The 70,522-nt window shown below is 35.5% G+C and overlaps 8 protein-coding genes and 3 pseudogenes across 9 annotated transcripts; 8 read left to right on the top strand and 3 right to left on the bottom strand.

Moving 5' to 3' along the window:
* The first annotated feature begins 4,471 nt into the window (after window positions 1–4,471).
* LOC132188960 (mogroside I-E synthase) lies at window positions 4,472–6,182 on the top strand. The gene is made up of 2 exons (XM_059603437.2): window positions 4,472–5,165; window positions 5,238–6,182. The coding sequence occupies exons 1-2, from the start codon at window positions 4,515–4,517 to the stop codon at window positions 5,958–5,960; spliced, it is 1,374 nt and encodes a 457-aa protein (XP_059459420.2). The 5' UTR covers window positions 4,472–4,514; the 3' UTR covers window positions 5,961–6,182.
* Window positions 6,183–9,342: 3,160 nt separating this feature from the next.
* LOC132181452 (UDP-glycosyltransferase 74E2-like) lies at window positions 9,343–10,920 on the top strand. Its single transcript, XM_059594687.2, has 2 exons — window positions 9,343–10,049; window positions 10,124–10,920. The coding sequence occupies exons 1-2, from the start codon at window positions 9,405–9,407 to the stop codon at window positions 10,844–10,846; spliced, it is 1,368 nt and encodes a 455-aa protein (XP_059450670.2). The 5' UTR covers window positions 9,343–9,404; the 3' UTR covers window positions 10,847–10,920.
* Window positions 10,921–12,496: 1,576 nt separating this feature from the next.
* Window positions 12,497–14,083, top strand: LOC132166158 (UDP-glycosyltransferase 74F2-like). Its single transcript, XM_059576935.2, has 2 exons — window positions 12,497–13,171; window positions 13,242–14,083. Exons 1-2 carry the CDS (start codon window positions 12,533–12,535, stop codon window positions 13,965–13,967), a joined length of 1,365 nt encoding a protein of 454 aa, XP_059432918.2. The 5' UTR covers window positions 12,497–12,532; the 3' UTR covers window positions 13,968–14,083.
* Window positions 14,084–19,396: 5,313 nt separating this feature from the next.
* On the top strand, window positions 19,397–21,262 carry LOC132181461 (mogroside I-E synthase-like). Its single transcript, XM_059594698.2, has 3 exons — window positions 19,397–20,139; window positions 20,231–20,593; window positions 20,789–21,262. Exons 1-3 carry the CDS (start codon window positions 19,498–19,500, stop codon window positions 21,146–21,148), a joined length of 1,365 nt encoding a protein of 454 aa, XP_059450681.2. The 5' UTR covers window positions 19,397–19,497; the 3' UTR covers window positions 21,149–21,262.
* Window positions 21,263–27,395: 6,133 nt separating this feature from the next.
* Window positions 27,396–28,463, bottom strand: LOC132174359 (mitogen-activated protein kinase kinase kinase 20-like). The gene has a single exon (XM_059586030.2). The coding sequence runs from the start codon at window positions 28,461–28,463 to the stop codon at window positions 27,396–27,398; it is 1,068 nt and encodes a 355-aa protein (XP_059442013.2).
* An 11,618-nt stretch (window positions 28,464–40,081) lies between these two features.
* LOC132174345 (uncharacterized) lies at window positions 40,082–46,199 on the top strand (annotated as a pseudogene). Its single transcript, XR_015911476.1, has 10 exons — window positions 40,082–40,907; window positions 41,212–41,501; window positions 42,869–43,112; window positions 43,193–43,745; window positions 43,867–43,971; window positions 44,199–44,265; window positions 44,398–44,475; window positions 45,550–45,618; window positions 45,879–45,911; window positions 46,023–46,199. The product of XR_015911476.1 is annotated as an uncharacterized LOC132174345 (transcript).
* A 1,567-nt stretch (window positions 46,200–47,766) lies between these two features.
* On the top strand, window positions 47,767–48,531 carry LOC148587154 (UDP-glycosyltransferase 74F2 pseudogene; annotated as a pseudogene).
* On the top strand, window positions 48,443–49,332 carry LOC132177102 (UDP-glycosyltransferase 74E2). Its single transcript, XM_059589325.2, is given in 2 exon segments — window positions 48,443–48,693; window positions 48,696–49,332. Coding segments are annotated over 2 exon segments (624 nt in total). The 5' UTR covers window positions 48,443–48,593; the 3' UTR covers window positions 49,220–49,332.
* Window positions 49,333–56,211: 6,879 nt separating this feature from the next.
* Window positions 56,212–58,813, bottom strand: LOC132174337 (UDP-glycosyltransferase 74G1 pseudogene; annotated as a pseudogene).
* A 3,439-nt stretch (window positions 58,814–62,252) lies between these two features.
* Window positions 62,253–63,934, bottom strand: LOC132181472 (UDP-glycosyltransferase 74G1-like). Its single transcript, XM_059594710.2, has 2 exons — window positions 63,257–63,934; window positions 62,253–63,138 (listed from the first exon to the last, which is right to left on the bottom strand). The coding sequence occupies exons 1-2, from the start codon at window positions 63,917–63,919 to the stop codon at window positions 62,416–62,418; spliced, it is 1,386 nt and encodes a 461-aa protein (XP_059450693.2). The 5' UTR covers window positions 63,920–63,934; the 3' UTR covers window positions 62,253–62,415.
* Window positions 63,935–65,461: 1,527 nt separating this feature from the next.
* Window positions 65,462–67,784, top strand: LOC132174330 (mitogen-activated protein kinase kinase kinase 20). The gene is made up of 3 exons (XM_088513823.1): window positions 65,462–65,822; window positions 67,085–67,166; window positions 67,281–67,784. The coding sequence occupies exons 1-3, from the start codon at window positions 65,798–65,800 to the stop codon at window positions 67,633–67,635; spliced, it is 462 nt and encodes a 153-aa protein (XP_088369949.1). The 5' UTR covers window positions 65,462–65,797; the 3' UTR covers window positions 67,636–67,784.
* The last annotated feature ends 2,738 nt before the right edge of the window (window positions 67,785–70,522 follow it).

Genomic DNA, 70,522 nt, shown 5'->3' with positions numbered 1-70,522 from the left:
TCACCATCTACGGCCCATTTCCCGCCTCCACCACCATCGTCATCATTGTTTTTTATTTCAAATTCAAGGTTCCAGAATATTCCGCCTTGAGTTTGAGCGGGGATGTTAGAATATATATAAAATATAAAATATTTTCTGTATATTTCATAATTATGCTGATATCAAATATTCTCTATTTATGGATTGATTGTAATCAAATATTGAGATTGTAATCAAATCAAGGGGATTTGATTACTATACTTATATTTAGACATTGCCCTATAAATAGGGACATTTGTATTGTAGACAAATCAAGTTAATGAGCACAATATAACCCTTAGGGATATTCTGAGTGGTGGACTTAGGTGTCTAACACTGAACTACCCGTAAGTTTTTTGTGTTCATTGTCTCTCTTGCTTCCGCTCAATATTCTCACATTATCATTATTTCAACATGGTATCATAACTATTTCAACATGAGCAATGTTCGAATGCTGCATATGATAAACTATGAAGCCCTAATTCATGTTCGAACGAGACTTACTCTTGTTTGAACGTTGCGGTCATTGGCTTTCATCTAAAATGTTCGTTTTCCAAGGGGAGAGTATATAAGCCTCATAAGCCAGTACTATTTTAAGTAGACCTTGAGACCATTATTTTGAATTCTTGGACAGTGGTATCATATCCTTATGTCTTCATTCTCTAACCTTTCCTAGATTCCTTTAAACCACACAAAATCAAATGAAGGTATTGGAGTTTTGGGTTGCAGAGAAAAGAAAGAAAACTTGATAGAAGAATGGCTAGGATTTTTGAATTAATTAATGCGGTAGAAGACAAATTGGCATTTGTTGGGTACAATTCAAATTTACTACAAAAGTTTAATTTGTAAGTATAATTGATTGTAATTTGATTCTTCTATAGTAGAAAAGTTCTTGGGGTTGGCTGCCATCGGAGTGATTTTACTTTTGAAAAGTTATATATTTATAAACCAAAATTGACATGTTTTATTTCTTTATTGCTTTACTTAATTTTGGTGATAATTTATGTGCTTCACCCTCTAGGTGTTATTTGAGGTCAGTGGACAAATTTCAATTCTATAGCCATTTGATTTTCTTGTCTTTTTCGTATTTTCCATTGTTTTTTTGTTAAACCCATATAAAATAAAATAAAATGAAAAATAAAAAATAAAATAAAATAAAAAACCCTCAATAGAAGCTGTTAGTGTGTGAACGTGGCTGTGGCGGGTGATTGATGGTGGTTCTTTGTGCCTGCAATTGAACAGCCGGGATAAATAAATACTCTTGAAAAATTACAAAAACAAAAAAAAAAAAAACTAAATAAAATATGTGGTTAAATAAGAATTTGGGGAGATTAGATTAAGCACGATAAGGCTCGTATGCATTTCGATCAAAGGTGGGCAAAAAATATTATCTTAAAAACTTCAAAAAGCTTGGTTTTAAAGAAGTGCAACGTTCAAACAAGGTTCTTCGTTTTCGAACACAAAGGATTTGCCCTGTAATCGCTCAAATGAAGTTTAGACAGTGAAAATCACATGTGTTATCTTAAGACCAATTGAGCCATAACTTAATATTAGCCCTACCAAAAATTCTAGCGGTACCTAAGTTAATGGACAAGCCAATAACCCCAAGTGCTTCACATTTGAGGGATTCGAGTTTAGAATCTAGCCCCCCATTGATACAACCCGATTAACACTAGACCACACCCTCAGTGGTAGATTTTTTGTAGTTGTCCAAAACTTGTTAGCCAATGTGTAATAATGTATTTTCATTTCTGCTGCTATCCTTAAGCATTTGATACATATGGGCTATCTTTAAAACTAAAGAAAAATAGATCAACTTCTACAAAATATTAAATAATATCGAAGTGGGCTAGGCCGCCACAGGGCCGTGTTTGAAGAGCCTTTTTAAAAGTGCTGGCTGCCTGAAATTATTTCTTGCTGATATAGGAAGGGCTTAACAGCTAGTTACAATATTGTCCTCCAAATTTTTGTGCTTGAGATGGGAATTGAGAGAATATATAGGCAATAATATTTTTACTATCCGGCCCAATTTATGAACAATTAGGCATGCCAGCCGAAAAACTTGATCCCAATTGAAATATCTTTCGGGCTACTCTTTACCTTCTTGGTGATGAATTCATGATAGTGTTGCACTTTTTGACGTAAAACTCCTCTCCAGTTTAAACAAATTGGAGATAGCGGATTTATGTAAATGAAGACAAGAATCTGAGACCGACACATAATAACTACACAAGTCACATAGGGTTATACTTATTGTGGGGAAAAAAATTAAACCGGTTTATTGGAGAAGCCGGTGGGAAAATAAACCGGTAGGGCTACTTTAATTTTGGTTTTTTTTTTTTTTTTTTTTTTTTTTTTTTTTTTTTTCAAAAAAAAGAAAAATTAATTTCTATCTAGGACTAGAAGGACATTAAGAGAATATTAAGAGAACACCTAACATTTCCAAAAACAAAATAGAAAAGTTTTCTAAGGCCTTTTTTTATTTTATTTTATTTTATTTTTAAAAAAACTAAGTTGATTTACATTTTTCAAAATATAGACGAAGTGCGTTTGCAATTATTCTAACAAAACATGAAAGAAACATATAGGATCCACAACATTACTTATTGGGAAAATTTCGCTTTATATTCTTGAATTATCGCTCTTTTTAAGAAGACTCTCCAAAATTCAAAAACTCTCAATTTACACTCCTAAATTTTCAATTTCAATCAATTCACCCCTCCATTAGTTTTAGTCGTTAACTTCTAACGGAAATGCCTAAAAATACCAAATTACCTTTCGATTTTTGTTTTTTTGTCAAAAAAAAAAGAAGAAGAAGAAGAAAAGGAAATTAAGTGTAAATTTGAAATTTTATAAAAAATTCAGGAGTATAAATGTCATTTTATCACTTTTAACATTTAAAATCGGATGGAGAAGGTAAATTGATTGAAATTGAAAGTTAAAGGGTTTAAATTGAGAGTTTTTGAATTTTGAGGGGCCTTCTCAAAACACGCGATAATTCAAGAGTATAAAGTGAAATTTTCCCTTATATATTTTTTAAAACTTGAAAGCTCCACAGATGACGTGAAAGCAAATCTTTTTTACTGTAATATAAATCGAGGAATACTAGACTTACAAACTGATGTGGCACAATATGATTTGATATAAGATATAGAAATGCTATAATGCAATAAAATGATCATTTTTGGCCCATAAAGTGTTAGGTGGCAAGAGATCATAGGCCACATCTATAATTGTTGTGGCCCCACCCATTGATAAGCCTATGATCTTTTAACACCTAAGACTTTTATGGGCAAAAAATGGTTATTTTATTGCACTATAGCATATCTCTATAAGATAAGTTCAAATTTTGAAAAACTTAATCATATTGTGTCACATCAATTTATAAAAATTTTTCTATTAAATTTGTTTGTAAGTCTAGTACTTCTCATATAAATTTACTTAAAAGTTGTGCACCTACTTTTTACTTGTGTATTTTTTTCACCCATTGTGGGAATTGGTTACTTTTATTTTTATTTTTATTTAATGATGGGATAAAGGTAACAACAGATCAAACAAATATAAAAGACAAATGCTAGGCTTACAAATGCATTTTATAAAAAAAACTTTTATAAATTATGTGGCACAATATAATTGGGATTATTAAAATTTGAATTTATCTCATATCTAATCATATTGTGCCACATCAGTTTGTAAAAGTTTTTTTGTAAAATTTGTTTATAAGCCTAGCAGTTCTCCAAATAAAATGAGATGCGCTTCTCAATAACAGCATTAAGATAGAAGAGACAATACAAATAAGAAAACAAATAGTAGTCAATAAATCAAAAAACAAGGCCTTTTTAAGAGCAGCTGGAGGTGATAAACAAAAGTAAAAGTTAGAAGCCTTAGGGTTTGTTTGGGTGTATATATATATTTTTTTTTGTAAGAGTTTGGGTGTATATTTGAGAGGCTTAAAAGTGCGTTTAATACTTAATTAAAAAATCGGTTTGAAAAAAAATTATCCATTTGGTAGAAAAAATTAAAAGCGTTTTTAAGAGTCCAAAAAGCCTAAAAATGGCCAAAATGCACTTTTGATAAAAACTTGAAAATAAAATTTTTATTAAAAAAAAAAAAAACTTTTTATTTATTTAAAAACTCTATTTTTTTTTTATAAAAACACAACTAGTGGAAAAAATACTGTCGAGAACCGAATGGAATCCGTAGACAATTGTTTGAATAATAAATCAAAAGGTTCTCAGCTTCATATTTTATTTATTTATTTTATAAAAAAGCAAAGAACACTTTTGTCTTCTTTAGCCTAATTCACTTCATCGACGTCAAAAGCTTTTCTAATACTGAGACTATTAGCCTCGAGGTCCCACACGTTGTCGCTAGCTATTTCTCACGCACAAACAGAAATCGTGTTCAATTTGTGCACTTCATGTTCATTTTTAATATTAATATATAACCCACAATAAAAACACAGATAGAGAGATCACAAATCTGTGCAGGCAGAAATGGAGTTGGAAATGAATGCGTACCGAGCACATTGTTTGGCCTTGACCTATCCAGTCCAAGGCCACATTAATCCTCTCCTCGAATTCTCCAAGCGTTTGGAGCACAAAGGAGTAAAAGTTACTCTGGTTACCACCCACTTCATCTCCAAGACCATTCACAAAGAAGCCGCCACCTCCATTGCCCTGGAGACCATCTCCGACGGCTACGATGAAGCTGGGAGAGCGCAAGCAGAGAGTATCAAGGCCTATTTGGAGCGCTTTCGGCGAGTTGGGTCACAAACTCTGGCTGAGCTCCTTGAGAAACTCTCTACCTCAGGTTGTCCTGTTGATTGTATTGTTTATGATTCCTACTTGCCTTGGGCCCTAGATGTTGCAAAAAAGTTTGAATTGCTAGGGGCTGCGTTTTTCACTCAATCTTGTGTTGTTAATAATATATATAATCATGTCCACAAAGGAGTCTTGAAAGTCCCTCTTTCAGAGACTGAAATTTTGCTTCCTGGGTTGCCACCACTTGAATCTCAAGATATGCCGTCCTTTATTTATGATTCCGTATCTTACCCGGCACTCTTTGACATGTTTGTGGGTCAATTCACCAACCTTGATCAAGCTGATTGGGTTTTTGTCAACACATTTTATGAGTTGGAGCAAGAGGTAATTTTTTTTTTCTTCAGATGATATTGAAAACTAAGCTGAATGATGTTGTTGATGAACTATTTTGTATAGGTGGTGGATTGGATGGCAAAGCTATGGCCGTTGAGAACAATAGGACCAACTATACCATCAATGTTCCTAGACAAGCGACTTGAAGATGACAAAAATTATGGTTTTGACATCTTCAAACCAAACACGGATACCTGCATGAAATGGTTAAATGGTCGACCAAAGGGGTCGGTTGTTTATGTTTCGTTCGGGAGTCTGGTGGCTTTTGAAGTTGAACAAATGGAAGAAATAGCTTGGGGATTGAGAATGAGCAATAGATGCTTCTTGTGGGTTGTAAGGGAAGCGGAGGAGGAAAAGCTCCCCAAAAACTTCGTGGAGGAGACGTCAGAGAAGGGATTGGTGGTTCGTTGGTGTCCTCAGTTGGAGGTGTTGGCTCACGAGGCAGTGGGATGCTTTGTGACACATTGTGGATGGAACTCTACTTTGGAGGCTTTTAGCTTGGGGGTGCCGATGGTTGGAGTTCCATATTGGTCCGACCAGAAGACGAATGCAAAGTATATTATGGATGTTTGGAAGATGGGGCTGAAACCTCCGACTGATGAGAATGGAATAGTCCGGCGAGAAGCAGCAGAACATTGCATCAGGGAAATAATGGAGGGAGAGAGAGGAAAAGAGATAAGGCAAAATGCCTTTAAGTGGAGGAAGTTGGCCAAAGAGGCTGTTGACGAGGGTGGAAGTTCTGATAAAAACATTGAAGAATTTGTAGCTAAATTGGTCCACTCTTAATTCCTAGCCGGATAAAAACAAAAAAAAAAAATTCCTAGCCGAAACTTCATATCTGTTTCCTAAGTTGCAGCTGCTTCCTCGTCCATTTTGAGTGATCATGTAATGTAATAAACTAGATAAAGTGGGTTTTAATGAGTTATTTTGTATAAAAATTAGGCTATTTTATTATGAGTGCTTTAAGGTATCATTCTGTAATAACTCTTGAATATGGCATGTTACAATTGCAAATTGAGTATATTTTCATCATATTCTTGTTTTTTATGTTGTAAAAAAACCTTTGAGCTAAAAAATGTCTTTTGATTTTCTTAAGAAGATCAATCGTCTCTGAAAAAATAAAGGAGGAAGGAAAATTCTTTTTGACCATCTCAACAACATGCCACATTTTTAATATATGATATTTTTTAAGTGTTTCGATGCCTAACAACAATGGAAATTTTATAATTTGAGAATCAACATTCATTTATATATATATATATATATATATATATATATATATATATATATATCTTTTTCCTTGTCTTCTTTTATTGGTTTTGATAGATCGGTCATGAATAACAGGATCCGTGGTATCTTTTTGGTAGATGTCACATGGCAAACTAGAAGCCTGACAACATTTCTATTAAATATTTGGATGGAAAAAAGGACAAAAATGAGTAATTTGAAAATTACGGATTATCTAATAAAAACTAATTTTTTTTTTTTTTTTAAAAAAAAAAACAATTTTTACAAAGCATTAACAAACAAAACTCCCCTAAACAAATAATTAAATAAATAATTATCTAATTTATTAATAATTTAAACATTTAAGTGCAATCTTTATTCCCTTGTCCGGAATATATTTTGTTTTTTCATGGTCAAGTCGAAAGAGCAAGCATCAATTTCAAAAGGAATTCAATAATTATAATTTCAATATGTCTTTGGTGGTCTTTGACAATCCCTTTTCTTTTTCCTTTTTGCAAAAATATCAAAACATTAGTACAAGATACTTACAAAAAAAAATAAAAATACTACAAACTTTTTTCACCTTTATGTCACATATCAACCAAAACGTAGAAAAATATCTCATAAAAATCTTTTTACTATTTCATACTTCTTGTAGCATATTGAACCTTATGCAAATTATAGCACTTTTGGGGATCAGGATCCCCTCCCATTATTTGAAGAAAATGAGAATCTCATATTCTCAATTTTGACCGTTCAATTTGATCATACGGTCCATCGCTTGTCATGTGTTCCACGATAAATTAAATATTAAAATATTAATTAACTTTTAAAAAATAAATACAAATAAAAATAATAAAAAAATCAAATCAAATAACAAAAAAATAATAAAATAGTTGGGGTGGCTGGCCACCCTAGTTGAGGGTGGCCGAAGCCATCCCTGATCTACTCCCAAGGGTCAAACCCATTGTTAGAACTCATTATTTTCTTAAAATGGGTTTGGCCATTGGGGGTGGCCGATCCATCCCCAAGGGCTACGGGGGGTGGCCGAAGCCATCCCCAAAGGCCAATTGGGGGTGGCCATTGCCCATGGGGGTGGTCCGGCTACCTCTAAAGTTCAAATCCGAAAAAATTTCAAATTTTTTTTGGCCCTTGGGACCCCTAAGGGCTATGGGGTGGCTTCGGCCACCTCAGCTTTTTTATTATTTTTTAAAAGTTAATTAATATTTTTTGTATTTAATTTATAGTAAGACACGTGGCAAGCTGTATGATCAAATTAGACGGTCAGGATTGAGAATATGAGATTCTCATTTTCTACCAATAATTAATGAGAGGGAATCCTGATCCCACTTTTGAACCCTATAAATAGTTTTATTCTTGGTCAAAGTAAAAAAATAAAATAAAAAATAATAATAATAATATTACTATCAATTTACAAAACAAATTCATTAATTTTGTTTTAATCACCATTTGCGGATGAGTAAGGGAAAGAATCAGCATTCGCCACGTCAGAACTCTCTTAATTTAATGCTATCAAGCGATTAGAAAGCGCAGGAAAAGGAAGGCTGGTGTTTGCGGTGCATAAAGGCACATGGGAGAGAGTTTCCTGGTGATTGGAGTCTACGCCAAAGATCGGTGGACAGGTGTTTTAGGTTATGTACAGATTCTCTTACGATTTTGTTTTTTGTTTTTATTTTTTAGCTTTTGTCCTTTACATAAACCAATAGACTTCCCTGATTATCATTTACTCCTTTAAATCAACTAAGCATTCTTTAAAAGTCATGTACAATTAATCCTTGCCCCGAGAATTGATGTAGACCAGAGTATGGGAGTTCATATTGAAGATTGGAGCATATGTGAGTGTGGATGTTTTTCACGGGACGATGCCAAAGGTGTCAGGACAAGATTACAAGCTCGCGCGGACGAACTGTTAAACAAGCATTTGTTCGGTAGCTTGTCTGAACGTGCTAGGAAACAGAGCACCCTAGGAAAGTCACAGTAATAATTCTCAAGATGTCCGTTCGCTACGCTGTTCGGATGTGCTAGCAAAGGAGACATTTCAGAGGCGTCCATTTGCTAGTCTGTTCGAACGACCTGTAAACGTAGAATAAAAACGTGTTTTTATTAGTTTTGTTTCATTCCCGTCTGAATGTGAAAATGCCTCAACCGAACGGCTAGCGCAGTTTTGTTAAGCCAACTTTTTGCCTTTTACTGCTAGGGATAGGAGTTTGGAAGTCAAGAAATACATGTTTATAGTCCAAGAACGTAGCTTTGTTATATATTATTAGTTTTTCAATAAGAAAGCTCATAGTTTGAATTTCTTCTATATTTTGTCGTCAAATCCTAAATAGACGCTTGTGGTTTTGATAAGAATTTTTTAGATCCTTGATAAACTCAAAAATTTTAAGAAGTATTGTTTCTTTCTTGCTGTTTATCTTTGTAACTGATGACGTCAAGAACCTACTACGTACCTTTGCTCAAACTGTGTCCAACCCAAATTGGTTTGTTGCTATAGGAAGTGAACTTCAAGCCCCCTAGCTGATAATGGTACATGATCCCTCTGTCCTAGACAAAACAAGTGGGTTTTTTGGTTGAAGCAAAAGCCAGATGGTACAATTGAAACAGAGAGATGTCATTGACTACACAAAAACTTCATGATCTTAATTGCGTGATATGCTACTGCATGGTCTCCATGATCTCTAATATTATGATATACAGCCGTAGGATCTCCACCTTCATGGTTAACAAAAAACATATTATTTTTAATTTTGGTCTTTCATTTAAAATTCTACTTCGGCGATGTGGATATATATAGCACATGCATCCACAATGAGCTGTTTTCTCGTACGTTGTCTTTTTTCACACTAACTTTCACGTGAGTTGTGTGATTTTTTAATAAGCACAACTATTCAGATTCAGATTACATTTTGGCAAGCCCACACCATACAACTTCAGAGAGAAGGGTGAGAGATCTTGAAGTCGTAGAAGCAGGAATATTTGGAGATGGAAAGGAATGTCTACAGAGCTCATTGTTTAGTCTTAGCCTTTCCAGCACAAGGCCACATTAATCCCATGATGGCGTTCTCCAAGCGTTTGGAGCGCAAAGGAGTAAAAGTTACACTCGTTATTACCAAATCCATCTCCAACCCCATTCACAAAGAATCCCCCACCTCCATTACGCTCGAGACAATCTCTGACGGCTATGATGAAGGCGGGATAGCAAAAGCAGAGAGCATCCACGCCTATTTGGAGCGCTTCCGGCGAGTCGGGTCGCAAACTCTGGCTGAGCTCATTGAGAAAGTTTCTAGCTCAGGTTGTCCTGTTAATTGTGTTGTTTATGATCCTTTTGTGCCTTGGGCTCTAGATGTTGCTAAGAAGTTTGGATTACTTGGGGCTGCGCTTTTCACACAACCTTGTGTTGTTAATAATATATACTACCATGTCCACAAAGGAGTGTTGAAAGTCCCTCTTTCAAAAACAGAAATTTTGCTTCCTGGATTGCCACCACTTGAATCTCAAGATATGCCATCCTTTATTTATGATTCCGTATCTTACCCGGCAGCCTTTGACATGTTTGTGGGTCAATTCACCAACCTTGATCAAGCTGACTGGGTTTTTGTCAACACTTTTTATGAATTGGAGCAAAAGGTAATTTTGTTTTGTTTTTCGGATGATATTGAAAATTAAGCTGAATGATGTTGTTGATGAACTATTTTGTATAGGTGGTGGATTGGATGGCAAAGATATGGCCGTTGAGAACAATAGGACCAACTATACCATCAATGTTCCCAGACAAGCGACTTGAAATTGACAAAAACTATGGTTTCGACATCTTCAAACCAAACACTGATGCTTGCATGAAATGGTTAAATGGTCGACCGAAGGGGTCGGTTGTTTATGTTTCCTTTGGGAGTATGGTGGCTTTTGAAGTTGAACAAATGGAAGAAATAGCTTGGGGATTGAGAATGAGCAATAGATGCTTCTTGTGGGTTGTAAGGGAATCAGAGGAGGTAAAGCTCCCCAAAAACTTCGTGGAGGAGACGTCCGAGAAGGGATTGGTGGTTCGTTGGTGTCCTCAACTGGAGGTCTTGGCTCATGAGGCAGTGGGATGCTTTGTGACGCATTGTGGGTGGAACTCTACTTTGGAGGCCCTTAGCTTCGGGGTACCGATGGTCGGAGTCCCATATTGGTCCGACCAGAGCACAAATGCAAAGTATATTATGGATGTTTGGAAGATGGGGCTGAGAGCTCCAGCTGATGAGAAAGGAATAATCCGGAGAAAAGCAGCAGAACATTGCATCAGAGAAATAATGGAGGGAGAAAGAGGGAAAGAGATAAAGAAAATTGCCTTCAAGTGGAGGAAGTTGGCCAAAGAGGCTGTTGACGAGGGTGGAAGTTCTGATAAAAACATTGAAGAATTTGTAGCTAACTTGGTCCACTCTTAATTCTTAGGCGGAAATTATTGTCTATTTCCTAATTAAGTTGCAGATGTTTCTTCGTCGATCTGTGTGGTTATGTAATAAATTCGGCTTGTAAGATGTCATTTGTAATGACTCTGCTAGAATGGTTCCAAACATATTTCTAAAAAATGTATTTTAACTTTCTTAAGAAAAATCGTCTTTGCGAAAATGAAAGAGGGTGAAAAATTCTTTTTGACTGTCTCAATAATATGCCATATTTTTATGATATATATATATATATGACATTTTTCAAGCGCTTAAAAACAACATGAATTTTAGAATTTTAGAATCAACGACATCTTTAAAATCGTAAAAGATTATAATTTTATTTTTATTGCTTTTCGTTGTCTTTCTTTTATTGATTTTGATAGATTGGTCATGAGTAAACATGATCCGTGGTACCGTTTTGGTAGATGTCACATGGCAAACTAGAAGCCTGACAACATTTCTATTAAATATTTGGATGGAAAAAAAGGACAAAAAATGAGTAATTTGAAAATTAAGGATTCTCTAATAAAAAAATTTACAAAGCATTAACAAACAAAAATTTAACAAGCATTAATCATCCAGTCAACTGACACCATATAGGAATACGAGGTGATCACTTGGGTCATTTGGTTGGATATATTCGTCGAGTAACACAATCCAAATTCGTTTGCTGCTATGCAAAGTGAACTTCAAGCCCTTCTGGATATATAATGGTACATGATTCCTCTGTTCTAGACCATCACATTGGAACATTATAAAAAACAAGTGAGTTTTTTGGTTGGAGCAAAAGCCAGACCGCACAGTTTAAACAGAGAGAAGTCATTGACTACACAAAGACTTTTAGTCCAATCATCAAAACAGCTACCATTTGCATTCTTCTCTCTCTAGGAATTCATTACACTTAAGCAATTGGATGTATTTAATATTTTCTTTCATGATCACTTAACTGAATAGATGTTTATGCACTTCAGAAAAGAAGAAAGAAGTGTTTATGGAACAACCTAGTGACTTTGTGGATACTATGTATCCTGATCATGTGTGCAAAATCAACAAGGCACTCTATGGATTAAAATAAGCACCATGAGCTCGGTTTCATAGACTCGGGGTCGAGGGAGGGGTCAAATGCCCCCCCCCCCTCCCTAGCTCTAAAAAAATTTCCTTACTATTTTATAGGATTTTTCGAATTGGACCAAGATTCACAACTCGCGGACTTGATTGATTGATTGATTTAATTTTTTGGTCACCCGTTGAAAATTAGGTTTTACATGCGGTGAGACTAAAGTTGAAAACGATGAAAGGTAGGTTGAAGACGCACCGCGTAACGTTTTACTAATGTTTGAGAAACACTGTTTAACGCATAGAGAGGCAAAAACATGAAATAAAAGGCCGCAGATTCTTGGAGCTGTGCCCTACACAACCCTTGCAAATCAGGGAAGAAACCAACCAAATTCGTTGGTGATGCTTAATTGATCCCAAGCCTTATCGACACAGAACTTTTCTGTGCAGAGCTATCACTGAGACTATTACCCTTGAGGCCTTGAGGTCCCACGCGTTATCAGCAAGCTTTTTCTTTCACAACCACCACCACACTTGTACCTATTTTAACAGTAATTATAACACACAACAGAGACAAAGAGAAAGAGAGAGAGAGAGAGAGATCTCAAAATATCTGTGCAGGCAGAAATGGAGTTGGAAAAGAATGCATACAGAGCACATTGTTTGGCCTTGACCTATCCAACCCAAGGCCACATTAATCCTCTCCTCGAATTCTCCAAGCGTTTGGAGCACAAAGGAGTAAAAGTTACTCTGGTTACCACCCACTTCATCTCCAAGACCATTCACAAAGAAGCCACCACCTCCATTGCCCTCGAAACCATCTCTGACGGCTATGATGAAGGCGGGAGAGCGCAAGCAGAGAGTATCAAAGCCTACTTGGAGAGCCTTCGGCGAATCGGGTCGCAAACTCTGGCTGAGCTCCTTGAGAAACTCTCAACCTCAGGCTGCCCTGTCGATTGTATTGTTTACGATGCTTTCTTGCCTTGGGCTCTAGATGTTGCTAAAAAGTTTGGATTACTCGGAGCTGCAATTTTCACTCAATCTTGTGCTGTTGATAATATATTCTACCATGTACACAAAGGGGTGCTGAAAGTCCCTTTTTCGGAGGCTGAAGTTTTGCTTCCCGGGTCGCCAGCACTTGGACCTCAGGATATGCCGTTTTTCGGATCTTACCCGGCTTTTTTTGACATGATTGTGGATCAATTCTCCAACATTGATAAAGCTGACTGGGTTTTTGTCAACACTTTTTATGAGTTGGAACAAAAGGTACTTAATCAGCCTATTAATTTTGTCCTTTTCTTTTTTATGGATGATATTGATGAACTATTTTCTATAGGTGGTGGATTGGATGGCAAAGATATGGCCGTTGAGAACAATAGGACCAACTATACCATCAATGTTCCTAGACAAGCGACTTGAAGATGACAAAAACTATGGTTTTGACATCTTCAAGCCAAACACCGATGCCTGCATGAAATTGTTAAATGGTCAGCCAAAGGGCTCGGTTGTTTATGTTTCGTTCGGAAGTGTGGCTCCTATTGAAGTTGAACAAATGGAAGAAATAGCTTGGGGATTGAGAATGAGCAATAGATGCTTTTTGTGGGTTGTAAGGGAATCGGAGGAGGTAAAGCTCCCCAAAAACTTCGTGGAGGAGACGTCTGAGAAGGGATTGGTGGTTCGTTGGTGTCCTCAACTAGAGGTCTTGGCTCACGAGGCAGTGGGATGCTTTGTGACACATTGTGGGTGGAATTCTACTTTGGAAGCCCTTAGTTTCGGGGTGCCGATGGTTGGAGTCCCATATTGGTCCGACCAGAACACGAATGCAAAGTATATTATGGATGTTTGGAAGATGGGATTGAAAGCTCCGGCTGATGAGGAAGGAATAGCCCGGCGAGAAGTAGTAGAACATTGCATCAGGGAAATAATGGAGGGAGATAGAGGGAAAGAGATAAAGAAAAATGCCTTTAAGTGGAGGAAGTTGGCCAAAGAGGCTGTTGACGAGGGTGGAAGTTCTGATAAAAACATTGAAGAATTTGTCGCTAAATTGGTCCAATACTCTTAATTCCTAGACAGAAATTCATGTCTGTTTCCAAAGTTGCAGCTGTCTTCGTCCAGTCTGAATTGTTATGTAATAAATTGATCTTGTAATGTGCCATTATGTAATGACTCTGCAATGAATAAAAAACTTGAACAAATTCTCAAACTTTTGAATTTTCTTATTCAGCTCAGCTTTTGCTAGGGGGAATAGAATCCTCTCCAATTCAAAATGGACTTGAGAATATTCAATTCATGGCTAAGATTTTTTCTTGGAAATCCTAAAACCACAAATAGAACACCTGTCCACTAACTAAAAATAATAATAAAATATTATTTTAGATTTAAATAAAAATAAAAAACAAAATAATAAAATATTAAGGACAATGGGTAGCCGAACCACCCCATTTTGGGGTTGGGCTGGCTTCGGCCACCCCCAAAGGCCAAATCTAAAAATAAAAATAATTTGTTTGGCTCTTAGGAGTGGCCAGACCACTCCCGTTGGGCCTAGGGGTGGCTCTGGCTTCGGCCACTAGTGGACAGACCACCCCTAGAGGCTTGGGGGTCGCTTCGGCCACCCCAGACCGCCTTTGGGGGTCGTCCGGCCACCCCCAATGGCCAAGCGAATTTTTTTTTATTTTTTTTATTTATTTTAAGATTTGGCCCTTGGGGGTGGCGGGACCACCCCCAAGGGCCATGGGGTTGCTGAAGCTATCCCAACCCCAAACTGGGGTGGTTCGGCCACTCCTTAATATTTTATTATTTTGTTTTTTATTTTTATTTAAATTTAAAATAATATTTTATTATTATTTTTAGTTAGTGGACAAGTGTCCTATTTGTGACTTTAGGATTTCTAAAAAGAAATCTTAACCATAAACTGAATATTCTCTAGTCTAAAATAGACTAGAGAGAATCATATTTCTTGCTAGGTCTCCTAGCCTTATTGAATAATTGATTGGCATGGATTGGTTATTATTAGCCTTTTGGTAGATGACACATGTGACATGGGGAACTAGAAGAAGTGGGGAAAATGGACAAAAAATGCATATATGAAAGAGATGTGTCAATTACAATATCACATTGGGGAACCCAAAAGACAATAAAAAGTTGCTTCCATATATGGCATGTTGGAATTAGTAAGAGCTGACTCTTAGGTCATTTGCTTGGATATACTCGTGAGTCATGCATTTTTCATATATAGACAATTACAATTAAATAATTTTGAGAAAAAATTACAAATTTTCTTCAAATTATCATATAATTGATAATGTTCTCTTTTAAAACTTTTAATTGTGACAATATTCTCTATAACTATAAACAAAAATTGTCTTTTGGAGCAACTGTGTATTACATATGAAAGCACTGAAATAGTATTAAATTTTGAAAACTTTTAATTGTGACAATATTCTCTATAAGTACAAAAAAAAAAAAAATTGTCTTTTGGGGCAACTGTGTATTATATATGGAAGCATTAGAATAGTATTAAATTTTGTAATATGGTGAATTCTGAGGAGCAAATATTACAGTTTATTTGTTGGGCGAGTAATTCAAAAATCATGGGAAATGGCAAATGAAATTTCAAACATACTTTTGAAAATGTCAAGATTTGTGAGAATTGGAGCATTCCTTTGAGTATCTTGGTTCAAAATGGGTGACGAAGCTCTTTTTTTTCTTTGATGAGTGGTAGTATTTTTTTAGCTTGTGATTTTTTGGTAGGAGATCATTTGTAATTGTTTGATTTGAGTTTGGTTTTTTGTTGTTTGATGTAAAGAACTGACTTCCAACTTTCTTACTAGTGTGTTTGGGTATTTTATTTGTGTTTGAATGAAAATTTTATTCAAGAATAAAAATTTTAAAAAAATTGTCAATGTCTCCTCAAAAGTTATCCTAAGAATCAACTACTGTGTTTAGGAAAAGAGCCGTAAGAATCCCAGAAATTGTTGTACATTTGATCAAATAGAAACCAAAACCATAGTGACAAGAGGGAAAGAGAAAGATGCGTACGAGGGAAAGAGATAGAGTGATGTACCTTCAATGCGTCATCTTCCCATCGCAATGCAAGAAAGAGAGAGGGAGAGAGGAGCAAGAGAGAGAGAAGGAATCTGGAGGGAGAGATCGAAAGAAAGAGGGGGTGGCAGAAAATGGAAGGTTCGTGAAGGCATTAGAGAGCTTATTAGGGTATGAGCGAAATGGCATCGTATTTGAAACTATTTACCGGCACTCCAACAAACGCCGATAATACTTATGCCGGTTGGCGCTCTGACAAACACCAACAATATTATCTCATTTTACCCTCACGTGTGGGTGTTTCAACAAAGTGCCAATAAATATATTGCCCATCTGGGATGGCGCGCTGCCACCCCTAGGCCAAATTTGGTGGGAGTAGTGGCGCATTCACCCCTATGGTCTAAGGGTGCCTCGCGCCACCCCCAAATTTGGTGGGAGTGGCCGCGCGCCACCCCAGCCACCCATGGGGTGGCTGTGCGCCATCTCAGATGGGCAGGCCGCCCGCACCTCTCTTTGGGGTGGATTCTCCTCTTTGGAAGGTTATCTTTCAATTTTGTTTTTTTTTAAAAAAAATTAATTAATTAATTTTTTTTTAATTCAGATTTGATATAAATCAAGTGTGATTGTGTTTGTTTTTGAGTTTTTTTTTTCCTCTTTGTATATCCCTTCGTGTGTAAGCAAGCCGTGTGACTTTATATATGTATTTGATTATCTTTTATGAATAGAATTCCGTTTCCATTTCTCAGCTGCTGAAGCCACAAAGAAATAATTGATATCAAAAAATTAAAATGGAAATTAATTGCAAAAAAGAAGAAATGCATTTGGCACTTTTTTTTCATTAGTGATCACATTTGAGTCATCACCAATGGTCCTATAATTAGCGATGATGTCATGATACCATTAGCAATGACGCAAAATGTCGTTGCTATTGATCATATAATTAGTGACCACATTTTGAGTTGTCGCTAGAGCTACCACTTTCAACAATATTAACAACAATTTTGGATTGTCAATAAAGACGTTTTTTCGAGTACAACTATATAATATACTGTAATGCAACACTGCTCTTTACGCAAGTGAGACCAGAACTACTAACTACGGAGGAAGGGGTAATGTTACAACTTACAATATACATATCCATCTAAATAAGTATAGTCCATCATAATACTCTAAAAAGAAAAAGAGATTGAAGGTGATATAGATCGGAATGCCTCGTCTGCAATCTTGTTTGCAGCCCATCCGGACGAGCTCAACCCGAGAGTCTTTGTCTGGAGCTCATCTACCGCAAGTCTAGATGCTTATGTTATTTCACTGTTTTTTATGGTTTTAAGTCGTGGCTGTCCAGATGGCCATAAGTCCAGTCCGGACAGGCCGCCGTAGCTTTATTTTATTTAAACCTCTTTTATTTCATGTTTTATTAGGTTTAGGGTTTTAGAAGCCTTTATTTCGTATTTTATTAGATTTAGGGCTTTAGGGGTCTATAAATACATACTTATAGCCTCCACAAAAGTCGGTTTATGTTTATTATTGAGTTTTATTAATGAGAATACTCATAGTTGAGTTATTATTATTTTTTCCTTTAAACTTTAGATATACTCTATTGTTTTTAGAAGAATTCTTAGATATTCGATAGAATCTAGATCTAGAATTGTTTATATGTTCTTTTCTTGTTGTTATTTGCTGCAGCCCACCCACCAAGTCGGGCTGCATCAGAAGGCTACATATTAAGACTTAAAGTCTATTTGGGATTGCGTTTGAGAAATAGAGCTTTTAAGTTAGCTTTCGAGCAAAAACTTCATTTTTAAGCTTTTGTCAAAAGTGTTTTTTAGCAATTTTTAGACTTTTTAGATCCCTTAAAAGTGCTTTTAATTTCTTTTTACCAAACAAATACTTTTTTCTTCAAACAGACTATTTGAACGTTAAAAGCACTTTTAGACCCCTCAAACGCAATTCCAAATAGGCCCTTAATTAAATTCCAACGATTATGTCCAGAAAAAAAGAAAAAAAAAAAAATCAGTGGTTGAAATGTATTTTCTAGCTACCTTATCTAATATGCAATCTATAAAAAAAGAAAGAAATTCAGTGGTTGAAATGTATTTTCTAGCCGCCTTATCTAATATGCAATCTTCGGTCCAATGAATGAAACTCCGATGAATGATTTCCTACGACTTTTAGCTCTTTTCTCCTTTTGTCTTTTTTTGTTTTTTATTTTTTATTTTTTTCTGACAAAGCTATATATTTTTTCTGACAAAGTATAATGTCGTAAATTTCTGTTTGTTCGACTGGAGTACTTGATCGCGATGTAACATAAAGAGATGATAAAAAATTTATTTTTCATCTGATGTTTTACCAATTTTCATATAGTAAAAAATGAATCCACCATTAAAATTTGTATGAAATTCACATGAATTTAAAAATCTAATGATAAATTCATTAATTAGATTTGTAAAAATAGATGCTCGAGAGAATAATGCATGTGTAACATGTCTTAATAACATATATTTTACTATTTTTATTTCATTTTTATTTTTTAAGTAATATTTTCAATATTTTTAGTGATAAAGGCAAAATTGGTTTAGCCTAAATTATACATCATTTCATGTGGTATAAAAAATAATTTATAAGTTCTTATAATTGACATAAATTACAAATAAATTACAAATTACTCTATGTGATAAAAATAATAATTTATAGGTCCTCAGGGTAAGCCAAAATAATTAACAATTTGCTTCATGAATCAATTTTCATTAAGCAACTTAACATAATCTGTTACTTTGTCACGTCATATCCAATAGAAATGTGACACATGTTATTATTAATTTATAACTTTAAAAATTGACAACTAGGATTTTTCACATTATTTTAGGACACCAACTAAGATTACACATCTGTCATCACTCCACGTTATACTGTTACAGTAAATTAATCAAATCTCTTCTACTCTCAAAATATTACTCCGTGCATAACCCTCCCTTATTTTCATTTTTCTCGCCACGATTTAGGAGCATTTTGCGAAAATTTGACATGTAGTGAGGCTGATGTGTAATCTTAGCGGGATGTAAAAAAAAAAAAAAAAAAAAATCCTAATTGTTATTTTTGAAAGTAAAAAATTAATAATAACAGATGTCACGTTTTTATTGGGTATGACGTGGTAAAGTAATGAATTTTGTTAAGTTATTTATGGGAAATTGATTTCAGGAAGTAAAAAAAATTGTTATTTTGGCTTACCCCGAGAACTTCTGAGTTATTTTTTATACCACATGTAATGATTTGTAATTTAGGCCATAGATAATAATATATAAGCTATAGCATATGCCGGAGTATATAACATGAAAAGGTGAAAAGGACTTGAAACAACTTTTAAAGCATTCTTATAATAAAGCAACACACACCACAGAATTCGAGATTCATCTTATTTGATAATTAAGGACACCGCAGAATTTCGTATACAAATTGTTCACTTCATGTTCTCATTTATATATCAGAAGGTACTCAAACACATACAGAGAGAGAGAGACATCTTGAAGTTGTAAAAGCAGGAATATTTCAAGATGGAAAAGAATGTCTACAGACCTCATTGTTTGGTCTTACCATTTCCAGCACAAGGCCATATTAATCCCATGATGCAATTCTCTAAGCGTTTGGAGCACAAAGGGGTAAAAGTTACAGTGGTTATTACCAAATCCATGTCCAACACCATCCAAAAAGAAGCCACCTCCATTGCTCTCGAGACAATCTCTGACGGCTATGATGAAGGCGGGTTAACACAAGCAGAGAGCGTCCACGCCTATTTGGAGCGTTTCCGGCGAGTCGGGTTTCAAACTTTGACTGAGCTTATTGAGAAGCTTTCTAGCTCAGGCTGCCCTGTTGATTGTGTTGTTTATGATCCTTTCTTGTCTTGGGGTCTAGACGTAGCCAAAACGTTTGGCTTACTCGGGGCTGTGTTTTTCACTCAATCTTGTGTTGTTGATAATATATACTACCATGTCCACAAAGGAGTACTGAAACTCCCTCTCTCAGAGACTGAAATTTTGCTTCCTGGGTCGCCACCACTCAAACCTCAGGATTTGCCTTCCTTCATTTATGATTTTGGATCCTACCCGGCTTACTATGACATCTTGGTGGGTCAATTCTCCAACGTTGATAAAGCTGATTGGGTCCTTGTCAACACGTTTTATGAATTGGAGCAAGAGGTAAGGACTTGTGTTTATTAGTTTCCTCCACTTCTTTTTCTTTTTCTTTTGAAAAGCTTAATTATATTGCTTGATTTTGATTCTTTTGTAGGTGGTGGATTGGATGGGAAAGATATGGCCATTGAGGACAATAGGACCAACTATACCATCTATGTTCCTAGACAAGCGACTTGAAAATGACAAAGAGTATGGTTTGAGCATCTTCAAGCCCAACACCGATGCATGCATGAAATGGTTAAATGATCGTCCAAAGGGGTCAGTTGTTTATGTTTCTTTTGGGAGTTTTGCCGAACTTAAAGTTGAGCAAATGGAAGAACTAGCTTGGGGATTGAAAATGAGCAACATGAGCTTCTTGTGGATAGTCAGGGCATTAGAAGAGGCAAAGCTCCCCAAAACCTTTGTGGAGGAGACGTCCGAGAAAGGATTGATGGTTCATTGGTGTCCTCAACTAGAGGTCTTGTTAAATCATCAATTATATTAAAAGCTTAACAAGCTGGTAAAAATGAATGAATTTATTCATTTAATTTATAGTATAACACATATTTTAATTGAAATGGGCCGCGAATGATGAAGACAGGATAAGCACTTAAGACATTTGCTCTGATAATAGAAATTGATAAATTTAATTATTTAATTTATATTTTAACAGGTTTTAACTCACGAAGCAGTAGGATGCTTTGTTACACATTGTGGATGGAACTCTACTTTGGAGGCCCTCAGCTTCGGTGTTCCGATGGTCGCAGTGCCACAATGGACAGACCAAAGCACGAATGCAAAGTGTATTATGGATGTTTGGAATATGGGACTGAAAGCTCCAGCTGATGAGAAAGGGTTAGTCAAGCGAGAAGCAATTGAACATTGTATTAGAGAGATAATGGATGGAGAGAAAGGGGAAGAGATAAAGAAAAATGCTTTAAAATGGAGGAAATTGGCCAAAGAAGCTGTTGACGAGGGTGGAAGTTCTGATAAAAACATTGAAGAATTTGTAGCCAAATTGGTTCAATCCTAAGTCCAACATAGAACTCATGGCCATTTCCTAAGATGCTGCTGTTTATGATAAATGCCATTTATGTAATAATTGTGGATTGGTTCAAATTATATATATCTTTGATAGCTTCCATTTGACACATGCATATTTGATCTTTGATAGCTTCCATTTAGATAACGAGCTTGGCGGCAAATAAACAAAATGAATATTGGAAAAAAAGTCCATCCCAAAGCAAAAGAATAGTACTCTATAAAAGGGGCTTGCACCAACTTTGAAAAACCAGAGTCTTATACTCACCACCCAGTCTAGAAATATTACTCTATACAAAATGTTTTCTCATAAAACACATAAAAGTATATCCCACAAGACAACAAAACATCAAAGTTTGCTATCATCGGGCATATGTTGCATTAAACCAACCAGTCAACCGACCATATAGGAACACCAGCTGACTTTTAGGTTTTGACAAATGGTACGCACTTTTTCCGGAATAGGCGAGAGAACACATTGTACTCCTTAAAGTTTTATCTTATTTTTAATTTAGCCTCATGATGTAGAAAACTAAGGATTCCATAAAAAAGTGCGACGATTCTCACATGACGAATCCTACTAAAAATGTCATATCTTGAGTTTCAGACCTTGGATTGGACAATGGAGCAAGCTATGCGGTGTTGGAAAGATAACTCAAATATCTACAAATTTATGTTTACAAGAGTTTGTTAATTTCGATGTTTACTAGATCCAAAGAGCCTCCGTTAATAGGCTGTTCGCAAGCCGTCCGAACGGCCCTATGTTATGTTTCAATTTTTACTTAGTTTTGGGTTGTTTTACGTACTCTAAATTCAGTTATTTGGGTGACCGTCCGAACGGGCACCGTAGAGTACTTTCACTTTGATTTAGTTTCGTATTTTTATTAGGTTTAGGTTTTGGGCTATAAATACATACTTTATAGACCCTAGAATACAATTCTTGTTTATGATTGAATTTATGATTAAATACATACAATTCTTGTTTATGATTAAATACATACAATTCTTGTTTATGTTTACAAGAGTTTGTTAATTTCGATGTTTACTAGATCCAAAGAGCCTCCATTAATAAGTTGTTCGCAAGCCGTCCGAACGGCCCTATGTTATGTTTCAATTTTTACTTAGTTTTGGGTTGTTTTACGTACTCTAAATTCAGTTCTTTGGGTGACCGTCCGAACGGGCACCGTAGAGTACTTTCACTTTGATTTAGTTTCGTATTTTTATTAGGTTTAGGTTTTGGGCTATAAATACATACTTTATAGACCCTAGAATACAATTCTTGTTTATGATTGAATTTATGATTAAATACATACAATTCTTGTTTATGATTAAATACATACAATTCTTGTTTATGTTTACAAGAGTTTGTTAATTTCGATGTTTACTAGATCCAAAGAGCCTCCGTTAATAGGTTGTTCGCAAGCCGTCCAAACGGCCCTATGTTATGTTTCAATTTTTACTTAGTTTTGGGTTGTTTTACGTACTCTAAATTCAGTTATTTGGGTGACCATCCGAACGGGCACCATAGAGTACTTTCACTTTGATTTAGTTTCGTATTTTTATTAGGTTTAGGTTTTGGGCTATAAATACATACTTTATAGACCCTATAATACAATTCTTGTTTATGATTGAAGTTTGTTCAATAAGAAGCGTTAGAATTGAGCATTCTTCTGTTTTTCCTTCAAAACCTATAGAGTATCTAGTGTTTTAGAGAAGATTTCTTAAATCCTTTGATAGAATCAAGATTTAGAAATACATATATGTTCTCTATTGTTGTTCATCATTGCAGCCCACTAAGTCACGCTGCCTCATCCCAAATATTTTAAAATTGGCAATGTACTCCAAGAAAGTATTAAAAATTTGTAATGTGAGTCAGCCATTTCTGTCTAATTTGACAGAAAATGGCTCATGTGCATTTTTCCGTCTCAACTTTCTAAAAATGCCCCATATTTTTTGAAAAAAAAAAAATTCAAAAATACTCACAATTACATTAAAAAAAATAAAATAAATTTCGTGATGGCCGGCAGGTGGGGGTGATCTGAGCACCCATGGCCAAAAGTCGCCCCAAATGACCAAAGGGAGTGCCTACAACCACTTTCAATTTTATCTAAAATTTAATAGTAAGTTATTATAAATTTTATAGTTACGTTTGAAAAAATGTTAAAGTGTATGTAACATTTTTCTTGAATGATTTGCTTGGATGCATTAAAAAAAAGAGGTTATTTGCTTGGATATACTCGAGAGTGAAACATTTTGTCAAAAAGGTTATTTGGTTGGATATATACTCGAGAGTGAGACATTTTGTCATTTTTCATAGAACAATTACAATTAAATATTTGTTTGTGTTTTATATATTTCGGACTCTTGGTAGCAGATCATTGCACCTAGCTAACGCAAGCAATGACGCTTTTGAACCCATAGACTTTTTTTGTTTGCATGCTACGTCAACTCAAAAAACAGAAGCATAAACTACAAAACAAATTCATTAATTAACATCTCAAATCATAAATTTAAACTTTATTTTTATATTTTTGGATAAATGTTTTAACAAAATAATAATTTACTATTTAAAAAAAAATTAAAAAAAGTAGATGTAATCTTCTCTCTGGCTTGATGGCTACGTGATCACTATTCACCTCTATGTTGAGGGTGGCCACACGAATATGAGAGGTTTGAGTTTTTTTTTTTTTTAAAAAAAAAAAAGTAGGTGTATTGTATATAAAACACATTTTCAAATATGGGTGTTATCCGTTTCACCTTCTATGTCACACGAAAATATTTTTAAAACTACTTGTCACCTCTCTCCTCGATCTTCTTTGTTTTTCCCATTTCGTTTCTCGTCTCCTCTTTCTAGGCATAAAAGTTTTGGACAAAGAGCAGTGATTTTTGGCACACTGAAGTGCTTGAATAGTAAACACGCCGGTGTTAAAATATTATTTTATTTTTATTTTTTTTACTGTTTAAATATTATTTTAATAATATTTTATAATATTTTAACACCGGCGTGCTTACTGTTCAAGTACGCTGATGTACCAAAAATTACTTCTCTTTGGACAATACCATCGTAATTTAGTTAGGTTTATCATATTTTAGGGGTTGATTTTTTTTTTTACTTATTGATTCATTTATTCTTTCTTTTGGATTTGGAGAAACCCTATTAAAAGTTCTATCTGTTCTGGGTTTGCTCCATTTGTGCACATTTTATGTTTGTGCTTTGGATTTCTTTTATTGAAAAGCATATTAATGTAGTTTTGTATGATAAACTGTTTCTAGCTTTGGATTTTCTGTTTGTGCTTTGCATTTTTTTTTTTTTTTAAAAAAAAAAATTATATGATTGTTGGAGGAAGAATTAAAAAAAAATAATAATAAAATTATTTAAATAGAATAATAAAAGTTGATAGCTAAAATTTGGAGGGAAATAGGATCTATATCATATATGTGTTAATTATGTGCGCAGTGTCAATGCTTTTTATTCTGATGACATTTCCAAAATCCATCCATGATAAATAATCTACTTCTATATTGGTGCTCAAATTAGATGGAATGTGTTTTCAGTTCCCGTTTTCTTGTTCCATCTGATTATTTACTTCTCCTTAGAGTACCAAAAATCCTTCGCTATGTCAGGATTTTTTTATTAAATCTTGTTAAATTTTTTTAAAATACTTATGTTTTTTATTATACAAAATAAAATAAAAAATTACAAAGTTTCAGATGTTGATAAGAATTTAACAAAATTTGCAAAAATATATACGCCTGAGTCTTTGCCATTATTTTTTTCCAAAAAAAAAAAATTATTAAAAAAAAAGTAGAGATATTTTGAAAATTTTGACAAGATTTAACGAAAAATCATAACAAAGGGGAGACATTGCAAAAATTACAAGTTCGATACTCTAAATTGATAGTTTTTGAACATTAGGAAAATAATTTCCAAACGAGTGTGTTGAAATATATACAAAATATAAAAATACTAAAATATGAAAGAGAAAGAAAAGAGAGAGCGAAAGCGGAGAGAGACGTATGTGCTACATCTTGTATATTTATTGTCCCTAGTATTTGTTGAACTTTTGAATTGTCTTAAACTATTACATAGATCTCTATTTATAAAGAGACAATGAGTAGTGGGTAAGAAACCCAAAATAAACCCTAAAATACATAAAGAAATAAATAAACCTTCCGAAATAAATAAAATAAGGGAATTATAAAATATTCTAACAAATAAAATAATATATTCTAACATCTCATTTCAAACTCAAGGTGTAAGCCTGAGTTTGAAAAAGAGAAGAAATTAAAGGCATCTACAGTTGATGGTTGGATCAAGGCAATGCCGACAGGCTGAAAGTGATGACCGGAGAATGGAGACAAGCCACTAAAAAAACCTGGTGAAGGGCCAAGACGCAACTGACAATGAGGCCAGAGAATGGAAACTAGCTGTTAAAAATCCTATGAAGGGCCAAACCGCATTGTGCCAAGATTCGCCAATGAATAAAGTCGAGGATCACAAAAATTGGGAGATTATCAAAAGAGAATGCTAGAAAACACCATAGAAACGTCATAAAACTTTTATTAAAAGCTGCAGAAACAAAAACGTTGCTCTGATACCATGTTGAAATATATATAAAATATTAAAATACTAAAATACGAAAGAGAAAGAAAAGAGAGAGGAAGCAAAGAGATACATAATTTAACATGGTACTAGAGCCAAATGTAATTTTTTATTTTTTATTTTTAATTTTTTACGTTTGGGATAACTGGTAATATTTTTTACCTTTTAGCTTCAAGCTTGGTTTTAAGTTAAAGGAGTTTAGGCTTAAGGGTGCGTTTGGCATTACAATTCCTAAGACATGAAGTAGGATTTTAAATCAAAACTCAAAAAAATAAATTGTTTGGAATTGGGTTTTAAAAAAATTTAGATTCGCATGTAAGGATGTACTTTTTGAAAACACGCAATTTAAAGGTTAAATTACAATTTTAAAGGTCAAACTGTAATTTTGTCGAACGTTGAATTGTGTTTCCAAAAAAAACACATTTTAAAATCGCAAATCGAAACCAACTCTAAGGCTTCTATCAATAAGATAGAGCTTTTTTTATGGGATTGTGCATAAACGGATAAACCCACCAATAAACTGGGCCAAGAATTCTGAAAATAGGCATAGTAGGCTTCGGGCCCTTTACAAAACTCCTGTCAAACACCATGATCAGACAAGGCCTTATTCGTATGCGGACAGATTACTCTAATCTCTGTGCCCAAATGGGTATCTCATTCTTCAGGTAAACACAAACGCGTCATTACACGAAGACAGAGATGAACGTAAAAATGGAGCCTTTGGGCTCTTCAACGACCAATAGCATCGGCCATGGCCATGCCTAGTGAGAAAAGCAGAACTAGAGCTAGCTTTTCCCATGCCCCCTTCACTGAGGAAAAAGCAAATGTAGCATTAATTGAATCAATTTCATTGCGCCCTCTCTCCTCCTCTGTGCGCAGGGGAATTGCGATCGTAATCCTCCCATTTCATGCTAATTAATGAGCATGTGCATGTAATTAACCTCGTAACCAATGACCTGATTTCCCGTTCTGACTCTGCCAGCCGGGGGGTGTGTGGGAAGAGGGCAGTGCCCTTCACGGGCATGCCAACTGTTTGACAAAAGGGGGCTTTCAATGACAGCAATTCAATTTGTGACAATTGTGTCAGGTGAATTAGTCCCAAACAAGACACACAATGTGCTACATATGCTTGCATTTAGATTGGTCCCCATCATGAAATTAACCTCTTTGTAATTTCCTGTGCTAAGGTTAATTTAGAGAGAACTAAAGGCGAAAGAGGAGGTATGACTCTCTGTAAATTTCCTTTTTTACTTCTTTCAATTCTTACGTTGTTTTGTTTTTCTTTCAGATCCTTAAACTATTTTATAGCTGTCCAACAATATTGAAGGCTAGGAGTGCAATAGCTTGATCACCAAAGGCTGATGTAAATGCAACCTATGATCGATTATTCAATTTTAACAAGGTGGGTTAAAGCATATGATATATATATTTTCTTGAAGCAGGGAATACAAATTAATAGAATTCCTACAAGAAAACAGTCATCTGAATAAAGAAAACTTCAACTTCATTTATAAGATTTTTACAAGGCATGATCATTTGATCATTCTAAAAGATCAACAATTCAAGGTGGGCGTGGCACTACAACTCATGATCAGATCAGTCAGTCTAGCTACTACTGTGCTTCAGTTAATCCCAGTCATGCAAGGATTCTTCTGGAAGAAAACCCTGGAGGAGGAGGTAGATTTTTTCGAAGCGCTGGTCTCCTCGAAATCGATTCAAACCCAGGAGGAGGAGGCAGAGTTTTGGGCAATGACGGTCTCTTTGCAATTGGTCCAAACCCAGGAGGAGGAGGCAGCTTCTTTGATACAGAAAAATCTAGAGCAGTTTTTGTAGATGGTGGCGGAGCTTGAGTCTCAAGGAGAAAAGGATGATGCAGTAGCATCTCAGCCGTCCATCTCTCTGTTGGGTCCCATGCAAAACACCTCCGCAAGAAATCCTTGCCAATCTCGGACATGGTTTCAGGTATGTTGGGCGACTCCGTAGCAATTTGAATCACCAAACCATCTAAGCTGCCTGTTGAGTCCCATACCGGCTTTCCGCTAATCATCTCAACCACCACGCAACCCAGAGACCATATATCCAAACAACCTTTGATTTCACCGACTAGAAAAGATTCTGGAGACATATAAAGTGGTGTTCCTCGGAAATCATACCTTTTTGTCATGAGCTCATTCAAATCTCCAGGAATCTTGGATAACCCAAAGTCGGTGATCTTCACACTTTTGCTTCTTGCACCGTGTGGAGAAGAGAAAACAAGAATGTTCTCTGGCTTAAGATCGCAATGAACGTAACCCTTTTCATGGATGCAACGGAGGCCCCTGAGAATCATTCTAGTGTATTTTTTGACGTCAATTTCATCCAACTTTCCTCCACTTGTTTGTATTAAATCATGGAGGGTGCCTCCCGATGCGTACTCCAGAAGTAAATTGTAGAACCACAAGCCACCTTCATAGCTGATATCAAACCCCAACCCACGAACAACTTCAGGACAATTAACAAATTCTTGGAGGATCTCCGCCTCCTTCATGAGCGAAAATGATTTCTCAATAACCGCAGACTTCACAGCGATAAACCCAGATGAAGAAGAACCAGTAGTGTTTGTTGTTGCCATTGCTAAGTGTACTGTACCATACGATCCTCTCCCAAGAACTTTCATCTTGAACCACTTCATGGGTGCGGAAGAGAAGCATGGATAACCATCCATCGATCTTCACATGAAAAGGGAAACCAAAGAAGAAAATTGGAAACTGATGGGTCGGTCGGTGTTTGTGAGTAGAAATTTGATGTGAGCAAGGATTTCTAGTGTTGATCAGAGTGTTTTATATCTACGTTAAGTCGGTGTAATGAAGGCGGTTTAAAAACATAAACCGACTTTCAGAGCTTTCCTTTTCCTTTCGTATTACATGCTACGCGCCAGCTGTTCGTTTTTTTTTTCTTTTTTCTTGGTTTTCAATTTATCTATTTATTTTGTGTCCAATATGGTAGCTGCTTGAATTTCACTTTGTTCCCAACTGTTTATGTTAATATAAATCACACATGGCAGTAATTTAGTTTGTGTATACACACATGCATCTACGTGAGCTAGGGCTAATAATTTTTTATACAACCTGTAAATTCGACACGAATCAAATATGAACTTAACTGGTTAGGATTTAATACAATTAAATACGGATCAAATCAGTTGTTGAGACGTTTATTAACCTCCCGCCTTTTCACCCCTACTTATTTTGTTCCACCCTTAAGATAGCCTCGGCTGCATTATTAATGAATTCATCATCTACTATTTATTTTGACTCTATAATATTATTATTTTTTTGTTTGAATTTTGTTGTTAAGGTGCCCACCTCTTATCGTGTTCAATACCATATAACATTTTTCTTGTTATTTGAATAGAAAAAAAGAAAAAGAAATATAAGTTACCCATAGATGAGACAAACTTTTATCTATTTCGTGAAATGAGGTAATGTCCTCCTTATAATTAGAAGTGGGTGCTTTGATTAATTATAAGCAAATTAATGATCCTGAGAAACTCCACCAGAGGAAGCTCAACTCCGTTCAAATGGATGTCACTTAATTTTTCTTTCTCGCTCAAAATCCTGTTAACTCGTACAACAGATGATTTTTAGTATAAAGACACTATTTAAGCTAAAAATTAATTATTAAACAATATCTCACAATTAATTATTAAATGCAAGGATTAATACAAAATAAAGTATGATAATACTTATTTTAATTTAAAAATTGTGCACATTTAAACTATTATCATTGTATAAAAAAAACCCAACCAATTACCTTGTCATCGCTTTTCCCACTAATTATTAATGTTGGGAAGTATTTTGCTACCTTTTTTGTTTTTACCACACAACGCACCTAAAAAACATCTAATCTTGGTGATTCTTTCCTCACCGCCTCAATTGATTCTTAGTATTCCCAACTCTCTCATAAGGTAGCCATAAGCTAAGTTAAAATGGGTTTTGTTTATTAATCTACACATCGTCCAGCATAAGCGACTACAATCAGTTTAGCTAGTAATATCCCTTGTTGCTTTCTTCACGACTTCACTTTCGTGAATCAAAGTTGTAATTGGATTGTTGCCTATATTGGATTTTTTTTGGCATTTTGGATTATGTAAGCATCATTTTTGTTGGGGAGATAAAGCGGTTATGAAATTTTTACTCCGAGTACATTAATATACATAATTGAACACAACTCTAACCTAAAAGCCTAAGCTAATAGGCGAAGGTCCACTTAGATATATTAAACACTATTTTCTTTTATATTTTCTCAATGTGGGACTTAACACTCACAATTGCACTCACAACAATCTCCCCCTTACTTGTGAGTCTCTTCACATTGACCCAACTCCCCCTCGCTTGTGAGTCTTTTTACATTTTCAAGAGTGTCTCACGTCAAGAGTTGCGGATGGAGATGCAATTCTAAACCCTAGTTGTGGGTGGAGACACAACTCTAAACCCGACGCGTCCAGACATCCGTCCCAGGAAAGTAACCATGGCTCTGATACCATTTGTTGGGGAGATAAAATGATTATGAAGTTTTTACTAAGAGTACATTAATATACATAATTGAACACAACTCTAGCCCAAAATCCTAAGCTAATGGGTTAAGGTCCACTTAGGTATATTAAATACTCTTTTCTTTTATATTTTCTCAATGTGAGAATTAATACTCACAAGTGTACTCACAACAATTTCTTTTCATACGATGGGGTATTTGTATAAATCAAGTACAGTCAATCTATTTTCCCAGGTAATTTGGGACCTATCTTGTTTCTTAATATGGAAGGAGTATTGGGGAAGTTCTTAGCCGCCATTTTCAATATTGACTCCAGATCGACTTGGAATGCTTAAATTGAAATTGAATCAAAATTACGAAAAACCCCATATTAATTTTTTTAAAATTCATATTTTTTTTTAAAAAAAAAAACCCTGAAATAAAAATGGCCACCCCCGACGACCCGCATGGCCACCTACTTTATTTTTTATATTTTATATTTTATTATTTTGTTTTAAGTCTTTTAAAAAATTGTATGGATATTTTTAAAAGATGTATTTCATTCATTAAGGATTAGCTAAGCTACTCATTTTTTATTGGCTTAGCTAATCTTGTGTGTCTGAGATTAGTAGTCCTATTGGAATAAACTATTCCAAAAAATAGTGTGTAACTAAATAAAGGAATAGCTATGCTGCCTATTCCGCGAACCGAACAAGAAGTTTCTAAACATCTTCACGTGGGTATACACCTAGCCTATTTTATTGCTTCATTTTTTTTTTAATTAAATCATTTTAGCTTACGACCCAAAATAACCTCCTTTGCGATAAATAAAATCGTTTGATGCTTTTAAATCATCCATAGCGTAAATCAAGGTTTAAAACAAACTTCTTATAAAATCAAGGCCTATAGATTAAATTCCACTAATCAAAATATATTTTCATAAATATCAACATATTTCTTCAGACACCTTTAAGATTACTATTAGATCCATAAAAATATTATATTATATCAAAGTCTCAAAATGAACTCTTTAACCGGAGATTACAATTCGGGACGTACACTACACACATTCTACGAAGGGTACTCATGATTTTGGATTACTTGAATAACAGGTTTGCATAATTTGGAGATAACTATGAGAGATTATCTGGACCGAAGCATGCATGGCAGAAGGACCCACGATGATTCCATTACCTTCATGCTGCAACTTCACTATTCGAATTTTCTCGGACGATTACAAGAAATTCTTCTTGAAGAAATTTGCCCGCCAGAGAAGCACACCATTCAAAAGGGAGACGCAGGTCTAAGCTGCTTTCCTGTGGGATATGTCCAAGTAATTACACCTTTGGTATCTGAAATGGCCATATGAAAATACACTTAAACTTCTTATATTTATAATTTTCTATCCCAAACTATGTATATTTGCAGCTATATATATATATATATAAAATAATAAAATAAGCTTCTTATATTTAATAAAACTCCTTATTACTTATCAAAAAAAAAAAAAAAAAATTCTTGGGTCGCAAGGAGAAGATGGATTGGGTACGTTATATGGTTAGATTTTTTTTATGAACTTTCTGTGAAAGTATAGCAGCTCCTGCATGCACCTAGCTACCAAGAACTTGCCAAGAATCTGCGTACGAACTCTCTGTTCAAGTAATTGCAGTAGAATTTCTACAGCTTTGACAGGACAATCTCACGCGTAAACTCATTCTGGTTGTGGTCGAACGTGTAATTTCTTGCGTTTAATTTTTTTTTTTTTTTTTTTTTACAAAATGATTTGGGATATTACTAAATTTCTTATTGGAAGTGATCAAAGAAGTCGATTATGGTGAGAATAATAAGAAAGCTATGGAAATTATAAGGTTTCGATAGATTAATATGAATGCATGCAATATAATGTATATTTTTAATTTAATGTAAAGGTTCTAGGAAGGTTCCTTGAAGTTCACAGGAATTATATATTAATTTATATATACATTCATGTATATATATAGATACATATCATAAATATTCTTCAACAAGCCTCTCGATATATTCTCTAAAAGCCTCCCAATAATTTATCCCTTGGTAATTAATGGAAACTAGCACTACACATTATTCTTCTTTCTCCATCGTGTTCTTCATGAAGATGGCGATCCTTCTGCTGTTGCTGATTGCTTTTAGCAGCAATCTTGTTGAGGGTTCAAGGCCTTTGGGTGGCATGATGAAGCCAACACTTGGTGCAAAGAAGGTGATATTTCCAAAAGATCAAGTAAAGCTACCACCTCCTGGTCCAAATCCTTGCCACCCAAAAGAAGTTGAAGGACATTGCAACCCATGAATGGAGCTTTAGTTTTTTCCTTGTATATTCTTTTGGGTTAATTATTTTTTTAGTACTTAGGTTTTCACATTTTTACTTTTTCATACCTAAGTTTTAATTCGTATTATTGATGATACCTGATTTATGAGTAAATATCAATTTAATACTCTTATCACAATTCCGTCAGCAGATTGCCATGGCGTGGTTTTGGCCACCCTTGCGACCCATCTGGGGGTGGTCGAACCATCTCCATGGACCTTATGAGTGGTTCAACCACTCCCATTGGCCAAAAAATTGGGTGGTCAACCACCTCCAGACCAGGGTTCGGTTAGTTTGGTTGACGGAATAATGACGGAGGTATTAAATTGGTATTTACCCATAAATCAAGTACTATCTATAATACAAATTAAAACGTAAGTTGGAAAAGTGAAAACCTGAGTATTAAAAAGATAATAATTATTATTATTTTTTATTGGATGGAAAGGCAGGATGACTCCATTTCTATGCCAAATGTTTATACTGTTATACTTGTTATCCTTTCAATAATGTAATTTGGGGTCAAGTGAAAAATAATAAAGAGATTTATTTTATAATCAATATTTTGTTGTCTTAATTCACTACAAGCAATATAGTCTTTAGCGATTAAACAAATAGCGGCGACCCCAAAGTCGTCGCTATTGAGAAGTTATTAGCGGCGACTTTTTTTTTTTTTTTTTTTTTTTTTCAAATAATTTAGCAGCGACAACAATAGCAACGACTATTAATCGCCGCTATTCACCATTATTAGCGGCAACTCAAAGGAGTTGCCACTATTGAACATCAATAGTGGCGACTATTGTCACCGCTAATAAGATTCAATCAGCGGCGACCATAAAGTCGCCGCTAATGAGGGTCAACATCCAGGGGTTGCCATTGATGAGTGGTCAATAGCGGCGACCTTAAAGTTGCCGCTATTGACATGAGAAAAAAAAATTAAAAAAAATTAAAAAGGTCATTAGTGGTGACCATAAAGTCGCTGCTAATGAGGGTCAATAGCGGCGACTCTCAGGAGTCACTGCTGATGAGTAGTCAATAGCGGCTACTTTAAGGTCGCCACTATTGACATGAGAAAAAATAATAAAAAAAAATTAAAAAGCTCATTAGTGGCAACCATAAAGTTGCCGCTAATGAGGGTCAACAACGGCGACTCTCAGGAGTCTCCGCTGATGAGTGGTCAATAGCGGTGACTTTAGGGTTGCCGCTATTGACATGAGAAAAAATAAAAAAAAAAATTAGAAAGCTCCTTAGCGGCGACTTTATCAGATAATGGCCTCCTTATAATTAGAAGTGGGTGCTTTGATTCATTATAAGCAAATTAATGATCCAGAGAAACTCCACCGGAGGAAGCTCAACTCCGTTCAAATGGATGTCACTTAATTTTTCTTTCTCGCTCAAAATCCTGCTAACTTGTACAAGAGATGATTTTTAGTATAAAGACACTATTTAAGCTAAAAATTAATTATTAAACAATATCTCACAATTAATTATTAAATGCAAGGATTAATACAAAATAAAGTATGATAATACTTATTTTAATTTAAAAATTGTGCACATTTAAACTATTATCATTGTATAAAAAAAACCCAACCAATTACCTTGTCATCGCTTTTCGCACTAATTATTAATGTTGGGAAGTATTTTGCTACCTTTTTTGTTTTTACCACACAACGCACCCAAAAAACATCTAATCTTGGTGATTCTTTCCTCACCGCCTCAATTGATTCTTAGTATTCCCAACTCTCTCATAAGTTAGCCATAAGCTAAGTTAAAATGGGTTTTGTTTATTAATATCCACATCGTCCAGCATAAGCGGCTACAATCAGTTTTGCTAGTAGTATTCCTTGTTGCTCTCTTCACTTTCGAGAATCAAAGTTGTAGTTGGATTGTTGCCTATATTGGATTTTTTTGGCATTTTGGATTATGTAAAAAAATTACATATTGCTACTTCCACTTGTTGATATATGTAGAAAAGAATCCAAGACATGAAGGGGGGAGAGCAAAGAAGTTTTCAAGCATCATTTTTGTTGGGGAGATAAAACGGTTATGGAGTTTTTACCAAGAGTATATTAATATACATAATTGAACACAACTTTAGCCAAAAAGCTTAAGCTAATGGGCTAAGATCCACTTACGTATATTAATCATTATTTTCTTTTATATTTTCTCAATGTGGGACTCAACAGTCAACACTCACAAATGTACTCATAACAATTTTCTTTCATACGATGGGGTATCTATACAAATCCAGTACAGTCAATCTATTTTCACAGGTAATTTGGGACCTATCTTGTTGCTTAATATGGAATGAGTATTGGGGAAGTTCTTAGTGGCCATTTTCAATATTGAGTCTGGACTTGGAATGCTTAAATTGGAATTGATTCAAAATTACGAAAAACCTCATATTAAATTTTTTTTTTTTTTTTTTTTTTTTTTTTTTTTAATTCATACTAAAAAAAAAAAAAAACTGAAATAAAAATGGCCACTCCCGATGACCAGCACGGCCACTCACTTTATTTTTCATATTCTTTATTTTATTATTTTGTTTTAAGTTTTTTTTTTTTAAAAAAATTATATGGGTATTTTTGAAAGATGTATTTCATTTCTTAAGGATTAGCTACGCTACTCATTTTTTATTGGCTTAGCTAATTCCGTGTGTATGGGATTAGTAGTCCATATTAAATTACCATTTATCTCAAAAGCTTAAACTGATGATAGGAAGAGGTAAATTTAATAATTTAATCAACACTTTAATACTCCCCCTCACGTGTGGGCTCAAACTCCCTTTTAATAGCTGAGGCTCAACATATGGAATATTTAATTTAAATTGAGTGATTTGACGGAGTCAATGTTCGATCTAAGACATTTGGCTTTAATATCATGTTAAAATTACATTTATCCCAAAAGCTTAAATTGATAGGAAGAAGTAAATTTAATCACTTAATCAACACTTTAATAGTCTCATGGGAATTAACTATTCCAAGAAATAGTGTGTAACTAAATAAAGGAATAGCTATACAGTATGATTAGCTCTTTCTTTTCAGGAGTCTATTGTGCAAACCAAATAAGAAGTCTCTAAATATCTTCATGTGGGTACACCTAGCATATTTTATTACTTCAATTTTTTTTTAAAACTTTTATTTATTTATTAAATCATTATAGCTTACGACCTAAAATAACCTCCTTTGCCATAAATAAAATTATTTGATGCTTTTAAATCATCCATAATGTAAATCAAGGCCTATAGATTAAATTCCACTAATCAAAATATATTTTCATAAATATCAACATATTTCTTCAGACACCTTTAAGATTACTATTATATCCATAAAAATATTATATTATATCAAAATCTCAAAATTAACTCTTTAACCGGAGATTACAATTCGGGTCACTACACACATTCTACGAAGGGTACTCATGATTTTGGATTACTTGAATAACAAGTTTGCATAATTTGGAGATAACTATGAGAGATTATGTGGACCGAAGCATGCATGGCAGAAGGACCCACGATGATCATTCCATTACCTTCATTCTGCAACTTCACTATTCGAATTTTCTCGGACGATTACATGAAATTCTTCTTGAAGAAATTTGCCCGCAGGAGAAGCACACCATTCAAAAGGGAGACGCAGGTCTAAGTTGCTTTCCTTTGGGATATGTCCAAGTAATTACACCTTTGGTATCTGAAATGGCCATATGAAAATACACTTAAACTTCTTATATTTATAATTTTCTATCCCAAACTATGTATATTTGCAGCTATATATAATAATAATAATAATAAAATAAGCTTCTTATATTTAATAAAACTCCTTATTACTTATCAAAAAAAAAAAAATTTCTTGGGTCGCAAGGAGAAGATGGATTGGGTACGTAATATGCTTAGATTTTTTTTATGAACTTTCTGTGAAAGTATAGCAGCTCCTGCATGCACCTAGCTACCAAGAACTTGCCAAGAATCTGCGTACGAACTCTCTGTACAAGTAACAAGTAATTGCAGTAGAATTTCTACAGCTTTGACAGGACAATCTCACGCGTAAACTCATTCTGGTTGTGGTCGAACGTGTAATTTCTTGCGTTAAATTTTTTTTTTTTTTTAAAAAAAAATGATTTGGGATATTACTAAATTTCTTATTGGAAGTGATCAAAGAAGTCGATTATGGTGAGAATAATAAGAAAGCTATGGAAATTATAAGGTTTCGATAGATTAATATGAATGCATGCAATATAATGTATATTTTTAATTTAATGTAAAGGTTCTAGGAAGGTTCCTTGAAGTTTGCAGGAATTATATATTAATTTATATATGCATTCATGTATATATATATAGATACATAATTAAAGACATGCATCATAAATATTCTTCAACAAGCCTCTCGATCTATTCTCTAAATTAAACCTCTCCCAATAATTTATCCCTTGGTAATTTATGGAAACTAGCACTACACATTATTCTTCTTTCTCCATCGTGTTCTTCATGAAGATGGCGATCCTTCTGCTGTTGCTGATTGCTTTTAGCAGCCATCTTGTTGAGGGTTCAAGGCCTTTGGGTGGCATGATGAAGCCAACACTTGGTGCAAAGAAGGTGACATTTCCAAAAGATCGAGCATTAAACGTACCACCCTCTGGTCCAAATCCTTGCCACCCAGGAGAAGTTGAAGGACATTGCAACCCATGAATGGAGCTTTAGTTTTTTCCTTGTATATTCTTTTGGGTTAATTACTTTTTTAGTACTTAGGTTTTCACATTTTTACTTTTTCATACCTAAGTTTTAATTCGTATTATTGATAGTACTTGATTTATGAGTAAATATCAATTTAATACTCTTATCACAATTCCGTCAGCAGACTGCCATGAGGTGGTTTCGGCCACCCCTGCGACCCATCTAGGGTTGGTCAAATCACCTCCATGGGCCTTATGAGTGGTTCGACTACCCCTACTGGCCAAAAAAATGGGTTGTCAACCACCTCCAGACCAGGGTTTGGTTAGTTTGGTTGACAGAATAATGATGGAAGTATTAAACTGGTATTTACCCATAAATCAAATACTATCTATAATACGAATTAAAACGAAAGTTGAAAAAATAAAAAGGGGAAAACCTAAGTATTAAAAAGATTATTATTATTATTATTATTATTATTATTATTATTTATTGGATGGAAAGGCGACTCCATCTCTATGCCAAATGTTTATACTGTTATACTATTATCCTTTCAATAATGTAATTTGGGTTCAAGTGAAAATAAATAAAGAGATTTATTTTATAATCAATATTTTGTTGTCTTAATTCTTATAAAGACTCGGATCAAGCAAACACCAGACCCGTTCAAGTTCTTATACTTTAGAGCCCAAAATAGGCTAACCAGGCTCATAAATGGACTTGGGCCCGCCTCCATCAACGGCATGCAAACGATAGGAAGTGCCCTAATATACATATATATATATATATATATAAAATGTTAAGTGTTCTTCTAGTATTTTTTTTTATCTCCTTCTCGTTCTATGTAGAAATTATTTTATAAAACTAAAAAAAAATAAAAATTACTTCTATTTCTCTCATTTAATTTTTATTAAATAATTTTCCAACAACACTTAAAAAAAAAAAACACGTAACATTTTCCACGTTATGAACTCCAAAGAAGCAAACGCGAGAGAGAGCGAAGGAAGGGAAGTAAATAGTTAACATTATCACCATAATAGCATTATCTATGAGATTATTCCAGAGTCGGTGAAAGACAGACAGGGAGAGAGGGAAAGAAAGTTGGTGGTTGGTTGGAAGTGGAAGCTTCCCTGAAAACGAAAAGAAAGGAATTGAACAGAAATCGGTAGAGAGGCAAACCTGGGGAGCGAGAGCTCTGGGCTAAGGCGGTGTTTATGTTGCACGGATTGGCTGGTGCGCTTCTGGCGGGGCTCTCCTAGTATGGAGAACATGGATGTCGATTCCTCTCTCGAATCGAGCCAACTCAAGCACCGGGACCGAATCCTGCAGGTCTACTTTCCCCTAGATTTTCTGAAATTCCCTTTTGGATTCCTTGATTTCGTGATCGTTTCGATTTTGGTAATCGGCGTTCAATTTTTATGCTGTTTTGTGAAGCTGTGGATATGGGTTTAATGCATGATTTGGCTCTTTTTGTTTCCATAAAAGTCTTTTTTTTTAGTCCTGGTAATTTTTGCCTTTTTGTTCATTGGGTCGCGCAAATGTAGTAATATAAAGAAATTGATTGATGAATGTTAGGATTTTAGTTAGTTTAAGTACGTGGAGTGTTTTTCTGATACAACAAAAATGGCTTATATGGAGACCGGAGACTTACTTTAGGAAATGCGTCCTTCTATATTCTTAGTTTGATGAATGCAATTTTTTTTTTTTTTTTTTTTTGAATAAAAGACCAGCATATCTCATATAGATCAAACCAAATGCTTCTCAAACAATACAAGGTCATGGATACAGCTGGGATAACCATCCATCCACAACTGATCTGAATCTAATGAAAAAGCATGCTTAGCTAGACAATGAGCAGCATTGTTTGCACTACGATTTACATGACAAATGCTCTAGGAATGAATCAAATCTAAACAGATTTTAGCTTCATTAACAACTTGGCCATATCTACCCAAGCAAATTCCTCCCTGCTTCAAGGCTTGCACAATTTCAAGAGAATCCCCCTCAAAAAGGACAAATTGAAAGCCCAATGAGACAACTACCTCAATCATTTTCCATGCTGAAATAGCTTCTGCAATACCAGGATCCACCACGAAAGGTTTAGTAGCACAAAAAGAAGCAATCACATGACCAGCAGAATTTCGGGCTACGAACCCCATGCCCATCTTCTGCTCTCGCTTACAAATAGCCGCATCCCACTTGATCTTGATTACATCCAATGGTGGTGGAGTCCAGCTTATGCAACTGATGACTTGTGGAGAACGAATAGAGCCACTTAGTTTTTTTTTTGGTATTTAATACTAAATATTTTTTGGGTTATGGGTATTTTATTTTTACATTTTGTATGTGTTTGATACCAGAGGCTTGCTCTACTTGGAATTCCCGGGGGATTGTCTCCCACCTGGGTTAGTTGAATTTGTCAAGGATGACAAGACTCGCATACCAGAGCTGGTGTCTGCCATATTGCCTACAGATGAGGAAATAAGGGAAGCATTCCGAGAAGCTAAGCCAGGTTCTAAGAAAGCTTCCACTAGAGTAAATAGACGATTCCGGGATAGCGTGGAGTGGTTAAAATGGTTGATGTTGGCTGCTGCCCTGAAGCACCTCTCCAAAATGAGTGTTGGCCAGCGTGGTGTTTGAATTGTGGCGCTGTTTGGGGAAACAATGATTTAGCATACGAGTAATGTTACAAGTCCCTCTTGTGTTCTTTTTGAGTTCCTCTAAGAATGATGTGGCAATTAAAATCACCATTGAGCTTGTGATTAAACATTATTAAATTTTGATCAAATGATGATTTTGATAACCACATCATTCTTGGAGGAACTTACGAGGGACACAAGCACGACTTTTAGAATTACTCGTAGCATACAGGTGTCAGACTTGTGAACACAACCTGACATGTGCAATTTGTGTTCCTTGTTTTCAGAATGGGAACCACAAGCACCACGATTATTCTATTTTCTATACGGGTGGCGGTTGCTGTGATTGTGGGGATATTACGGCATGGAAACATGAGGGCTTCTGCTCAAAGCATAAAGGTGCAGAACAAATACGACCCCTTCCAGAGGAGTTTGCAAAATCTAATGCTCTCTTCATTTGTTGTAAAGAGAAGTTAATGGTTGCAGAAACTACTTCTCAAGAAAATCCTAGAGCTGGTGACTGTATTGGAGAGCGAATGGAGGTTGCAAATGAGCTAACATTTAGGTTGGTTGAGATGCTTTTAGATTTTTGCAAGTATAATGAGAGTTTGCTCATTTTTGTTTCTAGGGTTGTCTTTTCTTCTGTTGGCTTGTTGGAGAATCTGGTGAGGGCAGAGAGGTTTTTGAGAGAAGACGTTGTGAAGAAGCTCAGTGAGTTGCTTCTGAAACTGCTCGGAGAACCTCTTTTCAAATATGAGTTTGCTAAAGTATGTATGAGCTACTATCCAAAAGTTGTAAATGATGCCATAAATGAGGGCACTTATCATGCTTTGAAGAAATATCCTCTACTGTCCACTTTCTCTGTGCAAATCTTGACTGTGCCTACTCTTAACACTGCATCTTGTGAAGGAAATGAACCTACTTGCTACACTGTTGGGATGTTTGGGGGACATTTTTTTTTCATGTGCTGGTGAAGATGATAGTTTACGGGTAGGTAATGCATGATTTTTGTTTTTACTTTGCAAGCCAGTGGAATTAATGATACATGTTAAAACGTACCTGGAGATAATTATTGCCTTAGAAAATTATTTTTTTGATAATTATTTCCCTTCTAAACAGCAGAAATCTTTCTCTGTGGTTTTGAAATATGTTTTATTCTCTTTTTAGGGGATAGAATCCTCCCTCTCCATTTCCGCTCTTTATAAAAAGATTGTTTATGAGCTATTAACCGCTCTTTACTTATCAAAAAAAAAAATAATAATAATAATAAAAAATTAAAATTATTCCTTTGCAGGTTGTTAAGTGTGGAAATTTGTATGAGACAACCATTAGAGTGCTTGAAGATGTTCGGTTTGTTATGAGCCATGCAGCAGTGGCCAAATACATTACCCATGACCAGAAAAATATATCAAAATGTTGGATGAGACTTTTAGCTTTTGTGCAAGGGATGAACCTTCAAAAGAGAGAAACAGGCTTCCATATAGAAGAAGATAATGAGAATATTGTTTTTCCTTTTGCTTTATGTCATTCTATTCCTTTTGATGATGGACTATGTGGTTTGAAAGAAACACTCCAAGAGAATAGGCTATGAAAACTCTCTAGACAAATTTTTTCTTGGCATGTGAAATTCCTTTTGATGATGGACTATGTGGTTTGAAAGAAACACTCCAAGAGAATAGGCTATGAAAACTCTCTAGACAAATTTTTTCTTGGCATGTGAAGGAGAGGGTTAGGCATTGTTTAGGCTCAAGAACATGATGAAAACTCTTTAGAACAATAGTGAAATAGCCTCCCTAACTCCCCTAAGGTCATTGGTTATGATGCTTATATAGTCTAGGGAAAGCCAAGGCTGTTTGATCAAAGTTAGCTAGGGTGAAATGGTTTTGCAGAAATTTTGATCGATCCAATTTAAGTTTGATCGGTCCAAATGTTTTTGATCGATCCAAATTTGCGATCTTATTATACAAACTTTTCCTTTTCTGGACAAATTTGATTGATTCAATTTGAATTTGATCGATCCAAATTTAGTTTGATCAATCCAAATTGAGTTTGATTGATCCAAATCTTCAACTCTTGATTTTTCTTCATTTAAGCTCCAAACTTGTCTTGAACACAACCTTAGGTCTAAAACATATATTCAAAATTATTTTGTCACTGAATTAGCAAATTTAGAAACCTATCGAGGACAAATAAGGATGGGAGAACAATGGAAGAGTGGATTGCCATTTTCTCTTATTTGTAGGGTAGAAAGAGGAAGGAGCAGGACATGGATGGGCTTTGTCCTACCAGTCCCACCATATTTCCTGAATTCTTGGTTTGACAATTTTACTTCTGTAATTTAGCAAAAACAATTTCAACCAAGGGTATAATGTAAATTTATTAGAAAATACTTTTCAACCTCTCACCTTTCTATCCTCCTACTAAACACTTGTAAAGAAAAATGCCAATCTCTTTCGTTCTTTCCCCCTCTCATTCCTACTAAACAGATATGAGGTTGTATTTAAAAGATGTAGCAAAACAAAAAATGTCAACTCGAGTCATGCAGATTTATTCTTGATTTTTGGGTAGGAAATTTGCTTAACACTTGTTTATGATGCTTAAAATATCGTCTTCTCAAAGACATATTATTTATCAAAAAAATAAAATCATCTTCTCAAAGATAATACAGTGCCTAGTTGAAGTTTTAGAGGTCAGGCTATTTTGCGATTATTGAGTCAGATGAAAATAGATGCTTTAGGAGCTTCCCATCCATCCCCCAAAGGGCAGTCGGAGATGAGCATTGCAGCTGTTTAAGCATGGTTCTTTTGTTTTGCAATTAATTCAACAATTTGCTTGAGAAAAGGGTAGCAGTTCAGAAGTGTATTGACAACTGTTCTTTATTTTTATTTATTTTTTTCATTTTTAGGGAATTTGATAATCAAGCTCTATGAACTTCATTAGATTCTATGAATTTACATGCTGGTATCATTGTTGTTATGCTTCAAAGGTAATATTTTAGGTATCTTGAAGCACCTTGAGATGAAAGAATTCTTTCCTGATACTCAATTTTGGAATCGAACTTCTGAGCCTGTCCTTTCTGGTGACCCTTTTTCATCATTGATGTGGGTTATCTTTTGTCTTCCATACCCATTTCTATCATGCGAAGAATCCATGTTATCCCTTGTGCATGTCTTCTATGCCGTCTCTGTAGTGCAGGTAGAACTTAACTCCTTTTACTAATAAATCCAATTTACCATCACTAGTCTAGTTTCCTGATCCTGATAATTGGAATGCAGGCTATAATTACATATTGTGGGATACATCATTGCAAGACGAGTGAACTAGGATTGAATGATTGCCTGATTTCTGACATCTCCAAAGTTTTGGGGGAATCTGGATGTGCCCAGCAATATTTTGTCTCACGTTATATTGGCCCATCGAGTAATATGAGGGATACAAATTCGTAGCTTGAGTTTCCCTTATTTGCGGAGGTGTGCACTGCTGTGGAAACTACTCAACGCATCTGCCCCAGCACCTTTCTATGATAGGGATAATGTGTTTGATAGATCATCTGTTGCCATCAATGACATGATGGATATCACTGATGGTTCATTGATCGAGTTCAATGAAATCCAACAGCTGGAGAACTTGTTTAAGATTCCACTGCTGGATGTTGTTTTAAAGGAAGAAATTCTGCGTCCTCTAGCTTTAAAATGGGTTTATCATTTCTGTGAGCAGTTCAAAGTTCGTAGTTTTGGACATGAAATGCATACATGAAATGCATATTACACCTGCAATTCCATTTAAGTTAATGCATCTTCCCCATGTTTACCAGGATCTCTTGCAGAGGTTTGTTTTTAACTTTTCCACTTCAGATATGCTTACAGAATGTCCTTTTTCTCTTGAAAATCTCCGTGTATATATATATATATATATATATATATATATATATATATATATATTTTATCAGGTTGATAAAACAGTGTTGCCCTGACTGCAAAATTAGCCTTGGTGAGCCCGCATTATGCCTCCTGTGTGGTAGATTATGCTCTTCAAGCTGGAAGTCTTGCTGCAGGTTCTTGCTCCTCCAATCCTCATAGTTTCTGTTACAGATCGTGTTTCTCAAAAGTTCACAGAGTCATACTTCTGATCTTGATGTCATAAGGCATTAAATAAACTATAAAAAGAGATCAAATTAACCTTTTGTGGTTCATGCTTAACATTTGATCTCAATGTCACATGTTTACATGCATATGCTTTATCAACTAACTGGAAGTTTGGTTATATTTTATTCTTTTAAAGCCAAAGTGGATGCCAAGCTCATGCAATGGTCTGTGGTGCTGGTACTGGAGTGTTCCTATTGATCAGGGTATGCTTTATAGGTTTTTCTAGTTTATTTGTAGGAAGCTCAAAAAGTCTCCATAGTTCTATTTCTTCTGTCTTACCTTGAACTTTTTCTTTTGAGTTGATAACTGATAAATCATGTTCTTTGTTATGATAGAGAACAACAATCCTGCTACAGAGATCTGCACGTTAGGCTCATTGGCCATCACCTTACCTGGATACTTTTGGCGAAGAGGTAAACTTTTCTTGCTTCTGTTTTTTTTTTTTTGATAAGTAATAATGATATAAAAAGGTGCAAAGGGGTGCAACCCACATACAGGGGAAGTATAAACAGAGAGCGCCTAAAAGGGAGAGAAATGAAAAAGAAAATCAGAGAAACTAATCATTAAAGGAGCTAACCAAGCGGCCGTCAAAGAGTAAAGAGTAAAGAAGAAAAAATGAGTCAATTCCTCTATGGTCCTAGTGGAATTTTCAAAACATCTAGCATTTCTTTCATTCCATATACACCACATAAGACACAGGGGGATCATCTTCCACACAACCGCGCTTTGAGATCGTCCTCCCGACCACCAGCTATCGAACAAGTCCCTCACCCTGCAAGGCATGCCCCAATGCAACCCAAACCGCTTAAAAATCGTATGCCAAAGAGCACTTGCGAGCTCACAATGGAGAAGAAGATGATCGACTGACTCTCCGATCTTCTTGCACATACAACACCACTCCACTACCACTATGTTTCTCTTACGCAGAGTATCATGAGTCAAAATTTTGCCTATGGCCACAGTCCACCCGAAAAATGATTAAAAAAAAAGGGTATTTTGAATGGATTTTCTTGCTTCTGTTGTTTTTGTTCTGTCTTTATGAACCCGCATTTTCTTGTCTCTTTGAATGGATTCTTCTTCTTTTAATTTTTCTTTCTCAAAAGGGTATTTTGCCCATACAATAATTCTTTTGTTTTAAACTTCCTCACTTAGATTTAAGTTACAATCAATTGATTGGATGCCAAAGTTTTAAAGTTTATCTATCTGAGGTTTGATTTATTCTTAAAAACCCACATGCTGATTTCAAGTCTATTCAGTTTCTTTCCCTTTGAAAAGATAAAAATAATAAATTGTTTACATTCACCTAATTCCATTCAAATGCTGCAATCTTTGTATAGAAGGTCAATTTAATTGGTCAGGATTTTGAAGTGTTTTAGATATCACTGCTGAAAACTGTAGTACTTGTTTGAAGTTTTATAGCCTTCTGCTAGCTTTGTTGCAAGTTTTTCTTCTAGCGATTTACACTTCTTATTATTATTATTTCGCAGGATATTGACATGCATAGAGGGAAGCCATTGTACTTGAATGAGGAACGCTATGCTGCTCTAACTTGCACGGTGAAGAGAACTTTTTTTTTAATTTTTAGGGTCTTGCGATTATTTTAGTTTTGTCATTTTAGCTTGATAAAGGGTCTTTTGCTTTGTTTATATGTATGACACTTCCTACAATGACCTAAGTACGTGAACTTAAAGATGTATTCCTACTTAAGTTACCCTTTTTTTTTTTTTTTGCCTTTTGTTCAAATTTGTTTTCATCATTTTTTTTTTTTTTTGGTTATGGTTAAGTAATATTTCCTTATTTAATTCTGCATTGATAGGTTGCTTCCCATGGCCTTGATCGGAGTTCTAAGGTTCTTCATCAAACTAATATTGGTTCTTTCATGGTGTACTTTGGATTTCATGCTTATGTTTCTTGAGATGGTTGGTGTTATGCATTTTCTTTTTTCATGATCTTGCTTCAGTGCATGTATATCTCTGGTGTATCATTGATGCTGAATATCCGAGTTTTGCCGGCTGTTCAGAATTTTGAATGAGACCTATAAGGAGATGGGAAGTGTTCCTGCATATGCTGTATATATCTGATAGGGGCAATTTATTAAGGATCTTGGACTTTGGCATGGTGTTGTACATACAGATCATTCAGGTCAGTTTGCTACTGTTTTATTTTCTCTTCTTATCTGCTGGTCTGGAAACCACTCTGCCCTTAGTTCTTTTTCCACTCTCAAAACGGAAATTTATATATATATATATATATATATATATATATATGATTTCATGGATTAGATTTATCATGAGAAAATCTTCAGAAGAAATTTGCATTTTCACAATGGAATATGACAAGTGAGATTGGGATTCATACTCTTCTGTCCAAATTAATGATTCATTCAAGTTGACTTAACATTGATATCAAAACCCTAAACCTAACGGGTATCGTGGGCATCCTTGATTCACTATGACCAGAGATGGTATTGACGCTATCCAGCACTTGGTTGAGATGGGCCCTGCTCTGTCTTATTGCCCCGTCTTTCTTGGTCAAAGTTGTATGCTCATTTTTTACCCCCTTTTCGTGGATAACAATGATGAATCATGAGAATCTGGCTTGCTAAAAGTCTGCCCTTAAAAATGAAGATTAATTTGCTAAAAGTCTTTTTTGACTTAAAAATTGTGTTTCTCAAACACAATCCCAAATATGCCCTAATATTATTAGTAGGTGGATTTCTTTTACGTGATGATTTACACAAGATGCTTAGGGCATTATATATTGCTTTACATGAAAATAAAATGGAATGAAATGTCTAATTGTAATTAATTCAAATCACCTGATTCCTATGTGTAGAGTATTTCCTCTAAGGTTTCCTTGTGGAGAATGCAATCCTGCAATGATGTCACATATTCTCTTGTCTTCGTACCTAGCTGGTGGGGGTGGTAACTCATGTTCGCTTGTCGAGTTCAGTTCGAGTCCAAGTATGAATATAAGACTATATAGGTTAACCATAAATCGGTCCATTTAATTAAACAGGTCAAACAACTTAACCTTAACCCTCTAATTTTGTATTGAGTTCGTGTCGGGTTTGCGGGTCATGTTAAAAATTGCTAACCACGATGTTGCGGGTTGGGTTGGGTTCGTGTTGAGACGTTGATATAAGACTATATATAGGTCAATCCTAACTAGACACAATTAATTAAACGGGTCAAATTCCTCAAGTCTAACCATTTAATTTTGTGTTCGATTCGTGTCAAATTCGCTTATCGTGTCAAAAGTTGCCACCCTTACTTGTTGGTGCGCAAGTCATACCGTAAAGATCACATATATTTGCCTTGCTATGTTAGGCCAAGCTTGCCTTGCTTGACACACACCCTTAGATGATTCTTTGTTGACTTCATGATTTGCTGAGAGATTTGCGTGATATGCTACTGCATGGTCTCCATGACCTCTAGTATTATGATTTACAGCTGTAGGATCTCCATCTATATGGTTAACAAAAAACATGTTCTTTTTAATTCTGGTCTTTAATTTAATATTCTACTTCGGCCATGTGGTCCTTTCAGCAATGAGCTGTTTTCTCCTTGTCTTTTTTCTCACAAACTTTCACGTGAGTTGTATGATTTTTTAATAAACACAACTATATATTCAGATTCAGATTTACATTTAGGCAAGGCCACACCATACAACTTCGTGTTAATCTTGAAGTTGTGTAAGCCAGAATGGACAAGGAAAGAAATGTCTACAGAGCTCATTGTTTGGTCTTGGCCTATCCAGCGCAAGGCCACATTAATCCCATGATGCAATTCTCGAAGCGTTTGGAGCACAAAGGAGTAAAAGTTACACTCGTTATTACCAAATCCATCTCCAACACCATGCATAAAGAAGCCACCTCCATTGCTCTTGAGACAATCTCCGACGGCTATGATGAAGGCGGGATAGCACAAGCTGAGAGCATCCACACCTATTTGGAGCGCTTCCAGCGAGTCGGGTCGCAAACTCTAGTTGAGCTCATTGAGAAAGTTTCTAGCTCAGGCTGTCCTGTTGATTGTGTTGTTTATGATCCTTTTGTGCCTTGGGCGCTAGACGTAGCCAAAAAGTTTGGATTACTCGGGGCTGTGCTTTTCACTCAATCTTGTGCTGTTGATAATATATATTACCATGTTCACAAAGGAGTACTGAAACTCCCGCTTTCAGAGACTGAAATTTTGCTTCCTGGATCGCCTCCTCTTGGACCTCAAGATATGCCATCCTTCATTTATGATTTCGGATCCTACCCGGCTTACTTTGACACGCTTGTGGGTCAATTCTCCAACATTGATAAAGCTGATTGTGTCCTTGTCAACACTTTTTATGAGTTGGAGCAAGAGGTGAGGGCTTGTGACTACCAATTTTTTGCACTGTTTTTATTTTTATTATTATTAATATGTTAAATTACCATTTATCCTAAAAATTTCACATAGGAAGAATTAAATTTAATCATTTAATTATTACTTTAACACTTCCTCATGAGTGGGTTCGAACTCTCTTTTAATAGGTGAAGTCTAACATGTGCAATATTTTAATTAAATAGGGGTGAATGATAGAGTCAATATTCGATTTTAGAACTTTTGACTCTAATACCATATTAATTACTAGTTATCCTGAAATCTTAAACTTATAGGAAGATGTAAATTTAATCATTCAATTATTACTTTAACATGATATTGTGTAAGGGAATCAGAAGAGGAAAAACTCCCTAAACATTTTGTAGAGGAGACGTCTCAAAAGGGATTGGTTGTTCGTTGGTGTCCTCAGTTGAAGGTGTTGGCTCACGAGGCAGTGGGATGCTTTGTAACGCATTGTGGGTGGAACTCTACTTTGGAAGGCCTTAGCTTCGGTGTGCCGATGGTTGCAGTGCCATATTGGTCAGACCAGAGCACGAATGCAAAGTATATTATAGATGTTTGGAAGATGGGACTGAAAGTTCCAGCTGATGAGAAAGGAATTGTCAGGCGAGAAGCAGCGGAACATTGCATCAAGGAAATAATGGAGGGAGAGAGAGGAAAAGAGATAAAGAAAAATTCTTTCAAGTGGAGGAAGCTGGCCAAAGAGGCTGTTGACGAGGGTGGAAGCTCTGATAAAAACATTGAAGAATTTGTAACTAAATTGGTTGATTCTTTGTCCATTTCCTAAGTTGGAGCTGTTTCATTGTCAAGTCGAAGTGATTATGTAATAAATTCGGCTTGTGATGAGCTATTATTATTATTATTTTAGTTTTAAATAAAAAAATTTAATTATGAAGACTAGTTGGTCTCGTATTGAAGCTTTCAAGGTGTTTTTATTTGTTATTTTTAATTCATTTATTCTTTTTGGGTTGTCTTCTTTAATGTTTTTGATAGATCGGGCATGAATAACTGTAGCCGTGTCATCGTTTTGGTAGATGTCACATGGCAAACAAGAAGACGTGACACTATTCCTATTAAATATTTGGATGGAAAATTGACAAAAATGAGTAATTTGAAAATTAAGAATTTTCTTTAGTATTATTTTGCAAAAATTAAAAACATGGTTTACCCAGTCGCAGCCACATGCCTTTAAGAATTTTATTTCTAAAGTATGTATTAAAGAAAACAAGTAAGAAGTGCATGTTATTAAAAAAGCGTGCTTTTCATATGTTAAGAAACACATGCTACTGTAGGCATGTTGCCATTAAACCTTTGATCTTATAAAAATGGCAATCGGAATTAATATTACGTCAAAAAGATTGTAAATCCAAGTATAAGTTATCGCAAGTAATAAATTTTTGGTAAGACCGAAGACGATCCACAGAGAATAGTAGACACTCGATTAGTAAAATTTCTATTACGGTGTATAAAAATAAAATTAGCTGATTGTTGTTTTCCACTAAAAAGTGATTAAATTAATAAAAACTAAATTAAGTAAAATAGAGTTAAGGAAAAATTAATAGAAAAAACACTATGGCTTCAAGGATTCCCTAGACAAATTTATAACTCGATTAGGCAGAGAATCAACTCTTCTAATCGGAAGATTTAACAATAAAGCCCTAATTAAAAATAAAGTCGATTGAGTGTGGGTTTGATTGAAAATTTGATTTCAATGACATGTTAAGAGAGATTAAATTTGAATAATAATAAATCAAAGAAAGTAAGTATTTGATATAAACAAAAATAATAATGAATCACAAACTAGTCAACGTGAAATATTTCTCAAATTAAAATAATTTCAAACATTTAATCATTAATTTATGAAGAATATCAAACATAGTCTCAAGAATACATAATAAAAATACTGGCCACTTGTCTCCCTCTTTTACTTTAACTTCAGGTTGTGCTTTTAAATTTGGCAACAAAATTAAAGCACGTTTCTTCTCTTTACGAGTCAAGGATTGCATGATTTTGTCAAGATTTCTCTCAAGATGGCCTTTATTTTCTTTCTTCCCAAGTAAGGTGAACCCTTTTCTATTTCTTTTGTCTTGTTTTTTTGTTGCTTTTTATCTTTTTCTTCTTATTTTCCTCCACATTTCTTTTCAAGTAAGTTACCCTTCTTATTTTGCTCTACCTTTAAAAAAGTTTGGCTTATTTACCCTTTTTTTTTGAGATTATTAATAGATTTATTGCTTATTGTTTGTTTGTGACTCTGTTGTTGGGATCAGGATCCCTAACAATAGCTGGGGAATTGCCCATCAAATTTTTTTAAAATTCTAGCTATTAAATCTCATCCAAGGGAACCACCTTCATGGGTCAGCTCGGGTGGCCGGTCACCCCATATTTTTTTATTATTATTTTTACTATATTTTATTTTTACAATTTAAATAATAAAATATTACTTTTTTAATTAGTGGGACATGTGGCAGTTTGTAGACCCTTAGATGAGATTTAATGGCAAAAATTTCAAAAAAAAAAAAAAAAAAAAATTGATGTGCAATTCCACAGCTAGCTGTGGATCCCAATCCCTGTTGTTGGGGTGTCCATCTCCTTGTAATTGATGTGGGTGCTTTGATTCATTATTAGCAAATTAATGATGCTGAGAAACTCCACTAGTGGAAGCTGGTCATGCTCCATTCAAATGGATACATGTCACTTAATTTTTCTTTCCCTCTCAATATCCTGCTAACTCCTACAAGAGATGATTTTTAGTATAAATATACTATTTAATCTAAAAAATTAATTATTAAACAATATCTCACAATTAATTATTAAATGCAAAGATTGGTACAAAATAAGGCATTATAATGCTTATTTTAATTTAAAAATTGTGCACATTTAAATTATTATCATTGTATTTTAAAAAAAACCTAATCACGCACCTAAAAAGTGACTGCCTACGCAATCTCAGGTTGCTAGTAGGTGGAAAGACGTGTTCAAAATTTCTCTTTTAACTCTGCATAATGTCATTATGGTGTTGCAAATAGAGTTAAAGCATGTTTGAGATTGCGTTTGGAAATAGAGCTTTTAAAGTTAAAACGATTTTTTTAGCAAAAATTTCATTTTTAAGTTTTTGTCAAATGCATTTTGGCTATTTTTAGAGTAAAAAGTAAAAAAAAAAAAAAAAAAAAAAACTTTTGAATTTTTTACTAAACATGCTATTTTTTTGTTTGGCACAGCTTTTCAGATACTAAAAATACTTTTTAAACGCTCTAACTCAATCTCTCAATATAAGATCAATTTGCTTTACTCTTCCATCTTGAGAAAGACAAGAATCTTAAACGGATTAAATTTGTTATTTGTTCTAAATTCCTCGATGTGATTTGATTTGAATTTATTCAGTTTCTTCATTGATTTGGACATTAAAGAAACACTTTTTTAGAATTTTAGACCATCACTTGTCGAAAGTTTAAGCGATTTTCTTGAAGACTACGTCTGTATAGTAATACATCATATCATATGAAAGTTGATAGAGCAAATATGAATGTTTCAGATGGAATAATTGAACAAGAAGCAACTAAAGATAGGATTTGAACCATTGAGCAGTTATTACATAAAAGGCATTTGTCATAAGCCAAAATTATTACATAATCAGTCAGACTGGACCAAGAAATAGCTGCAACTTAGGAAATGAACTTAAGAGTTAACCAATTTAGCTACAAATTCTTCAATATTTTTATCAGAACTTCCACCCTCGTCAATAGTCTCTTTCGCCAATTTCCTCCATTTTAAGACATTTTTCTTTATCTCTTTTCCTCTCTCTCCCTCCATTATTTCCTTGATGCAATGTTCCGCTGCTTCTCGCCTGACTATTCCTTTCTCATCAATTGAAGCTTTCAAAATAGAATACAAAAGACAGATGTACAAACTCTTCTTTTGCTAGAACGGATGGTGGCTGATCTCTATTTTTTTTTTCTCACTCTGCAGCACCATTTTTCTTCTAATCACTTGTTTTTGGCTCCTCCAAAAACTACCAAGAAGAAAACACCCTTGCTGCCCTTGTACCTCCTTCTCTCAAATTCTCTCTTTTTTCTCCTCCCTTTGGTGCTTCACGTTTTTGGCACACACAAATTCACCTTGTGCTTTGTTCCTTATATAGAAGCTTAACTCTCCTTTTACATGTTGGTCTAGGACTTCTACTATAAGTCAAACAAGGAGTCCAAATACACATAGGAGAAGGTCTCCAAAACCCACATGCAAATGAGCAAACCGGTTGAACCAAAAAACCTCTCTTACTTGAGGAAGGAGACAAATCATTGGGTCCCACCATGACTTTTAATTCAAGTCATACTTAACAATCTCCACCTTGACTTGAATCCCATCAAGTCTATCAAAACGTGTCTCCTCCAGATGTCTCCGCCTCAGCCCCAAGGGCAATCACACTCCACAAGTGTCCCTCAAGTCCAAGCGCCTCTTGAACTTGAGCATAGGACTTGGTTTAGACATTACACCATGCCTCCCTATCAGCCCCGTCGACCATACAGCTTTCTCCGATGACTCTTTCTTTCTGTAGACCCATCTGCACCCTTTAGCCTTCTTTCCCTTGGGTAATTCTGCCGATTCCCAAGCTTTACCACTCCATAGTGACTCCACCTCTTTCAGCGTACCATTCTAAACAGACGATGAATCTCCACTACTAGCTGTCAGAGCAAAAGAAACCATATCCTCAAAGCCATACCTCTTTGTTGCTTTTCGATCACGTTTCTCTTGGCCTCTTGCTAAAGAATAAGACTCTTCCTGGTGCTGTAAGTCTCTTGAAGATTCTCTGTCATCACATTCATCCATGAGTGAACACTGTTCATCAAGCTCCACCTCCACAAATTGTTTATCTTTCTGCACTGTACTTTCAGAAAGATCATCTAAGTTAACAAACTCAGACTTCTTCGGTTCCTGCTCTGTAACTTCAGGTTCTGCACTTGACCCATCCTTGTACATAGCACACTCATTAAAAGTCACATTCCGACTTCTAATGATCTTCCGATTTTGATCATCCCAAAATCAATAACCGAAGGCCTCATCTCCATATCCAATGAAGAAATACTTTCTAGATTTAGCATCTAGTTTACTCTGAGAATCAGACTCATCATGGACATACGAAGCACAACCAAAAACTTTCAGATGTACCTCTTTTCCACTCCAGACTTCTTCTGGTAGTCTATAGCTCAGGGGAACGGAAGACCCCCTATTTATCAGGTATGCAGCAGTGCTCACTGCATCAGCCCAGAAAGTCTTTGGTAACCCAGCATGCAATCTCATATTCCTGGCACGCTCATTGAAAGTCTTGTTCATGCACTCAGCCACGCCATTCTGCTGCGGCGTTCCCGGGATAGCTTTCTCCATTCTAATCCCATTCACTGCACAAAACTGTTTAAACTCCCTGTCTTCGTATTCTCCTCCATTGTTTGATCTCAAACGCTTGAGCTTCAAGCCCGTTTCAGTCTCAACCATGGCCTTCCATTTCTTAAAAGTCTAAAATACATCAGATTTACTTTTCAAGAAATAAACCCATACCTTCCTACTTGAGTCATCAATAAATGTGATGTAATACCGCGAGCCTCCAAGAGATGCCACTGGTGCTGGACCCCACAAATCCGTGTATACCAGCTCCAGCTTTCCAAGCTTAGGTGCTTTGCCAACTTCCGCGAAACTCACCTTCTTCTGCTTCCCTATGATGCAGCCTTCACACAAATCAGACTTAATTGACTTTAACCCCGGTAGTTTCCCTTTTGACATAAGTACCTTCATCTCTTTCCCGCTCATGTGCCCAAGCCTTAGGTGCCATAGTTTTGAGTCAGCAGTCGTATCTACAACAGCATCTGTATCCTTGCTGTTCGTGGTCATATAGAGAGTATTTGTTTTATGACCAGTAGCCAAAATCATGGCTCCCTTGCTGACCTTCCACTTTCCACTATGAAAATGAATTGAATGCCCTTCTTCATCAAGCTGTCCTACTGAAATCAGATTCTTCTTCAGCTCCGGAACATGCCTGACCTTTTGTAGCTTCCATACCGAGTCACTGTGAACTTTAATGCGAACATCGCCTAGGCCCACAACATCCAGCGTTGTTCCGTCAGCCAAATACACCTTCACGAAATCTCCAGCAACATAGTTCTCGAGAATTTCATGGATCGCTGTCGTATGAAAAGATACTCCTGAGTCTAAGACCCAAGAATCAAGGGGACTGTCAACAGAAAGAAGTAGGGCATCATATACTTCTTCTGTCACTACGTTTGCATAATCATTCTCAGTCTCCTTCCACAGTTCCCTGCAATTCTTCTTGTAGTGGCCAGTCTTGCCACAGTTCCAACACTCAGGTTGTTGGCCGAATCTGAATTTGCTTCTCCCTTTTCTGGAATTTGATCTGCCTTGACCAGAGTTTCTAACTTGTCCTCTGCCTCGAGTCTCAAGGTTTAAAGCAGCACCAGAACAAGAGGCTTCACCCGCATCTCTTCTGCGAATCTCTTCCCTGAGAATCAAATCCCTGACGTCTTCATAGCTCAGTTTACTCTTTCCTACAGAGTTACTCACAGCCATCCTCACTGTTTCCCAGCTATTTGGCAAAGATGCTAAGACGATCAACACACGAACCTCATCATCAAAATTAATTTCCACCGAGGATAATTGATTTGTGATGGTCTTGAACTCATTGAGATGATGTGCCACCGAAGCTCCTTCCGCCATCTTTAGGTTGAACAATTTTTTCATCAGATGCACCTTGTTGTTAGCCGATGGCTTCTCATACATGCTTGACAAAGCCTTCATTAGACCTGCTGTGGTCTTCTCCTTTACAAAGTTGTGTGCAACTGATTTTGACAATGATAACCTGATAACTGCTAGGGCTTTACGATCAAGCAGAGCCCACTCGCTATCATACATGTCGTCGGGTTGTTCTTCCAAAAGAGGTTGATGAAGATCCTTCCCATAAAGAATATCTTCAATCTGTACCTTCCAATACCCAAAATCTTTGCCGTCGAATTTCTCGATTCCCATCTTTCCTTCTTCACCTGCCATCACTCCCACTCGAACCAACAGCTCTGATACCAGTTGTTAAGAAATTAATCCTATTTCCCAAGACCCGTGAGATGCAAAAATAAGAAGAATGCAGAATAACAAAGATAAGCAATCACACACGACACAAAGATTTAAGTGGTTCGGCTTAACAAGCCTACATCCACTGGCGGAGACAACCCAGAGAAAATCCACTATCAAAAGATGGAGTACAAAAATAGTAGAAAGAAAATCACTCAGATCCCAAGGCCCCAATACACCCAAATCTCATTATCACACAAGAAATATTATTCCCAAAATAGAATACAAAAGACAGATGTACAAACTCTTCTTTTGCTGGAACGGATGGTGGCTGATCTCTATTTTCTTTTCTCACTCTGCAGCACCCTTTTTCTTCTAATCACTTGTTTTTGGCTCCTCCAAAAACCACCAAGAAGAAAACACTCTTGCTGCCCTTGTACCTCCTTCTCTCAAATTCTCTCTTTTTTTCTCCTCCCTTTGGTGCTTCACGTTTTTGGCACACACAAATTCACCTTGTGCTTTGTTCCTTATATAGAAGCTTAACTCTCCTTTTACATGTTGGCCTAGGACTTCTACTATAAGTCAAACAAGGAGTCCAAATACACATAGGAGAAGGTCTCCAAAACCCACATGCAAAGGAGCAAACCGGTTGAACCAAAAAACCTCTCCAACTTGAGGAAGGAGACAAATCATTGGGTCCTACCATGACTTTTAATTCAAGTCATACTTAACAGATGGTATAGTTGGTCCTATTGTTCTCAATCGCCATATCTTCGCCATCCAATCCACCACCTACAAAATAGTTTACCAACAATCAATTGTTGCAAGCATAAATCCTATGCAAATCCAACTCAAACAAGATCATGAAAAAGAGGATATAATTAATATACAGTGTGCTTAATTACCTCTTTCTCTAACTCATAAAACGTGTTGCAAAGGACCCAATCAGCTTTGTCAATATTGGAGAATTGACCCACAAGCGTGTCAAAGAAAGCTGGGTAGGATATTCCGAATTGATAAATGAAGGATGGCATATCCGGAGCTCTGAGTGGTAGCGATCCAGGAAGCAAAATTTCAGTCTCTAAAAGAGGGACTTTTTGGACTCCTTTGTGGACATGGTAGTATATATTACCAACAGCACAAGATTGAGTGAAAAACGCATCCCCAACTAATCCAAACTTCTTAGCAACATCTAGAGCCCAAGGCAAGACAACATCATAAACAACACAATCAACAGGGCAGCCTTAGGAAGAGAGTTTCTCAAGGAGCTCAGCCAGAGTTTGCGACCCGACTCGCCGAAAGCTATCCAAGTAGGCCTTGACACTCTCAGCTTGCGCTCTCCCGCCGTCGAAGATGGTTTCGAGATCAATGGTGGTGGCTTCTTTGTGTATGGTCTTGGAGATGAAGTGGGTTGTAAGAGCATTCTCAATGGAAGAGCCAAATGTTACTTTTAGGCTCTGTTTACTTCGACGTAAAATGATTTTCAGAAAATGATTTTCGTATTTTACGGTGTTTATTTCGACGTAAAATAGTGGTAAACGGAAAATATTTTTCTTTTGACCGAAAATTCTTCTTTAATTTTTGGAAAATGGTTTATGGTTTTGAAAATCGTAAACAATTTTCCGACTATGAGCATCTCATTCTTAAATTGAGGAACCTTGCCAAGACCTGCCCAGAACCTCGCTAGGACTTGATCGGGACCTACCCAGAACCCGCTTGGGACCCACCTAGGACCTACCAGAGACCTACCCAGGACCCGCCCGAGACTTGCTCGAGACCCGCCTGGGACCTGACTAGGACCCTCTCGGGACTTGACTAGGACCCACTCGGGACCTGCCCAGGACCTGCCCGGGACCTGGCCGAGACTTGACCGGGACCTAACCGGGACTTCCCCGGGACCCCGGCGGGACCTGCCCGGGACTTGATCGGGACCCGCCCGGGACATAACCGGGACTTGCCCGAGACTTGATCGGGACCCGCCCAGGACCTGCCCGAGACTTGACTAGGACTCACCCGGGACTTGACCAGGACCCGCCTGGGACCTGCCCGGGACTTGCCCAGCACCTGCCTGGGACTTGCTCTGGACTTGATCGAGACCCGCTCGGGACTTGATGGGACCTACCCAAGACCCGCCCGAGACTTGCCCGGTTGGGTCTCGAGCGGGTCCCGGTCAAGTCCCGGGCAGGTCCTGGCGAGGTCCCGAGCAAGTCCTAGGCAGGTCCTGGGTGGGTCCTAGTCAAGTCCTGGGCGGGTCCTGGGCAGGTCCTAGTCAAGTCCTGGGCGGGTCCTGGTCAAGTCCCGGCGGGTTCCGGTTAAGTCCCGGTGGGGTCTCGGGTAAGTCTCGAGAGTGTCCTGGGCGGGTCTCGGTCAAGTCCCAACAGGATCCCGGTCAAGTCCCGGGCAGGTCCCGAGAAAGTCCCGGTCAAGTCTTGGGCGGGTCCCGGCGGGGTCCTAGGCAAGTCCCGGGTGGGTCCAGATCAAGTCTCGGGTAGGTCCCGGCGAGGTCTCGAACAAGTTCCGGTTAAGTTCCGATGGGGTCCCGAGCAGGTCCCTATGGGGTCTCGAACAAGTCCCGTGCAGGTTCCGGCGGGAACCTTATTGGAAAAAATATATATAAAAAAAAAATTATTTTCCGTGTGCAAGGTAAACGCCGTAAAATGTTTTCGACGGAAAATATTTTTAGGGAAAATAACTTTCTTGAAAATATTTTACGAAGAAAACCATTTTACGTCGAAGTAAACGGAGTCTTATTTAAAATGGGTCTTCAAATGTTTTAAGAAACCCTACATTGAATTAGCCAAAAAAAAAAAAAAATGTAAAATAGATATTTGATTGAAAGAGCTAAAAAAGAAGAAGCTAAATGTAATATTACTTTTCAAGAGAGCCATTTATTTTTTATTGTTTCTCTAACCTTTTTTTTTTTTTTTTTTCAAATATTTTCCTACTTTTTTCTCACATGTTCTCTTTTTCTCAAAACTTTTCCTATTTTTTCTCACATGTTCTATTTTTTTTTCAAAACTTTTCTCACTTTTAATAATATTTATATGATATAGATAAAAATATAGTTAATCAGATGTATGAAACATTTAAAAATTCATTAATTAAACTAGATAAAGTGCGTTTTGAAAAGCTATTTTGCATAAAAATTTAACTCATCAATTGGGAACGCTCTAACCAGTGTAACTTTTACTCCTTTGTGCTCCAAACGCTTGGAGAATTCGAGCAGAGGATAAATGTGGCCTTGGCTTGGACAGGGTAAGACCAAACAATGGGAATTGTAGGCATTCTTTTCCTTATCCATTTCTGCTTGCATAGATTTGATTTCAGATAGGGTGATATCTCTCGATCGGTCCATTTGTGTGCTATTAATAGATCAGTATTATTAAAATATTAAAAATGAGCATCAAGTGCACAAATTGAACACGAATTCTGTTTTTGTCGGGGTTTTGTCCAATAAGTAATTTAAATATGCATTTCAGTCTTTATCCTGACATGAGCAATATGGCTCGTCAGCTACTTTTTAGGATAATTAAATTGATAAGAACTAAATTAAGAGCATTCTCAATGTAAGAGTTAAATGTTATTTTTATTTAAAACGACGCTTTAAATGTTTAAAAAACCTCTTATATTGGATTAGTAAAAAGAAAATGTAAAATAGATATTTGATTAGAAGAGCTAAAAAAAAGTTAAATATAGCAACACTTTTCAAGAGAGCTATTTTATTTTTCATTGTTTCTCTTACATGTTTTCTCTTTTTCTCAATTTTTTTTTTTTACTTTTTCTCTGCATATTCTCTTTTTCCTATTTTTTCTCTCGCATATTCTCTTTTTCCCAAAACTTTTCTTACTTTTAATAATATTTTAATAGAATAGATAGAAATATAGCTAATCGGATGTAGAGACATTTAAAAATGGCTTAACTAAACTAGATAAAAGTGAGTTTTTAAAAGTTATTTTACATAAAAATATGACTCATCCATTGAGAATTCTCTAAGTAAAATAGAGCTATATAAGGAAAACTTAATAGAAAAAACACTAGACAAATTTATAACTCAATTTTTTTTTTTTTGTTTGAATTTATAACTCAATTAAGTAGAGAATTAACTCTCCTAATCGGAAGATTTACCAATGTAGTATTAAGTTATGGGTTTGATTGAAAATTTGATTTCAATGACAGATATTAAATTCGAATCATAATATATAATAAGGGGACTCCCATTAAATTCCACCCTCCATTAAATTCGAATCATAACATATAATTACTTGTTCTTTTATCTACCAATCACAAAGTAAGCATTTGATATAAACAAAAATAATAATGAATCACAAACTATTCAACGTGAAATATTTCTCAAATTAAAATAATTTGAAACATTCAATCAACATTAAACATAGTCTCAAGAATATATAATAAAAATACTAGATTTTACCCAACTCTAACTAAAATATTAGACACTATACTCATGAAAAAAAATTCTACAATCAAAGTCACTAAAGAAAAAGAAATTAATGTTGCTACCGGCGGAATGGGCAAAAACTCCCAAATGAGAGACCCAAGCTCTTTTTAAAGAGAAAGTTGAGTTCTCCCCCGTCTAATTCTGATTTTCTTTCTTTTTGGCATGCATTTTTTTCCCACGTTTTGTCAGTTAAGGGTGTGTTTGGCACCACACTCCATCTTCTTGATTTTTTTTTTTTTTTTTTCAAACAATTTTCTTTAACTTTTTCTCATAAAAAATTCCATTCTATTTTTACCTTTATATTACATTTAAAGAACTTTAATGCTTTCATTTGAATTTATCTCCTTATTTTTTAGCTGCATTTAATTTTCTATTGTTTCTAACGTTTTCTATCGTTTCAACTCTTCATAAATTACACCCAGATAGTCAGTATTTTTTTTTTTCTTTTTATAAAGGTAAAATAGTCATTTCACTTTTCTTTCTTTTTTTCATACCATTCTAAACTTATGGAGAGGAGCCTTTCTCCTCACGAATTAGCCACTGCTTATTTCTTGTCCCCCTCTTTTACTTCAACTTCAGGTTGTGCTTTTAATTTTGGCAACAAAATTAAAGCACGTTTCTTCTGTTTACAAGTGGATTAAAAAAAAAAAAAAAGTCAAGGATTGCATGATTTTGTCAAGATTTCTCTTTTCTTGGTTTGTCAAATTGAGGGCCCCATTTCGTTGAAAGACAAAATCAAGATGGCCTTTATTTTCTTTCTTCCCAAGTAAGGTGAACCCATTTCTATTTCTTTTATTTTTTATTTTTTGTTTTTATTTTTTGTGTTTTTTTTTTATTATTATTATTTTTTTTTCGTTTTTTATCTTTTCTTCTTATTTTCCTCCGCATTTCTTTTCAAGTAATCTACCCTTCTTATTTTGCTCTACCCTTAAAAAGATTCGGCTCGTTTATGGTTTTTTTGAGATTACTAATAGATTTATTGCTTATTGTTTGTTTCTGATTCTGTATTGTCTTTTTTGTTTGGCCTTTATTGTTGAGGTGTTCATCTCCTTATGATTATTCGATCCCATATAAACTCCACCAGTGGAAGCTCAACTCCAATACGATGGATACATGTCACTTAATTTTTCTTTCCCTTTCAAAATCCTGCTAACTCCGACAAAAATGATTTTTAGAATATATATACTATTTAAGCTAAAAAAAATTAATTTATTAAACAATATCTCATAATTAATTATTAAATGCAAGGATTGGTACATGATAAGGCATGATAATGCTTATTTTAATTTAAAAATTGTGCAATTTTTTTCTTCTTTTTTTTTTGGAAAAATATTTGTGAAACTTTCATTAAAAAATCAAGAAAGAGCAAATTTGCTCGAGAGCTACAGTGTTCCGTATGCTCACTGGAGTATCAAGACTACAAACTCTATTATGTGCACATTTAAATTACTATTATCATTGTGTAAAAAAAACCCAACCACATACCTTGTCATGGCTTTTCCCAATAATTATTGATGTTGGGAAGGATTTTGCCACTTTTTTTTTGCATCACACACCTAAAAAGTACTTGCCTATGCAACCTCAGGTTGCTAGTAGGTGGAGAGACGTGTTCAATATTTCTCTTAACTCCGCACAATGTCATTATTATGTTTCAAATAGATTTAAGAACATGTTTGAGAAATAAAACTTTTAAGTAAAAAAATGTTTTTTTGACAAAAAGCTTCATTTTTAATCTTTTGCAAAAAGTGCATTTTGGTCATTTTTAGGCTTTTTAGACCTTTAAAATCACTTTTAATTTTTTTTTTTACCAAACGAGTATTTTTTTCTTCAAATGAACTTTTTGAGTATTAAACATATTTTTAGGCATCTCAAACGTAATCTCAAACATGCCCTAAAAAGTCAAAGAAGTATTTTTGAAATTTTTTACCAAACATGCCAACCTTTTTCTAGACACAGCTTTTTAAGTACAAAAAATACTTTTTAAACTCTATAACGTAATCTCAAACAAGTTGTTAGTGTTAGCCGTTGGTTTTGGTTGGACATATAGAAAACATTATAAGATGGGTTCGCTTTACTCTTCAGTCTTGAGAAAGAGAAGAATCTTAAACGGATTAAATTTGTTATTTGTTCTAAATTCCTCGATGTGATTTGATTTGAATTTATTCAATTTCTTAATTGATTTGGACATTAAAGAAACACTTTTGTAGCATTTTAGACTATCCCTTGTCGAAATTTTAAGAGGTTTTCTTGAAGGCTTCTGCTTTCTGATATCATATGAAAGTTTATAAAGCAAATAGAGCAAATATGCTTCTAATTAAAACAGTTGAACAAGAAGTAATTAAGATAGGCCGATACGAACCATTCAGCAGTTATTACATAAAAGGCCTTTGTCATAATTCAAAATTATTACATAACCACTCAGACTGGATGAACAAACAGCTGCAACTTAGGAAATGGACTTAAGAGTTAACCAATTTGGCTACAAATTCTTCAATATTTTTATCAGAACTTCCACCCTCGTCAACAGTCTCTTTGGCCAATTTCCTCCATTTTAAGGCATTTTTCTTTATCTCTTTCCCTCTCTCTCCCTCCATTATTTCCTTGATGCAATGTTTCACAGCTTCTCGCCTGACTATTCCTTTCTCATCAATCGGAGCTTTCAACCCCATCTTCCAAACATCCATTATATACTTTGCATTCGTGCTCTGGTCTGAATATTGCGGCATTGCAACCATCGGTACACCGAAGCTAAGGGCTTCCAAAGTAGAGTTCCACCCACAATGTGTCACAAAGCATCCCACTGCCTCATGAGCCAAGACATCCAGCTGAGGACACCAACGAACCACCAATTCCTTTTCCGACGTCTCCTCCACAAAGTTTTTGGGGAGCTTTGCCTCCTCCGATTCCCTAACCACCCATAAGAAGCATATGTTGCTCATTCTCAATCCCCAAGCGATTTCTTCCATTTGTTCAACATCAAGAGCGGCCACACTCCCAAACGAAACATAAACAACTGACCCCTTTGGTTGATCATTTAACCATTTCATGCAGGCATCGGTGTTGGGCTTGAAGATGTTGAAACCATAGTTTTTGTCATCTTCAACTCGCTTGTCTAGGAACATAGATGGTATGGTTGGTCCTATTGTTTTCAATCGCCATATCTTCGCCATCCAATCCACCACCTACAAAATGGTTTACCAACAACAAGTTGTTGCAAGAATAAATCCTGTGGAAATCCAACTCAAACAAGATCTTGAAAAGGAGGACACAATTAATATATATAGTACTGTGGTTAATTACCTCTTGCTCCAACTCATAAAACGTGTTGCAAAGGACCCAATCAGCTTCGTCAATATTGGAGAATTGACTCACAACCATGTCAAAGAAAGCCGGGTAGGATATTCCGAATTGATAAATGAAGGATGGCATATCCGGAGCTTCGAGTGGTGGAGCTCCAGGAAGCGAAATTTCAGTCTCTAAAAGAGGGACTTTCAGGACTCCTTTGTGGACATGGTGGTATATATTACCAACAGCACAAGATTGAGTGAAAAACGCAGCCCCAACTAATCCAAACTTCTTAGCAACATCTAGAGCCCAAGGCAAGAAAGCATCGTAAACAACACAATCAACAGGGCAGCCTGATGTAGAGAGTTTCTCAAGGAGTTCAGTCAGAGTTTGTGACCCAACTCGCTGAAACCGCTCCAAATAGGCCTTGATACTCTCAGCTTGCGCTCTCCCGCCATCGTCGTAGCCGTCGGAGATGGTCTCGAGGGCAATGGAGGTGGCTTCTTTGTGAATGGTCTTGGAGATGAAGTAGGTGCTAACCAGTGTAACTTTTACTCCTTTGGTCTGCAAGCGCTTTGAGAATTCGAGCATGGGATTAATGTGGCCTTGGCTTGGAAAGGTTAAGACCAAACAATGAGATTTGTAGGCATTCTTTTCCTTATCCATTTCTGCTTGCATATATTTGATTTGAGATATCTCTCGATCGGTCCATTTGTGTGCTATTAATAGATCAGTATCATTAAAATATTAAAAATGAGCATCAAGTGCACAAATTGAACACGAATTCTGTTTCTGTTTTATAGTCGGGGTTTTGTCAAATGAGTAATTTGGATTTGCACTGCTGTCTTTATCGTAACATGTGAAAATATATGGCTCGTCTGCTACTTTCTAAGATTTATTTATTTTTAATCCTAGTAAAAAAAAAAAAAAAAAAAAACAAACAACTCAACACATAAAATACTCACAAATGAGAGACTTACATAAAATATTCACAAAAGAATTCAGTTTTTGTTTTTATTTCTTTTTAAAAAGAGGGGATATGCTGTCCCCAAAGGATAACTCAATTTGTTGGGAATTCCGTCTCATGAAACGGATGTTATTAGTTCGAATTTTCCCTCCCCATCTTGTTCGGATATGTCAAAAAAAAAAAAAAAAAAAAGGGATATACTGACATGGCAAATATGTACATGTGGAAGCTTTTGATAGGTTTTACGTGACTTTTGTTTTGTAGAGGTGCCAAACGGACTAGATGACAGATAGACCCATTAATATTAAAATAATGCAATCTTTACACTTATTAATCATACTTATTTTATAATGATTGACATGATATATATTAAGTAACTTTTCATGTTAGTCACCTTCAAAAAATTAAAAAAAAAAATCATTTCAAACATGATACGTCAACCAATATAAAATAAATATTATAAATATATAAGAAAAGTAGCATTATTAATCTTATGACAAGTTTTGAAAAAACCCAATCAATACTTCTTCGTTAAACATGAAAGGCATAGATATGTTTTGATTTAACCCTTTTAATTATTAATCTTATGACTTACTTCTTTGATAAACATGAAAAACATATGGTTTCATTTAACCCTTTTAATTATTATACTCACCTGCCAAAACCCTCTTTTTGTAAATTTGAAAAAAAAAAAAAAAAAAAAAAAAAAAAAAAGGGATCCTCACTTCACTGTTGGGTAATGACTTGTCACGGTGGATGTTTATTGTTTAGTCTCCTTCACATCAAGCCATTATGGCATCACATACTTGATGAGTTGTGTTTCTCTCTCACACGTGATGATGAAGCTTTGACAAAAAGGCTTGATAGCTTCCTCCAGAAGCTTTGTAGAAAGAAAAATGTTTGGTTTATAAATAAATTTTTACAAATTGATGTGGTACAATATGATTGGATATAAGATAAGTTCAAATTTTAAAAAATCTAATCATGTTGTGCCATTTCAGCTTGTAAAAATTTTTTTATAAAATTTGTTTCTAAGCTTAGTATTCTTTTTGTGAAAATAGTCCTTTAAAAGTGACTGGGTCATTTTGATAAGAGAATAACTTATATGTGAAGGTAGCATAAAATCATCCTTTTGTGACAGCTAATGAGGGATGCTCCCTCAACATGGAACATAGTAACAAAATAAAACTAAATCACTTGATTATATTAGGTTTAATCAATTTTTTTAAAAAAAGTACTTTGCAATAAGAAATCAGCCACCATTGAGTGGCTGGCCAGTGGCCGCCACCCCCAACCCATGGGGTTGGCTGGGGAGCCACCCCGTAACTCTCTTTTTCATATATATATATATATATATATAAAAAAAACGTTTTGCCGTTGCAGACACAAATACATGCACATCCGTTGAGTCCCAAAACTTTCATTCCGTCTTTTTCTTTCTCCTTTTTGCCCTACTGGTTGGGGTTTCAAATGCTCTTGAGCCTTGTTGTTGCGATAATAGTTAATATTCTTTTTGGTTTGAGTTGTGGGTTTTCCACGAAGACGCGGTCCGGATTTGGATTATTCTTGTGGATTAATAGTCTTTGCTCATGCCGACCCTCGTCAACTACCGTGGTAAACTTTTCTGGCTGTTTGCTGGTTTTTTCTTTGTTTCTTTTGTTTATTTTATGGTGGTTGATTGATTCTTGGTGGCGAGCCACCCCAGCCTTCCTAATTTTGTTTTTATTTTAAAAATTGTTTTTGTTTATTATTGGGTATGAATCAAGTGTGGTTGTGCGTTTTATTTAAGTGTAAGTTCAATATAATGGGCTGAGGTGTCACCTTCTGATCGGAAGGTGGCACAAAAGTCCCCTTTTGTGCAACAGCAGCGCCAAAGACGCTCTTTTTGGGTAATGGGGAGAAGCTCCATTTGGGCCATTTTGTGAGAGATGTTGCCGTCGAGAGACTTGGGGTTTCAGGAAAGGCAACGCCCTTTAGTATGGAGGAGACATGGAGAGATGTTGCCGTGAGAGAGACTTGGGGTGTCAGGAAAGGCAACGCGCCCTTTTGTAGGAGGAGACATGGAAGTAGCTCCATTTTGTGAGAAATGTAGAGTGAGAGACTTTGGGTTGCAGAGAAGGCAACCAGCCCTTTGTGTGGGAGATACACCATTTTGTTTGTTCATTGATCTCACTTTTGAGTACTTATTTAAAGCTTAGAGAATTATAGAAAAGCTTTCTCTTTTGTTATGAGTGAGATTTGGATGTATCGGGACTTTTGGGTTTGAGTGTTTTGTTTTTACTACTTTTTGTATCTACTCTTTTATTAGTGAATTTTCCTTAAATTGTTTCCGCCAGTGGATGTAGGCTTGTTGAGCCGAACCACTTAAATTTTAGTATCTTGTATAGCTGTGTTATTTTTCTATTCTTCTATTCTACACTTTCTACTTCTTTGGTGATCTTGGATTTGTATTTGTCACAACACTCACAACTCATGTAAAAGTTTTAGCTTCTTGAGAAAAGGAGAAGGAGAAAACAAATAAAGAAAATTTGCATTGAGGGCAGTGGTTTGAAAAGGTTTGCATTGCAATTATGGCTTGCAAATTAGACATGTAGTAAAAAGTGGAAGCAAGCTTTTGAGGTCAAAATAGCTCATAATAACGGATGTATATTCATTGGATTGAGAAATTCCTTTTCTTCTCCATTCTTGCCTGCAAAAATGAAATTGAAGTGCACAAATTGTACACGAATTATGTGTTTGTTGTGGCCTTGTCACTTAAGTAATTTGAATTTGCATAAACACTAGAATGATTCTTAGAGACCTCCGTTGCATCCATGAAAAGGGTTACGTTCATTGTGATCTTAAGCCAGAGAACATTCTTGTTTTCTCTTCTCCAGATGGTGCAAGCAAAAGTGTGAAGATCACCGACTATGGACTATCCAAGATTCCTGGAGATTTGAATGAGCTCATGACAAAAAGGTATGATTTCCGAGGAACACCACTTTATATGTCTCCAGAATCTTTTCTAGTCGGTTAAATCAAAGGTTGTTTGGATATATGGTCTCTGGGTTGCGTGGTGGTTGAGATGATTAGCGGAAAGCCGGCATGGGACTCAACAGGCGGCATGGATGGTTTGGTGATTCAAATTGCTACGGAGTCGCCCAGCATACCTGAAACCATGTCCGAGATTGGGAAGGATTTCTTGCAGAGGTGTTTTGCATGGGACCCAACAGAGAGATGGACGGCTGAAATGTTAGTGCATCATCCTTTTCTACTTGAGACTCAAGCTCCGCCGCCATCTACAACAACTGCTCTTGGTTTTTCTGTATCAAAGAAGCTGCCTCCTCCCCCACGTTCTGGGTTTGAATCGATTGCAAAGAGGACGTCATTGCCCAAAATTCTGCCTCCTCCTCCTCCTGGGTTTTCTTCCAGAAGAATCCTTGCATGACTGGGATTAACTGAAGCACAGAGTAGCTAGGCTGACTGATCAGATCATGAGTTGTAGTGCCACGCACACCTTGAATTGTTGATCTCTTAGAATGATCAAATCATGCCTTGTAAATATCTTATAAATGAAGTTGAAGTTTTCTTTATTCAGATGACTGTTTGCTTGCAGGAATTGTATTAATTTGTATTTCTCTGCTTCAAGAAAGTATATATCAGATGCTTTAAGCCTTGCGGCGAACCGCATGCATGCATGAAAATACTTGCATGGTTTTTGGTTTCATATAACCAAATGAAAAAGCCAGATCAAAGAGAACAAGCCAATTAAAAGGAAACAACAAGAACAAAAACTTTAGGATCTAAAGAAATTAACAACCTTAATTAATTAACCTACCTTGTTAAAATTGAATAATCGATCATAGGTTGCATTTACTTCAGCCTTTGGTGATCAAGCGTTTGCACTCCTTCAATATGGTTGGACAGCTATAAAACAGTTCAAGTATCTGAAAGAAAACAACGTAAGAATTGAAATAAGTAAAAAGGAAAATTTACAGAGCATAGCACATTGCATGTGTCTCTAAATCTTAGCACAGGAAATTGCAAAGAGGTTAATTTCATGATGGGGATTAATCTAAATGCAAGCATATATAAATTGCTGTCAACTGACACAATTCTCAGAATCATCAAGGGCTGATGCACAAATTAAATTGCTGTCATTGAAAGCCCCTTTTGTCAAACAGTTGGCATGCAGCATTTTTACGTTCATCCTTCCATTTCATGTTAATGTAACATGCGGCATGCCCATTAACATGAAATGGAAGGATTACGATCGCAATTCAAATGCACACAGAGGACGAAAGGGCAGGGAAATTGCAGAAAAATTGGGAGAGAGTGCGCCATGAAATTGATTCAATGCTACATTTGTTTTTTCCTCAGTGAAGGGGGGAATGGGATGAGCTAGCTCTAGTTCTGCTTTTCTCACTAGGCATGGCCATGTTCTTGAGGCCACAGAGTGTGGGGATCAAACAGACATGGTGGATAGGAGAGGGAGAGAGAAGAGGGGGGTATGATCGGTGGTTTAGAGTTTTTTTTTTTCATAAGTTGTGTCGTAGGTCCCCATTTAGGTTCTGTTTGAATTTGTGATTTTAAAAAATAAGATTTAAAAATAAGGTAATTTAGCATTTAAAATTATGAATTTTTCCCCATTTGCTTAAAAAAATAAAATAAAAATATGGATTTTTAAAAAATTACCTCCTTACCTGTGATTTGAAAACATAAAAAACTGTATTTTCAAGTCGCAATTTTTAAAAAATGCAATTTCAAACAATTTATTTTCTCCGATTTAGTTTAAAATCGCACTTCTTGTTTATAAAACCGCAACGCCAAACGCACCTTAAGGCCTAAACTCCTTTAGCTTAAAACCAAGCTTGGGCTTGATGCATAGCTTTTTTTGGTAGGATAGTATGGATTATCAAGTTGGCGATGGAATAGTTTAAAATTTCTTTTTTTTTTTTTCTTTTTTTTTTTTTTTTTTATAAAAAAACAATCTACAAGAAAAAGGGAAAAATAAACAAGACTAGGAGGTAGGTCATTCCAACTACATATAGGGATAGAAGAACAATTTCATTCTAATTCTTTAGAACAATGTTGAGAATTGAAGAATTGGATAGGTTGAAAAAGTTGTATATAGAGAGCATACCATTATAAAGGCAAATTTGCCTTGGTTTATTCTACACTGTTGCATAGGTAAGTACATTAATAAGGTTTAGAGTAATACTATAAGTCTTCTTAAGGGATTCTTTATATCATCTTTATATTTCTTAAGTGTAAAATCCTTATCATATACTCTAACACGCTATATATATATATATTTTTTCTTCTAATGGAATAACTATTATGCGTACCAAATGTTACCTAAGTCAAATGTAGGTTTCGACTGACATTTTTGTAGTAGATTTTATTTGGTGAAGTGGGGGTGCCATATTAATGCACAAGTGGTTTCATATGCATCGAAGGAGAGCATATGATTCATCCAAAGAAAAGAGATTTTAAATTGGGAAAACTTTACAAAACCTTCGTGAATTTACACGTGTTTGAAAATTACTTTTTTAATGTTTAAAAACTCTCAATTTAGAATATCGAATTTTCAATGTTTGCAATGTCTCCCCTTCTCTTACGATTTTTCGTTAAAACTTGTCAAAAATTTCAAAATATCTCTTTTTTTTTAATGGCAAAGATTAAGACGTAGGTATTTTTGCAAATCCAGTTAAATCCCCATCAACACCTATAACTTTGCAATTTTTTATTTTATCTTTTTTATAATGAAAAACATGGGTATTTTTAAATTTTTACCAAGATTTAAAAAAAAATTCTGACGGAGCGAGGAATTTTTGGTACTCTAAGGAGAAGTCAATAATATGATGGAACAAGAAAACGGGAAGTGGAAACATATTCCATCCAATTTGAGCACCAATGTAGAACTAAATTATTTATGAAAAATGCTATGGTCAATATTTTTTTTCCATATATGGCCAATCTCATTTTATAAATCAATCATTAGATTTGTAGACTTGACCCCACATAAGTCAAGGGTAGACCACTCCAATCTAATTGTTGAGCTATTCAATTTGAAAGAGAATATGAGTAAAATATGAAAAATTTATTAACCCTAGCATTTATCACTATTTATCATAAACAAATTTTGGAAATTTCATCAGAATAAAAGGCATTGACACAGTGCACATAAACATATATATGATAGATCCTATCCCCCCTCCCTTTCGTCAATCTCCTTTTCTTTTCTTTAGATCAAGGTCATTAGAGTATTTACACTTTTACAGTAGTCTCAGCAAATTTTAGCTATCAACTTTTACTATTCTATTTAAATATTA

This window comes from Corylus avellana, chromosome 2, assembly GCF_965113065.1.
Source record: "Corylus avellana chromosome 2, dhCorAvel1.hap1.2, whole genome shotgun sequence".
Lineage (NCBI taxonomy): Eukaryota > Viridiplantae > Streptophyta > Magnoliopsida > Fagales > Betulaceae > Corylus > Corylus avellana.
Note: the sequence above shows the minus strand (reverse complement) of the source record. Positions and strands in the feature narration are given on the sequence as shown.

Excerpts from the sequence above, each read along its gene's own strand:
- LOC132174359 (XM_059586030.2), bottom strand. The coding sequence starts at position 28,463 with ATGGATGGTTATCCATGCTTCTCTTCCGCACCCATGAAGTGGTTCAAG.
- LOC132181472 (XM_059594710.2), bottom strand. The coding sequence starts at position 63,919 with ATGCAAGCAGAAATGGATAAGGAAAAGAATGCCTACAAATCTCATTGT. Across the intron at positions 63,139-63,256 it reads TTTATGAGTTGGAGCAAGAG|GTGGTGGATTGGATGGCGAA; the intron begins GTAATTAACCAC and ends ACCATTTTGTAG.
- LOC132174330 (XM_088513823.1), top strand. The coding sequence starts at position 65,798 with ATGCCGACCCTCGTCAACTACCGTG. Across the intron at positions 65,823-67,084 it reads GACCCTCGTCAACTACCGTG|ATGGTGCAAGCAAAAGTGTG; the intron begins GTAAACTTTTCT and ends TCTCTTCTCCAG. Across the intron at positions 67,167-67,280 it reads AATGAGCTCATGACAAAAAG|CGGAAAGCCGGCATGGGACT; the intron begins GTATGATTTCCG and ends TGAGATGATTAG.
- LOC132181452 (XM_059594687.2), top strand. The coding sequence starts at position 9,405 with ATGGAAAGGAATGTCTACAGAGCTCATTGTTTAGTCTTAGCCTTTCCA. Across the intron at positions 10,050-10,123 it reads TTTATGAATTGGAGCAAAAG|GTGGTGGATTGGATGGCAAA; the intron begins GTAATTTTGTTT and ends TATTTTGTATAG.
- LOC132188960 (XM_059603437.2), top strand. The coding sequence starts at position 4,515 with ATGGAGTTGGAAATGAATGCGTACCGAGCACATTGTTTGGCCTTGACC. Across the intron at positions 5,166-5,237 it reads TTTATGAGTTGGAGCAAGAG|GTGGTGGATTGGATGGCAAA; the intron begins GTAATTTTTTTT and ends TATTTTGTATAG.
- LOC132181461 (XM_059594698.2), top strand. The coding sequence starts at position 19,498 with ATGGAAAAGAATGTCTACAGACCTCATTGTTTGGTCTTACCATTTCCA. Across the intron at positions 20,140-20,230 it reads TTTATGAATTGGAGCAAGAG|GTGGTGGATTGGATGGGAAA; the intron begins GTAAGGACTTGT and ends ATTCTTTTGTAG. Across the intron at positions 20,594-20,788 it reads ATTGGTGTCCTCAACTAGAG|GTTTTAACTCACGAAGCAGT; the intron begins GTCTTGTTAAAT and ends ATATTTTAACAG.
- LOC132166158 (XM_059576935.2), top strand. The coding sequence starts at position 12,533 with ATGGAGTTGGAAAAGAATGCATACAGAGCACATTGTTTGGCCTTGACC. Across the intron at positions 13,172-13,241 it reads TTTATGAGTTGGAACAAAAG|GTGGTGGATTGGATGGCAAA; the intron begins GTACTTAATCAG and ends TATTTTCTATAG.